General features: G+C 44.7%; 1 protein-coding gene across 1 annotated transcript; it reads right to left on the minus strand.

The window, feature by feature from the left end:
• Nucleotides 1-3,146: 3,146 nt before the first annotated feature.
• LOC146829883 (extracellular calcium-sensing receptor-like) lies at nucleotides 3,147-35,672 on the minus strand. Its single transcript, XM_085606559.1, has 3 exons — nucleotides 35,361-35,672; nucleotides 21,887-22,723; nucleotides 3,147-3,428 (listed from the first exon to the last, which is right to left on the minus strand). Exons 1-3 carry the CDS (start codon nucleotides 35,670-35,672, stop codon nucleotides 3,147-3,149), a joined length of 1,431 nt encoding a protein of 476 aa, XP_085462685.1.
• Between the last annotated feature and the right edge of the window lie 36,417 nt (nucleotides 35,673-72,089).

Below are 72,089 nucleotides of genomic sequence, written 5' to 3' on the forward strand. Positions count from 1 at the left end.
TATAATAACATCATCAGACCAATGTGCATGTTGAAAGATTTAACAAGACCATGAAAGGTATGGGTATGGGCCTGCCTGAGCCCATGAGGCAGAAGTGGGACACCCTATTACCATGCCTGCTCTTGCCTACAAGGAGGTGCCACAGAAAGGGGTTGGGTTTAACCCATTTTAGTTCCTCCTTGTTAGGGGAGATACCCAAGAAGCACCCACCAGAATGTGGTTAGTTCCATGCGATCCCTTAAATACCAAAAGGCCAAGTTCTGGAAGAAGGCATCTGTGAACTAGGAATCTAGCCAAGAAGTCATAAAACAGTGGTATGACCAGAAGACCACCCTGGTTGAGTTTCATCCTGTCCAGAATGTGCGTGTGATGGAGCCAGTTGAGCACAGGGCCCTCCAAGGCTCTTGGACAGGGCCCTATGAGGTGCTTGAGAGGTAGGGGAAGGCAGCTACTTGGTGTATCTCAAGACCTCCAGAATCCCCTTAATGGACCTCCTCATCAGTTGTCTCAAACTTAAATATAAGACATCTGAGGTCATAATTATGACAAAAGATGGAGTGGAGGAGTAGAGTAAACCTCTCCCTGACCCCCATCATCTAAATAAAATGATGGATCAGTGTAAGGTGTCAACATCTCTTCTACCCTGATCTTGACCCCAGAACAACACATGGACCATTACCATTTCATGGGGCAGTTTACCTCTCTTTTGTCCATAATTCCTGGACTTGCACATTTGTGTATTAATGATATCGATACTGGGACAGCGAAGCCTGTCAAGAATAAAGTATAGAGTCTGTCTGACAAAGTAGGGGATGGCATTAAAGAGGAAGTCCCTACTATGTTGGATTTAAGAGTGATCAAGCACTTCAGCAGTCCCTGATCCATCCAAGTGGTACCAAGGCCACCCTCTCAGGGACAACAATAGAACTCAGATGCTATGTGGGATACAGGGGGCTGAATTCAGTCACCAAGACTGATGCACACCCCATCCCCAGCTATGATGAGCTCCTAGAGGGGTGAGGGCCTGTCAGATTCTTGAGTAACTTTGAACTCAATTCAGAATATTGGTGATAGCCCTAACTGAGGGGGTAAAAGAGAGGTCAACATTCTGTACCCCACAGGGCTACTTTCGGTGTAGGCCGATTCACCTCTGGATTCACAAATGCTCCTGTCCACCTTCCAGAGGTTGGTGATCAAGGCCTTAGCTAGGATAGAGTCCTTCATAGCTCCTTTTCTAGATGATATAGCTGTCCACAACAGCAGCTGGGAGAATCACTTGTTTCACTTCCAGGAAGTACTTCAGGCACTGCAACAGGAAGGCCTGACTATCAATGGCGGTAATTTCCAGATAGGTTTAGGTTTTGTTGTGTACTTGGGACAACGTGTCTGCAGGGGTAAGGTGCAGCCTCTCCAGGTTAAAATGGAGACTATCCTGGCCTCGGAGCTCCCTCAAAACACAAACAGAAGTGAGGGCCTACTTAGGCCTGACTGAATATTACAGGAGGTTTGTTAAAATGACTTTCAAGAAGCAGTCCAAGAAGGTGATGATGGAAGACTGTCAGAAAGTCTTTGACACCCTCAAGCAGACCGGGTGTACCGCCCCTTTACTCAAGGCCCCTGCCTTTTCCCAAGAATAATTGTGCAAACTGATGCCTCAGATCTTGGCAAAGGGCAGGATTACCACAGCAAAATGAAGAGGGCCTATACCAGCCTGCTGCTTTCATCAGTAGTGATCTCGAGAGAGAGGTTTTTGCTGTGTTCTGTGAAATGACTTGTGCCTGTTTGGGACTCACTTCTGAGATCAGACAGGCGCATGCTCCACAGATTGTTAATGCAGATGAGGGGGGAGAGTCCCAATTTGTTGAAGTGTTTTATCACACAACAGGGAATGGACTTTATGGTGGATGAGTAATCTGGGTGAGACCACGCCAATGCTGAATGTCTATCCAGGGCCATCCACATTTGTGATGAGAACTACGTAACTATCTCCATTTTCACCTGGGGAATATATTTGACCTATAAGCCTTAGAGTGCTCTTCCCCAAACCTTTTGCCTTCAACATCCTATTTTCTGACTTTGTTGCTGAAGTGCTAATTCTCACTTACTAAAGCATTGTGGAATGGTCTTATACCTGCTTGACATACTTAATTGACTTATAACTCCCTAGTAAAGTGATGCACCATATACCCAGGGTAGGTAAATTAAATTATGCCAGTGACACTGCAGCACTGATTGTGGCAACCTCTTAGGTATCCTCTTAAAACATGTCTCAGGCCTGCCATTGCAGCCTGCTGGCACCTTTAGACTTCCCTTTTGAGTTGGCAAAACAACCCCTTTGTGAAGCCTTAAACTTCCTTTTTATTACATATAAGTCCCCCCTAGGATAGGTCCTAGGTAGGTGATAGAACAGGGTACACTGTCCCTAAAAGGCTGGGCGTGCACTTTTAATTTTTACATTTCCTGGTACTGAAAAACTGCAAAATATCTTTTTCACGACTGCGAGGCCTACCTTTCCCATAGAATATGATTGGGTTGCCTTATTAGATTTAATAAGTGCTTACTTTTGATTGTAGACATGTAGGAAAGTAAGTAATTTTTGGTAGGTTATCGCTGGTAATGCAGCTATAAAACTACAAGGATAGGGATATCCTTGTTAATTGCCCATGGTAGATTTAGCAATGTAACTCCGGATTTAGCCATGTAATCCACATCCCATTGGATCACATGGCTACGTCTGAAAATGAGCAGACGTTAAAAAGCAGCGTCAACCATGGTTAGCGCTGCTTTAAGAGACATTTCTCCTATTATTTTGCTCTGGAACGCCCACTTTGCACTTTGGAAGCGTAGTGAAAAAGGGTGCTAACGTGATTGTGCACGTTAGCACCCTGTTGTTGATAGGGCGATATTTTTATCTCCGCTTGTTTGGCTTTTAAAGCCAAAAAAGCGGCGATAAAGCTCTTGTTAACATGCCCCTTTGTCACTGGAGTGACAGATGGATTGTCTGCTGCTAATTTCAGATCTTAAGACATTTTCTATTTTTAAGGTACATCTCCTTGAGGAGTATATTTGAGAGAGTAAAGCAATAAATGCAGCTTATCGCTCTCCATGGATTTATTGCCATAATTTGCTTCTGTCTCTTCCCTGCATCAGGCATTGCTACCTGCCCCTTTTATGATGAAGGAATCACCAAAGATTCTCACCTGGTTGTCTGCTGTGTTCCACATCATGGCCTCATCCTTTAGCCTGATCTGCCTCCCTTCAGGGGAGTTGAAGTCATAGGTCGCCACCTTCACCAGCCTCACGGTGCCCTCAGAGGAGATCTGGATGTTGACCAAATCAAAAACCGCTGGCGCATCACCATTCCCATCAAAGAAGATTTCCTCTCCAGAGGTGGTGCTAAAGCGCACACGCCTCACATACTGCAGCATCTGGAATTAGAAACAGGACCCTTGTGGAACAAAATAAACGGACTCTTTGGTCGAGATGATTCTTGTATGTAGATTGGCTATTGGCTAATGGAAGTAAAAAAGATATATTAGCCCATGAAATCCAGAAATATGCAGAACACATGTTCATGCACCTGGTGGTGAGGAAACCTCTGGTCCATGCACCAGAGATGTTACCCTAATATGCACCTAACACAGAAAGGAATGAAATTCATCCGGCTCCCCTGCCTAGTTATTAATATTTGTTCACAATGATGAGCCAATGCACAGAGCGTCTCATCATCCAACTTCAGCCGAGCTCCATCCACCCCATCCTGACAGATCAGGGGTTTAATCCCAGTCTGCCATCGTAGGGGCAGAAAAGCCTGCTCGACACCAACACGCATCTATGTGCAGTACAACCATTTCAATACCACCCCCCTCAGTGTTCTAATAATGATTTCTCAAAAACTATTGACCAGATGTACATAACAGTAATCAAAGGATGTTTTTGAGATTATTGAATATATTCAAATATGTGATTAGACCCAAAAGCATCTCAGTATTAAAAAACAAGATATTAAAACAATTTCTGGTAATCTCCTTATCGGCCTGTAACAACTTGAGCACATCGCACATGTGGGGGGATATACTTGACTCCCTCCTTGTCAATAAAACAGCCTCACCCTCAATATCATCGATGACTGAGCTCTTAAGTGCCTGTCGTTCTTTTTTGCCTTGTATCTTCTCAACCATTCTATTCTAACACGTGCGCATTGTTACAAAAATGTAGAAGTCTAAATCATCTCTTTAAAGCTCTTCACCGCATTCTGTACATATGGAGTCTTACATCCTCAAATTCAAGAAACTACTAAAAACCAATTTCTCCAAGCAGCCTTCTAGCCCTCTTGTGCCTGCCTCAATCCTCTTCCTTCTCTTGACTTCATCAGTCAGATGTCTACAACCAGATGAGGCCCCTTTACACAGCAGACTCTTACCATGGGTATGCCACCTTCATATCACCATGCTAGATTCCTCCAATTGATAGCACCACTCTGAGAGATCTTCAGCTACAATTCACAAGGTAATATGGGGCATATTATCAAGCATGGAGTTAAAATTATCGACGCTTTAGCTAAAGCGGCGATAATGGGCTTGATAATATGCCGCAGAGAATTCCCATAGAAGCCCATATTGTCACCAAAAGATGGGCTTCTACGGGAATTCTCAAGGGCATATTACCAAGCCCATTATCGCCGCTTTAACGTCAGATTTCTGCCGCTAAAGCGGCAATACTTTTATCTCTGTTTCTTGATAATATGCCCCATAGTTTTCAACAATATTTGTATCTGATGCAAAAAAACAGAAGCCATCACAAGGTTTTCTGCTTTTCTAAAATTACAAACTCTTTTGAAGGACATCAAGATCAGTCTAACATCATCATCAGCCAATGGTAAGAGGGGTGGAACAGGCAGGTACTCTCGGGTGACGGCATCAGCCAAGGGAAACTGAACAGGATGCATTAATCTTTTCATCAGAGAAGGCAAGAGGTTCTCACACAGCTCATTTGAGGGTTAAGGGACCAGGAAGCTTGTCGTTAGACTATGAGTTACCATCCCCATATTCAAATTATCTGTCTCATTTATCCGTGCATGAAAGTCATATTTTTCAGCTGTTGTGCCCCATTGAGTGTATGATGAGATGACAGCTTTGAATTATTTCAATGTCCTTCCAATGCTCTGTCTTGATGTTTCAATTTGTGATGGGATTAGGAGTCCCCTTTATTTGACTTAATTGGCTTAAACTTGCAAGTATGTAATGCACAAGAATTTTATTTTCAATCTCTACATATGGAGTCTTACATCTGTTCTCAGATTTGCCAGGTACTTAAAAGATTATTATGAACATATATTTACCTCTGAACCCATAAATTGCAAGAAATATTTGATCATCAGTCCTTTTTATTTGGCTGAGAGAACCAATATCATTTTGCTTATTTTCACAATTTTCTATATACAGGGTAAACTCTACAACAATAGGCTCCTATATTTTTTCGCTATTCACACAAGTATCCTGTACATAATATTTACATTTATTTACACAGACATATACAAAAAACAAATAATAAGACGTTATGTAGCTAAGTTGTACACCGTTAGTTTTTCATAAGAGAAAAGTCCAATATTCTATAACCTTGGGACCTTAAGCTGATTATTCCGCGTTTCGACCTTTAAATGGACCTACAAAGTCGTGGAAAGGTCTTCTTCAGGGCTTGCTTTGTTGTGATAAGGACGTCACGCACCAGTCAAGTTACGAGGACGAACCAACCCAGGAAGCGCTGACGGCTCCACAGCAGCGAGAACGCGAGGACTACGAAGAACGAGACCGCGAGGATCACGAAGAGAGAAAAAGGAACTTTAAGCCTTCTCCCTCGAAGAAATCAAAACTTCAAACGGCTTTTTGGAATCCTTATAACAACATAAGAAATAACAACAAAGAAACGCACAGGCATCCTCCATCGATTTGGAAAACAGCCTGGCCAAGAAAACAACACCGGTTTGAGCCACATGAGCTAAATAAGATTATAGGAGACCGGCAAGATCACATGTCCATATCACAACAAAGCAAGCCCTGAAGAAGACCTTTCCACGACTTTGTAGGTCCATTTAAAGGTCGAAACGCGTAGGCTATATATAAAAACCAGCCTAGCAGAGATCCTGAAAAACAGGAACAGTGGAAACAACTCCCTTTTTGTTTTCCCTCCCCTAAATAATAGGAACCTAATTAAGATAAGGTTACCCCTTGCCTGAACATCGCAAACTTTGTTACTGACTCTGCTCAGGACCAACAAAATCAAAATATCTTGAGGAATAATCAGCTTAAGGTCCCAAGGTTATAGAATATTGGACTTTTCTCTTATGAAAAACTAACGGTGTACAACTTAGCTACATAACGTCTTATTATTTGTTTTTTGTATATGTCTGTGTAAATAAATGTAAATATTATGTACAGGATACTTGTGTGAATAGCGAAAAAATATAGGAGCCTATTGTTGTAGAGTTTACCCTGTATATAGAAAATTGTGAAAATAAGCAAAATGATATTGGTTCTCTCAGCCAAATAAAAAGGACTGATGATCAAATATTTCTTGCAATTTATGGGTTCAGAGGTAAATATATGTTCATAATAGTCTATCGATTCTGGCCTCTGATACCCTTATAGAATCAATCCCCTATTTTTCATACTCTAGGTACTTAAAAGAGGCACATTCTGGGCCCGAACCAGAAAGGTAAAGTGAAACAAAAGTCGAACTTTACAACTTTTGGTACTTACAAAGAGCATTTACTACTCGTAAATGCCCTTTGTGAATACTGAGAGTCGCAAAGTTCAACTTTTGGTATTCACAAAGGGTATTTACTACTCGTAAATGCCCTTTGTGAATACTGAGAGTCGCAAAGTTCAACTTTTGGTATTCACAAAGGGTATTTACTACTCGTAAATGCCCTTTGTGAATACTGAGAGTCGCAAAGTTCAACTTTTGGTATTCACAAAGGGCATTTACGAGTAGTAAATATCCTTTGTGAATACCAAAAATTGTAAAGTTAGACTTTTGCCTAAAACTCTTCAGAGGTGGAAAAATGGGGCTGGATTGCTATTTTCTCATTGAAAAACGCATCAACAGAACATTGTTTTAAGTGCTGTTTTTAATATAGCTTTAAAAATACAGGGGCATATTATCAAGAACCGGCATTAAAATTATCGCCGCTTTAGTGGCAGAATACTGCCGCTAAAGCAGCGATAATGGGCTTGATAATATGCCCTTGTGAATTCCCATAGAAGCCCATGTTCTGGTGTCAACATGGGCTTCTATTGGAATTCTCTGCGGCATATTATAATTTTAATGCCGTGCTTGATAATATGCCCCATAGTTTTTTTAAATATTGTATGTAATATTGTATTTGTGTATTAATTAGGAACTGTTTGTGTACTATTTCATTATTGTTGTATGGTCATTTTTTAATATTCAGTGCTAATGTTTTTTGTGACTCAAAACATTTAAATATAATTTATATTCTTTCAAATAATATATATGTTTATATTTTAAAGCGGCAGGATGTTGGCTTTATAAGGGAAAAGGGTGAGGAGATTATTAAAATGAGCGATTAATAATTAATGATTTGTTTGTACATATATGTTTTCTGTATTATTTTACACCTTATTTAAATACTGTTTTTTAAAAAAAAGAAAGGTTCAAAGTAAAATATGTTTAATTTATTTTTGAAAAATATTGTTTGTGTTAAATTTATTAGAATATAATATTTAATCATTGATGTTATGATTTTTGTATAGGGTTTTAATATATAAGAAATGTCTTTAATGTTGCACCTGATACTTTTATGTCTTTATGCTTCTAAAAGGAAGTTTAAAATGTAATGTATTTATTTGGTAATCCAATTTTGTAAAAGATTTGTGTAGAATAATAATTAGTATAATAAATGTATGCATTAGTTATAGCAAAAAATAATAATTTAAAATATAAGCATCACAGTAAAAGCCCTGGCGTTATGACTTGCCCTAAATGGGTAAAAATAGTATCCAGGAAGAAAGAACAGCCTATGAATAGTCTTAACGAGGTGGAAAAGCTGTTTAAAGATTTAGGCACCTCAGTATTTGGGAGACTTAACGAACTGGAGGCGAAGATGGATTATGGATGATTCCTATTTTAACAACTAAAATAATTAATAATTTGAAAGCATGCAGTGCTTTACTTACAGGGCAAACCCCTCTGATTTCTTAGAGTGTCAATCGTGACCCATTCCCAATAGATCTTTTTTATCGTTGATTTAGGAGGCGGGAGCTGACTCTCCCAAGCCTCTTCCAGGCCTATCTTCTGCAACTGTTTTTTCAGATTCGATACCCAGGAGATCTTGTGCTCTGCTCCAAGTTTTAATAACTCATCCAGAGCAGAAGCGTAATGATGACGTTCGGGGGACCTTCTGAGCCTTGTCCAATATAATATAGGGCGCAGCCTAGCCACATTGCTGATGTTATGTCTACCGAGATCACTGCGAAGTGGAACTAGCGGGGTAGACAGAGGAAGCGAGACTAAGTCTCTAAAGAACTTATTCTCCGATTTAAGCAGCTCTGTTAGATTTTCAAATCCACACAGTTCCGCCCCGTAGAGGGCCGCTGACATGGCCTTCCCCTCGTAGACCTTGACTGCCGCAGCTATTGGCCTACTATATGAGAGCTTCTGATATTTCGCTATTGCCCCTGAGACTCTTTTGTGGACAAGGAGCATTTTCGACAGATGGGGGGCCCATTTGAGCTTATTGTTGACCCTCACTCCAAGATAATCAAAAGCCTCCACTAGCTCCAGTGTGGTGTCATTTAGCTTGATGTTATTCCTAAAGTTTTTTGAGGGAGATAGCGTCATCAGCTTGGTTTTTGTTGTATTTATTTTCAAGCCCAAGTGTCGCAAAACTGGGAGAAACGGGACAACAATCTTTGTAAGCCCATAGGGCTTTTTGATATCAACAGAGTGTCGTCAGCAAAAAGCAGGGTAGGTGTTTTTTCCCCGCACAGGGTTGGGGCGTCGGCCATGTCATCTCTCAAATGGTCTGCCACCCCATTTATAAAAAGAGAGAACAGGGTCGGGGCTAGAACACAACCCTGGCACACCCCTTTCTCGACAGCTATCCTCTCTGTCAGCTGACCCTGTTGTCCCCACCTGACTTTGGCAAAATTGCCTTCATGAAGGCGTTTAAGGATGTCCAGGATTAGGGGAGGTATGCCCAGATCGCACAGCACCTGCCACAGCTGTAATCGTGGGACCAGGTCGAAGGCTGTTTTTAAATCAATGAATGCCAAGTATAGGCTTCCTTTTTCAATAATAACAGATTTCCAGTGTTTAGTACAGAATCTGAAAATCTGATCAATAGTACCAACTCCTTCCCTAAATCCTGCTTGAAAGTGACTCAAAATGCCCTCCTCATCTATCCAGGCCTTGATCCTAGTCAGAAGGACTCTGCCAACCACTTTTTGTATTACATCGATTAAACTAATCGGTCTGTAGTTGGCAGGGTCCTCCCTGTCCCCTTTCTTGTAAATAGCCACCACCTCCGCCCCCTTCCATGAATCCAGGACTGGATATCCTAAAGCTAGGTTATTTAAAGTCCGAAGAATGAATTCTGCCCAAAGATCTTTTTCATGGAGCAAAAGGTCGCCAGGGAGACCGTCGGGTCCAGCTGCCTTTCCCGGAGCGATCATATTGATTGCAGAGAGGACCTCTGTTAGCCCAAACTGGGACTCTATCTCCAAGGGTACCGAATACTCTATTACCGGGGTCTGCTCCTCTGGAGCCACTCTTTCCCTGAGTGATTAAAGATCAGAGAAGTGTAGATGCCATTGACTCCCCGTAATGTGATTCGGGATTGGATCGGCCCCTCCCCTAGCGCTGATGTTGATAAGACTCCAGAAGGAGGTTGAGTCTTTCAATAGGGCTGCGGCCTTTAAGTCCTGCCAGTGATTTTCATCCCACAGTCGCTTCGCATTCCTTATGGCTTTGTAATAAGTTTTCCGGGCATTGACAATGGATGGCTGTTCCTTAGATTTTATGGCTCGAGATAGAATCTGTCTCTTTTCCCTGCAGTCCTGTGAAAACCAAGGGTTTTCTGATTTGGGGTGGGGGGGGCGCTTTTGATCTCCCTTTTCCTGCAACTCAAAAAAGTACCCCACCCTTGCCACAGTCTGTTGATAAACTTCTTAGAAGTCTTTGGGAGAGAGAGCCTGTGAGAGACAGCCCGTGGACGTGTCCAAAGCTACAATGCCTTCTTCTACTAGCCTTTTAATTTTAAGCAGGTCCATCTCTCGCTTTACTACCCTTGGCCACTTGAGGCACCTATTACAGTTTGTTGGGGCAACCTCTCTTGCCCCAGGCCTCTGTTTATTTGAGGGCTCAATGGAAGTGGTGACCGACTCATGCCTGAGTTGCATGGACAGCGTGCTGTGGTCGCTCTCGCACCGATAGACAACTTCCATGTCGATAAGATCCGGCCAGAGCTCGGTGCCCAACAAGATGTAATCAATGCGCGAGGGGGCACCAGTTCATATGAAAGTAGGGGCTCCCAGGCCATCTGAGTGGGTTTGTCCGTTTCTAGCCCTCAGGTTAAACTCCAGAGTTAAAGCGTTGAGTTGGACAGCTCTCTTGGACCATTTCTTTATTGGCGGGAGAGTGAGTTGGGGTATACCCTGCTTAGAATCGACATCTCCAATGCCCAGGATGTCATCGCTGAACAGGGGCTCAAAATGACAATTGAGATCCCCGGCAACGATGTCATCCACCTTAGTGGTAATTGCTGTACGTTGAGACTCGAGAGCTGATACAGTGGGGCTTACTTGTGCACCGGGGGTCCCTCTAGCATAGATGTTAAATATTTCGAGGGGGGGTTGATGGTCAGCCCCATTGATAGATCTGTGCAAGAGGTCATAAGATGTAGTTACATGACTCTTGACTGCCCAGTTCAAGCTGATATTGACCCAAATTAAAAGGCCCCCCGAGGGTCGTCCTCGTGTGGACCTGATTGCGGGGACAGAGAGGGTAATGAACCCTGATCTATGCAGGGGGACCAGGCTCCAGGTTTCCTGAAAGAGGATGACATCGAACTTATCGATTAAATCACTCCAGACAGGATCTATAAGATTCCTCCTTAGCCCCGAACGTTCCACGATAAAAACTTGATGACTCCCGAGGGAATGGGCATTCAGAAAATCCCCACATCCACCACCATGCTATCTTGACACCCCTCGTCAGCTGCCATAATATCAACAGTTTCACCCAAACCATTTAAAGACAAGTTGGGAGCAGGAGTGGTGTTCAGAACTAACCCCTCGTCAGAGTGAATTGTAGGTGAATGTGAGGGGAGTCTTGTGTGAAAATTGGATAGTCAGTCCACTTGTCTTAAACCAGAGTCCTCTCCCTCCCTCAGGTGAGTCCAAGCGGGAAACCTGCAAATCTAAATTGAAGAATGAGCGGGAGGTGATGACCTATACTCGAGCAATAGTACGTTTTCTGCTAAGGCAGGATCCCCAAATACAATCTCTACACAGTCAGTGATAGCATCCACCCGTGATAACCTTCTTACCCTTGTAATGTCCTCTCTAATAATCGATCTACACCGTCTGACATGTCTCAGCCAGTGTATAGCTTAGGTTTTGTAATGATACACTGTTTTCAGAAGCGCACCGTGGTGGCAATTTCGGTACGTAGGTCATGAAAACAGAGGACTTAGCCTGCACAGGATGGGAGATGGGCGAGTAAACTGGAGTGATAGATTATTATTACCCCGTCTAAGAGGTAGGAGAGAACTAGAGGGGCGCCTAGTGGGAGAATTTACATTTGGTGCACTTGCTGGCTCAGAGCATCTTGTCATATCTACATATGACTTAGTAAGGCCATTTGTTCTGATATTATTATCCTCGTTGTACATATACAAGATCAACATTGGTTTTCGGGGGGATTAGCTTGGGTGGAGCGGGCTTCTTCCAAGAAGGGGCGACCCCAGAAGATGATAGAAGAACGGGGGGAGTCGGAGAAGAAGCTTGGCTTACAGCAAGTCTCTCCACCCTCTTGTTGAGATCCGCCACCAACTCCTCTAGGGGCATATCAGGAAGGGCTTTATCTCTGCTTTTTTGGCTTTAAAAGCCAAAAAAGGAGAGATAAAACTAGCGCCCTATCAACAACAGGGTGCTAACATGCAAATTTGCATGTTAGCACCCTTTTACTCTACGCTTCCCCTTGCATCTCTAATGAGATGCAAAGGGGGCGTTCCAGAGTAAAATAATAGGAGAAATGTCGCTAAGCGACATTTCTCCTATTATCAAGAATGTCGCTAACCCTGTTAGAGACAAAAAAAGCAGCGCTAACCGCGGTTAACGCTGCTTTTTTACGTCTGGTATTTTTCTGATTTAGCCATGATATCCTATGGAAGGAGGATATCATAGCTAAGTTTGCCTGTCCCTATCAACAAGGTACCGTGAGATTATCGCTGGGTTTCCAGCGATAATCTCACGTTAGCCTGTTAGCGTGAGGATTTTTATCGCTATTGAGATAAGCGTTGCTAATAGCACGCTATCTCAGCGATAAAAATTCACGCTAGCCGGTGATAATTATCCTAGCGCTAAGTGCGCTTAGAGATAATTATCGCCGGTTGTTGTTGATATGCCCCCTAATCTCTTAATTCTATCATGAAGCGCCGCCAAGGTATCCGCATCGGACCTGATAGGGGTCACAAGATCCACAATAGGCTAATCAGCAGAACTAGTGGGGTGAGATAGATCAGGATCGAGGAGGGTGAACCTATTACAACATAAGATAGGTTGAGAGGCACAGTCGGGGGTGGCTGAGTCCGCTTCTGTGACATCCATAGTGCCCGTAGACTGTAGAGGGATGACTTGAGGATCAGGGATTGTAATGATAGGGGCGGGGATAATACTTTGTTGTTTAGTCAGACGCTGGGTATGAAACATAGATGGAATTGTATTGTTAAGATTTGGGGCGGTTTTAACTGTCTGACCCCCCGCCCGCCCGCCAGCCAACGAATCCTCACAGTCATTGACAATCTCCTCTATTCTGGTCAAAACGCAATTCATGGCAGCATGAGTACTTTTCTTAGGTTTTTTACCCTTTTTGCTACTGCCCATCGGTCCTCCCTCTGCAGCTTTCCGTTTACCCATAATGAGAGCCCAACACAGAGAGGGATGGACACAAACTGAGTGGCAACACACAAAAAGTTTCCCGGAAACCTGCTCGTGGATAGATGGCAATGTCATGGGCCCCCAGGTAGGTGCATAAAAAAAAATCCGTTTGACGGGGCACAGTACCTTAGCTCTTAGTCGGTTGATAATCGTCAGTAGCTTCGTGTTAGGGGGGTGGCTCGGCCCGGCCTGCTCCGGCCCCTGACGGCCTCAGACGGCACGCCCTTTGCCCGGGCTTAGCCCGGCGCTGCCCGCGCGCGTCCCACGACGCGGAGGGTGTCTCTCTCTTTTCTCCGCCTCCGGGCACGAGAATGGTGCGTGTCAGTCGCTGAGCAGCCTGGGAGCTGTAGTCTCCCCCTGCAGACCGCGCGGTGGAATGGAGCGGCCACAGAGGAGACACACAGCGTCGGGGCCCCAGGAGCAGCGGAAGAAGCAGGTGAGTGGAAGATAAAGTGGCTGGTCAATGCAGGCAGCTCTGTGCAGTCCCTCCAGAATGCACTTCCTACATTTTAGTCTTGACAGATGTGCTGCTGGTGTTCACAGAAGGAAGATCATCATACCCTTAAAAATAAAACAGTGTTCTTTCTTAGAAAGAACTCAGACAGGGACCATGATTTATTGGCCGAATATCCTTGTACAAGAGCTGTCTGAGTGAGAAATTGGGAAAGGATTTTCAAGGTGAACGTATAATCAGAAACTACAGAAGACAATTTGTTGTAGATACCGTCCTTCATCGCTTGCAAACCAGGTCTTTTTGTCACCGGGATCTATCGAAGCTTTGCCTCTTGGGTATTTTTGGATACCATATCACATGGCCTCTGCTCTACCTTTGGTGTCAAAGGACGGTCGGGGGGGCTGAACAGCACGTGGAGGGCTATGAGACTAATAATACATATGAAGTACTCTTGTCACTTGAGTAACTTGATTGGCTGCCTGCTAAGGCTCCACCTTTTAGTCAAACTCAATTCCCGGAGGTTAGTTTTTATGTATCTGTTTTGACCTCTAGTCTGGATCTCCCCAGCTCCAGAAAGAGGCTTACTTTGTTCTCTTGTAATGTTACAGGCATCCAGTCAAAGCTGAGCAATCCAGATTGGACTTCTTCATTCATGAACACAGTATTGTGTGTCTTCAAGAAACATGGGCTACTCATTCTCTTTACGTAAATGGTTCTTATTCCTAGTGTTTCCAAGCTATACTTTTGAAGGCGGGTAGGACAATGGGAGAGTTGACAATAATGACATCTGTAAACTTAACTAGATTCATCACTATGGTTCCACTCCTCATTGTCCAATGCTAATCTGAATCATCCTTGCATCATTTGATTTGCTGCCGGTCAACTTTTATCATAATATATTTGATGCTAGTATAACCTATGTGATCGAAAATTTAGAGGAAGAAATTGTCTTGTCTCAAGACAAGCATAAAAAAGAGCTTTCATAATTATGGTTTGGGGATTTTCAATATTTGTCTATGTAGCCCCGATGTGTATACAACATGTGGTCTTTAGATGTTTGAGGGAAACATTTTAAACAATAATCTAATGGGCAGGGATCTGGTTGTTGGTAGTGATTACAGATCTTATGATTTGCCTTTTCTCTCCACTTGTAAGGGTAATTCTGGTTGTAGTAATGCAGATCATGCTCTCTTGTTTTTTGTTTAGCTCATTTTGTACTGGAATTTGTTGTTTAAGCAGGTTGTAGCAGCCAACACAATCCACTCATAGCTACTTTTAACATTAATTTGAGGGGTGGGAAGATTCAGGTTGATGGTCATGAGAATGAAAATTTACAGAATAACGGAGTTATGGTTAATTGAGAGAAGGTAAATAAAGAACAAACTCTCCATGAGTTGATTAGGGAGAACCAGACTCTCTTCACTGTCATGATAAAACATGAATTTTTGATAGGGTCCTAGCTGTCCTTTAATCATCCTGTAAGTATACATGTCTCAAAGAGGGTAAATTGGATTATTTAGAGGATGTTAATAAGATTAGACCCCTGCTAGGATGATTATTTATGATGGTCTGTCCATAGATAAAGCAGCTTCTATACCTTGGCTGGCATATGTCAAGAAAGCTTGTAATAGTTTGAGGCTGTTGAGCTTTTTGTTAAACCCAAAAGTATATCAAGCAAGTCCAAGTTGCTAGTTAAACCTGCTTTTTCTTATTTAAAAAGAGGCTCCATTATGGCATCACATATACTGAAGGTAGGATGTCATTATTGGTAAACTAAAGAGCTTCCTGGTTTACAATGTTTTTACCTGCTTCCCCAACCCCTCACATGGCTTTTACATGACTCGCTTCTGTTTCAATACACATTCTTTTTAGTGGCTTTTCAAATACAAATACAAGGAGCATGTTTTGCTGATTTTTCTAAATCTCCTTGTTACAATGTTTCCGAACAGATCACAAGTCATTTGACTCTTTTTTATACTTTATACACATCTTTTCGGAAACGTTTACTTGTGCCAATTTTACAAGAGGCTAGTTATCATAAAACAGCTATGGTTTACTTGGAACAATTAGAGTTAGCCAGAACTTTAGTAGCCATAACAAGTTATTTTAGATACTGTTTGTCTCTGAGGTAGAGCTATGCACCCTATTTTATTGCACAATTTGCATAGGATCTTTTACACATTTTCAGCTGCACATAATTGATTCATTAATTCTTTTGAAAGATTCCTTTAACTTTATGCTTTATTTTGTGTAGTCAGTCTTCTTTTTCTGTGTGCTTTTTTGGTTTTGATTTGAAACCAAATAAAGGTGATCTGACTGACTGACTTGCTGTTATATTAACCAGTTATTAAAAGTATTTTAATAATTGGAACTGTATATATATATGTACACATTGATATTCTTCATTTTATACATGCATATTTATATAATTACTGTAAAGATTGTGTATGTAAATATGCTGCATTAAATTACATTTAAAAAAATAATATAAACCAATATATTATTGGTCTAAGATTAAATGAATTCATTCAAATATAATATTTTTTTTCCAAAATGTTTTGTGTGTATAATAATCTTTTAGGTATTTTTCATTACATAAAATTATTCATGTTTATAATCCGATAGTATTGTATAGTATGTATGTATTATAGTCATTAATGTTTATATTAACTATATAATTTACTAATAATATCTGTTGTTTAGTCATACAATGTGTTTATGGCAATGTGGTATGTTATGTAGTACATGCACTATTTATTATTAAATTATTATACAAATGAATAGTATGTTCATATTTTTAAACATTGTAATCATTTTAATAATTTTTAAGTTGCATTAAAGTATTTATTAAGTAAGAGTAGTTTAAGTTAATTTCATACTATTACTCTTAAACACCTTCTCTGAAATGGGTTAGAATGGAGTGGGGATAGTAAATGTCAATTCTTTAGTAACCAGCACCTTAACACAATGGCTTACTCCTTAAGTGTCAAACACCTTCTCCTAAGTGTTCATATTGGAGTAGAAATAGTACATCATTATCCGTTTGTGTCCAGAACCTTCCCCTACATGGTTTAGAGTGGAGTGGGAATAGTACGCGTTACCCCTTTAGTGTCTCACAGCTTCCCCTAAGTGGTGCAGATTGAAGTGGGGAAAGTATGCGTGTCCCACCCCTTCACCTAAGCAGTTGAGATTGGAGTGGGATTAGTAAATGTAACTCCTTTAGGGTGCACCCCATTCCTCATTTGTTTTTAATGGTTCCTCATAACGTTGGATTTTTTTGTTGGATTTAAATTGGACCTTTTTTTTTTGCATTTTTCTGGGGGGATTACTTGGTATTATTTTTCCTGTTTTTGGTAGATTCTCTTTTGACATTCCGTGTGTGGACAAAGATCTACAACTACATAATAGCAAGTTTTATTTGTGCTTTTTTAAATAGGAAATGTTGAAGTTTATTATGTGCATGAATTTGATATGTACATGTATTTGAAGTCATATGTAGGTTTTATTTTATGTTTTATGGGTTGTATTTACTTGGTTCCATTTGATTTGTTTCTTAATTTTGAGATTTGTGGTTGGTGATTTCTTTGTTTCTATCTAGTTGTGTTATTTTACTTGTATTTTGGTTTGACTGATTGAAAGAAATTGGGTTACTGGTTGATGGGTGTAAAACCCTGCTCAAATTGATTTGCATTTGGCTGGGTCCAAACTGGGGTGACATAGTGAGCAAAAGAACCATGGATTTAACCCAGATCTTTTGACTGGGGGTAAATGTTAGATTCATTCAGCATTCCGTTCATCATTTGTTGCTGCAGCAACTTTATAAATGTGGCATTTTAACAACTGTGATAAAACATCTGCCTTTACCATTAAAGATAACAGTTCCGAAGACACTAAAAATGAACTGTTCACCTGTTTCCACTCAATACATAGTACTTATTAAATGTAAACCCAATGTTATCCTACAGGATCAGCATGCTTCACAGTAGTTAAAAATGCATTTAGGAGTTTTTTACCACCTAGGCATGTAAAACTCAAAAGTATATGGCCAACATTTGTGTTACATTGCACCTTGTCCTATAGGCTACCTCGGGCATACTTCATGGGTGACTTCTGTGTAACAAAATGGGAGTTTAAGACTTGTCAAAGAGGGTTCATTTGTCAAATTGAAATGAAAGTTTAAGACTGCATACAAGCTGAAATGTCAGGCCTGCGACAATTTTTAAGGGCTGCCTAAGTGAGTGGGCCAATAAGTAGTGAAGGCTGACCATTAGCCTTTAAGTTACTCGCCCTGGGCACACATAGTAAAACTTTACTAGGGACTTATAAGTAATTTAAATATACCAATTGCCACTAAGATATGAGCCAATTCTATCATGTTGAGTGGAGGGAGCACAAGCACTTTAGCACTGGTTAGCAGAGTCCTCCAAAGGCCAAGAAAAATGAACAACAGAATGAATATGACATTAAATCTGGCACATTCCTGCCCTTTCTCTATCACACTGCGCATCAAGGTGACTTGCGGAGCGATTTGTTCATTAATGTGAAGACTGTATTAACCATAAGGCCCTTCATTCATTGCTTAGAATGTATCCATCTGTGGAGAGCAGCAACAACCTTACGGAAATATAGGGGCTAATTATTCATTATGTGGAAATTGAACATCCTCCAATTCATGGAGGAAAATCGAAATATGGAGTCAAAACCAAATACTGAATTTCAGCCTTCATGGGGATATAATCATTTCAAAAGATGCTAAACCGATCAGTTTCTGGCACTGCTTGTAGGTTTTAAACTCCATTGCCATTGGCCTTCAAGTCATTATCCCTTTATGATACTTTTCAATAGCAATAAGTATAACTTTTGCCTCAACATTTTATATGTATTTGTTTATAGTCTGTAAATAAGGTACTAGTTTACACTTTTCATTATGGCCTACCACCCTGTTCATCACTTTACTTGGTTTCTATATTTGACACCCATCATATGTGGCACAAACATGTAGATTACATACAACATTCTTCCTTTTTTTCTATTTGTGTTTTTGTATTATGAAATGATCACTCCCTTGCAACCTGTAATTGGGAACTTAGCAATCTGTAACTTGCTGAGTCACAAACAGGGCCCAGTGTAAATAAATAAATAAACAAAAGAATAAATACATTGGCAGATGTTCGGTTGAGGTTGGGGCTCATCTGCTGCCTCCCTCCTCCATTAACCCAGTTTGCATCAGTTCATGCTGTTCTGTGTGCAGAGCAGTCCGACAAGAAGGGACTGGTAAATAGAATGCTAGCGATAAGAGCACCAACAAAACAGTAAAGAAACAGTATGCTTACTGGTCTCAACAGGGGGGTGCCTCTAACAAACATGAGCAGGCCTGGAAACCAGCTGAGACCTCCAGGATGCTGCTCTCAACATGCTGGTCCACCTGTGAGGACTACATTTGGAGAAACAAGTACAACAGAACAGACACAAAATAGTCCATGGACTGGGCAAACGAAGAAAATGGACCAGGAGGAAAACAACAAAGTTGAGGGAAAGAATGAAGGTTGTGCACTAAACATAAGCTAGCAGCTGGTGAAACAAATGATTAATTACCAGGAATAGGACTAATATGAGTCTCTGCTAATGATCCTGAACTGACCTCAGACCCCAAAAGTGAACAGAGCAGGGATCTGCAGTTATAATCTTCTATGTTTCCACTGACCCTTCTCCTCCAGTGCCCCAGAGCAGCTTGAATGGTGTCTGTGCCCCAAGCCATAATTCTAACAGGTGACTTCTTCCTCTGGAAGGACAGCAGGGTCCTAATGCCTGGTGGGTCTCCTGTGTGCATCTGATAAGACGCTGCGAGGCCTCAATTTGATGTTTCACTTTCATGCACTTCACTTGTCTACTTTTTTATTGTGATAAAGCTAAACAGGGACAAGGAGGAAATACTGATTTATGGGAAGAACACCTCACTGTAGGACAACACCTAGTTGCCCCTTAAAGTCGGTCCCTCATCTGCCCCTACTGTCCACACCCACACCTGAACAGCAAACTCACCATGAATTGTCCAGTCAATGCAAATTCTTCCACCTTCTTCCACACCCTCTGAATGCTTTAAAAGAGCTTTTAATGGATCCCCATCAACACCTGGAAATGTTATATTCCATATAGGTACCCTAATATAGGCTCAGGTAACATCATAACCCTCCACCTATATTCTCCCCTACATTACATACATAACGTTTCCTAGGGACTGACCTTTTACCTAGATATGACACTGCACACAGAACGCAGGATTTTCCCTGGTAAAGAACTCTTACATAGTGCATGAGGCATCTTGGAAGCATAGCAGGACTACCAGGTCCTGCATAATATCTATGTACAAAGTTCATTCCCGGCACAATCCTAAATCCACCAAAGTAATACAGTGAGATAGAACCCCCGAGGTGACCTAGGGGTATATATACATCACATCTTGCTAATACAGGCAGAGGAGACCAGGACTTGCCGGCTGACACACTGACCAAAGACGCTGAAGTTCCTGCATGCAGATACTCCAGCTCGCGGTGGTCTAACATCCTTTGCAGGGTGTCCAACCTGAAACCAGCACAGGGTCCCACAGTCTCTCAATCCGGGTAATGGGGTTGACTTTATCCTAGAGGGATTCTTGGCTTAACACCTACACACATCCTAGGTACACTTGGGTACATTTAGTTAGGGAGGCATCATAGGAGTAGGCACTTGTATTATCATGTGTTTTATATACTCGTGTGTATTTATGATTATTGCAAGATAATAGAACTCTATCACCTTTTACTTTCATAGTGCTTCTAATCATTTATATCTGTTACTGTCTAGTGGTTGTTGCATCTCATCTATTTTTATGCTAGAATAACGATTGTTAAATAAATGCTTTTTGAAAAACGTCCAGAGCGTTTATCCCGTGTATCTCTCTGAGACTAGATGAGCACCAGTGACTGAGCGAAATGTAGCACACTGTTTCCACGGTCCTGAGGGATCAGGGTTTTCATGTTCGAAGGTTGCCAAGAACTATTCTCTCCTTGGTAAGAGGAGATTCTACTGGCAGTGTGAGAAGGCCAACATACCCGGTGGGGGTATTTAGAATCAGTCTGACACCAATCCTACAGTGTATGTCGTTCGAACTTGCAGATCCTGTATAAGTTTTATAGGAAGTACATCACAGAAAGTGGTCAAACAAGCCCTCGTTACCAGTCGGCTGGACTACTGAAACTCACTCTATGCCAGTACCACGATCCAACTCATCAAGAGACTTCAGACCTTACAGAATGCAGCTTCCAGACTCATCCTCATCCTCTCCAAATTGACCCATATCCCTCCCCAACTCAGGAACCTCCACTGCTCCCAATCCGGAAGAGATTCCAGTTCAAGATTCTGAACCTCACCTACATAGGCCTCTACAACCAGGGTCCAGCCTATATCAACCACCACCTGAAATTCCACCAGCCCACTAGACATCTGCTCTCTGACTCCCTCACCCTTCTTCAAATTCCCCACAGCCTCCAAAGCCACAGCGGAGGTCTTTCCTTCCCCTACCTCACCAACAAGTCCTGAAACAGCCTCTCCCCCAATAATGAACATCACCCTAACTGGCAAATTTCAGAAAGGGACTCAAGGCTTTGCTTTTCGGCTAGAGTCCTCAGAGACTTCTGGGCCTGGATACACAGAGGAGTGATTATCTGCGCTCTATAAATACTGTTTGATTGATTGAAGAATTCAGGTGAAAAAACTTTCTTCCCTTGTGAAAATCAAGAAATGATCCAAGGGATCAAGTCACAGCACAGTTTGCAATGTTACAGCCAATGTAGGCAGCCCAAGTCCAAGGATCATTCAGGGTTTGCCTCTGGGATAAAAGCAGAGGGAGTTTGTTTACTAGTCATTCCTGGGACTTAAGCTCTAGCACGTCAAGGCTTGGGATGTTCCTCTTGGTGTCCCCTGCAATACCCTTGAATTGAAAGCAGATATTCTTAGGACGATCAGGAAGGCTTTTCAGTGTCGTGGGTGAAGAAGGTAGGCGTCATGTCTGTTTGACCATGACATTCACACTTGTAGAATTTGGCATTTCTACACAGTTTAACACTTTTGTGACACACTGATAATAAACCTCTTCACACAAAGGACACCTTGAATGGTGATTTTTTATAGATCGGTATTTAGGCACTCAAATGCAGCTGATACTAGTTTGGAATATATCAAAAACAACAATAAATAGATATTTATACCCTACCTGCCACGGCTTTGGATGTCCCGCCTCAGCACAGCTGCTGTTCTGGAAGGGCCCCATCCCAGGTGTGCATGAGATCAGGTCCTGCAGAGCCTGTGCCAGGGCATACACTGCCAGATACATGTGATAAGTATAACTCATATCAGACAATACAAACATCGACTCCACATCTTCAAGCACCTCTGTGCCAGTGCACTGCAGCTCCCCATCCTTAGCGTCCACTGGCACTGATCCGGAAGAGCTGGCATTGTTTGACCACCTACACCCAAAGGCTGCCTCCCAGAAGGAATGGATGAAAATATCTTCAGGAAACCTGTGAGGGTGAAGGCTCTCTAGGAAAGGCTTGAGTTTGGGCATGTCTTCGGCATGGAGCACCATTATCAGGGAACCATTCAAAAGTCTCAAAGACGCACTGGGAAAATATTGTGGAATTATTGCTAAACCTGGGAAAATCCACATTCTATCAGTGATGCTAAAGTCATTCAGCTCCTGCAGAAGAGGTTTCAGTTCCATCTCAGAACAATCACAGATGATAACCCTGGCAGAAGAGCTGCTGATCCTCTCAGCGATGCGCCTCATCTTTTCCTTCGGGTACATGTCATGGATTTTCTCCCAGAAAGACACACAGACTCCCATACTCTTTAAATCCTCCCTCAGATCCTTGCCCCACATGTAGGCGATGTCATTATCCTGTAATAAAACTCCTATCCAAGTCCAACCAAAGTGCTTCACTAACAGTGCAAATGCCGTTGAATGAGGTCTCATGGGTGGTACTGTGCGAAGAAACGATGGGAACTGGGATTTGTCACTCAGCACATTGTGCACTGCTGCATAACTGACCTAAAAAAGAAGCACAATCAACAGACCAAATCTGTGCACTATTACAATTACTCTGCGCATTCAAGGCGGATAGCGACATTTTAAATTTCAGTATTTGATGAGGTATCACAAGCTAAAACATGCAAAGAGTTGTAAAGTATAACTTTTGTAAGTGATACCTATGTATCAGATAGGATATTTATAAGCAAATCCATCAAATTTCCTCAACTTTGAATTTGGTGCTGAAAATAAATCAATGTAATTGTTTAGGAAAGGGAAAGGTGAGAAAACAATCTAATGAATAAGTGAATGATCCCAGAATATAGCTACAATTCCTGACAACCAACAAAGTCACATCCACATAAAATCCCCTACAAACATGTTCACTGAACACACATACACACACACACATGCAGACACGCACATCAGCTCACATGCATGCAAACACACACACATTACACATACATACATACATACACATACACATAATCATGCACCCAGCTCCCACACACATACGTGCAAACACACACTAAGGGGGTCATTACAATGGCACTTGGGCAAATGTTTGACTGCCCTTGTTGCAGGAGTGAGACCGGCCAACAAGTATTCAGTGGTTCCACCCACCAGATTAGGATGCGACCGCTGTGAGGGGGTCCTCAACATCCCATTTTCAATTGTGGCTTTTGCTGCCACCCAGAAAAGAGCCACAGCACAAGCCTCAATTGAAAAAGGGATGTTTTTAAACATCCGTGTACTGTGTGACAGGCTCCATGGAGTGCCTGGCACATATTGCATGGATGTTTGGGGGGCACCGCATGTGCCTCCCTGACTACATAACAGAGCCAGAACAGAGACCTTAAGGGCTAGGAGCCCTTAAGGTCCCTTTTTGGCTGCCTGTTCATGGCAGTGGGACTGCAATGACAGGCACTTGGAAAGGGAGATCCTAAACCCTACGGCGGTGCCTGCACATGCAACGCTCCCATTGCAGTGATTAGGAATCCGACTGCCATCCCAATGGGATCTTTGATCCTGTCTGAGGTGGCGGTCCTGCCCCCCACCTCTGCAGTATGACCATTTGCATTGTAATGCACCGGTTGGACCAATACCCGAGAGGGCGGGCAGACCATCGCCGATGACCTGTCGGTGGCGGTCCACCTGCATCATATTTAGGGCAGTAGACTCAGTTTTAATTGGATGTTGGTGCACTGAGTAAATCAGCTGATTCCTCTGCTGCACTTTTATACATAGATGCTGGCAACAGACTGTGTTAAAGGACAAATAATTATTTGTATCCAGGTCACATGCCGTGATGGTTATAATTGAATATAAAATCCCTAAACCACAGTTCTATTTATAGTCTGGATGGTTCCCGCTACAAAAGCGAAGGTTCATAAGAGCACGATTTGGAATTCTTCCAGGCCTCACGGTTGCAATGCCATGGTTGAGACAAAGAACAGCTACCTCCTGTACACTGTTTAAACTTGGCAAAGAGAACATCCGTCATTTAATTTGTATATGCCCAGCGTTATTGGATCTAAGGCACAGGTTGCTAAGGATACCGTTTACCCAGCTGAACATTTATTCATGAAGACAAGCCGTGATAGCATGTCTTAATCCGTCTGATACAGCACTGAATTGTATATTTGTAAAATATATGAGAGCATTGGAAATGAAAATGGCATATATTATGTGACCATATCTTTAGCCCCAGCAATGAATGTTTTCTTATTTAATATAGAACCATATAAGGAAATTGTTTAGACATAGGTGGGTAGTGAAGTCATCCAGGACCTGAAGAAACATATTGACATCAACCCCCATCCTGTCAGAACTTCATTGGCTCCTTTTGTTGATCCGCACCATCTTCAAAACCAGATACATCATTTACAAGATTATCCCAACACACAACCTTGCTTGTCTTGCAGAGCAGCTCCTCATCTCTGGTAAATCTCTGGAGTACCTTATAAGTCCCTAGTATATGGTAAACTATGTACCTAGGGCATAGGTACCCCAGAGGCTTACCAGGGGCTGCAGCATGTATTATGCCACCCCTGGGAAGCACTCTAAAATGTCACCACAGGTCTGCTACTGCAGCCTGGGTAAGGGTGTGCTTGCACCCCTTACAGTGGTATAAGCTACCTATATCCACACCTATATACAGACACATATAAACTTATAAGCCACTCCTATGGCAGGCCTTGACAATCCTGAAGGCAGAGTGCTTGGTTGTGTGCGAGAGGGTGCCCAAGCATGAGCTGAGCCCCTCTGCAGCTTTTGGAAATACTTACTTATGGCTGTTCTGTGATCCAGCCATACCATATACTCTTAAGTGCATTATAACCTCGCGGTAAATGCTAACTTTGGAATGGCTGCATCAAAACATGTTGTCTTTGGTGTCAAACGCTTGGGAATACTACCCCCGCCAATTCTGGAGGGGGGGGGTAGCATTCCACCCTTCTAGAGGGAGAGAAATGTTCACACTGGCTAAACCCGGTAGGACTTTTCTGAGCCCTGGCATCACAAAATGGATGCCTCTGCAGCAGACACGGGTTTGGCCTCCTGCTGCTGACCGAAACTCCGGCAGGGGAGACCTGGACAATAGGTTTCCTGTCGAAGGGAGGTGTGACCACCTCCCCAGACAGTCAGATGTGTATTGGGGCTGGGCGGGAGCATTCTCTGGTGCTTTGAAGTCCTGCACTGGGGGCACGTTTGCTGTCCCTGTGCATATCCCAGTTCAAACCGGTTGCAGGGGCTACCTGCCCCTGCTCTGGCATGAAACTGGACAAAGGAAATGGGTGTAACCACCCCTCTTTCCAAGCCCACCCATAGGTGGGGCCTTAGAGTTAGTCCATCTCCTACACTTACTATAAGTGTAGGAATCCAGTCCCTGGGACTTTAGATTACCCTGGACGAAACTTTGCAACATATATCCTGGACCTTCGACATTCTACTTTAACTAGAAGACTGAATAAATCTCCCTTGGGGTCAAGGAGTGACTCCCCTGCTTGGCAGGCACCAAAGAAGAAATTGACCTGTCTGCATCGCCGAAGCTCCCACCGGACGCTGAAGTCTTTACATCACCATAGGTGGATTTCCAGACTTCCCCAAGGCTACCCTGAGTCCACAGCAAAGCTGAGGCCCGTGGCTATCATGGGTGATGTGGAACCGTGACCCTGGACACCATGAACTTTTGCAGCAACACTATCTTCCTGGTCCTCCTTGAAGTTGTGCTTTGGGCTCCGAGTAGCCCCAGCCTTGAGCACCTCCTGCACCGAAAATTGTTGGCCTCCACTCCACGAGTGACCCATGGGCCAGCTTCAAGTGCGACCACTTGAGGCTCCTTCTCGATCACTAGCCCGTTGGCTAGCAGGTCCCCTCGAAGGCAACTCCTTTTCTAATTGGGCTTTCCTGGTTGCTCCAGATGTGCCCTGACTTACACTTCATGGGTGAGTCCCTCAGACCTTGCTGGTCTGCACCGCAGTCCTTTCTCTGAATTCCAGTGACTTGCTGTTGTCAAGGCTTGTTGGGTCCATTATTGTCGCCGACACTGCGGCACTCAACAGACTTTGTGGGACAGCTCAAATCCGGCTCATGGATTTCATCGACACATCCTGGACCTCGTGGCTGAAGAGTCAAGACACCCATCAACTCACCTGAAGCACCCAACATCAGTGGGCATTGGTCCATCCTGCCCTTGGTCACTGGCTAGTGACCCAGACTCTGTCCCCTCTGCTTTCAGGCTCCTTCCATCCTAGATCCAGGCTTGGATCTCTTCTGACACTTCTCCTCTTCACTGCAGCAGCAGTTCTTTGCAGGCTCCCATTGAAATCGACGACGCGACTTGACACCAGAAGACACCTATGCACCCGGCTTCCCTGGGTGAAGTAACTCGAGTACTCCGGTAATCCCGTGGGTGCTAGCCCTAGAACTTCTTAAGTCCAAAAGGGTTTGGTCCTGACTCGATTAGAAGTGTCCCTAATCTTTAAATTTCCATAGAAGATAACGGGAACCCGCGGTTGTGTTTTCACACTGCATACAGTCCCCGAGGGTCCCCTGTGTCACTACCTTGGGTGGTTCCTTGGGGTCCCAGCAATTCTACAGGCTATAGACCTAGTGTCTATTCCAAGCGTGTATTTGTGCTATTACTGATAATTGCTGACTTGTAAACAAAGTACTTCATACTCCAGTCTCATAAAGAGACTAGAGGGGTGTGTTTGATCTTAAATACATATATTTTGAATATATACTTGGTGTGGTTGTCCTTTCATTTGGTCATTCAAGAGATTATAAGGTAAAACAAGCTGCTTTACATTCCTTTAAGACTTAGCCTGAAGGCTGCTCTCCACAGCTACCACTAGGATAGCTTTCACATAAGGTTGTCTTTAACCTATCAGCATAAGGGGTTGTTTGGACTGATACAAGGTGCCCACCAAAAATGCTTTTTCATTGCAGGACAAACTTAAATATTCCAAATGAAGAATTAAAAAATGAAATGACATGTTTCTATAATAGAACTTCAAAGAAAACCAACCAGGGAAAGAATAGGGCAATACCAAAGAAAAACAACTACATTTTAAGACCATCTGTGTGAAAATGAAAAGTTAAACAAAGAGTTAACAAGATTTAAACTGTAACCTACTATTTGTAAAGCCTGCAAACAAACCATGATTTCTCTTGCTGATTTCCTTTTTAATAACATCGACACAGTGCCACAAAGATGAAGTCAAAGAGGGCAAATCTAGTATTAAAACAATGTGGTATCTTTATTGTATGGTAAGGCAGACTGAACCAAGGGTTCATTATAAGTGTGTCAAGTATTTCCCTACTCTCTGCAGAGGCAGAGGGGTTACTCTGGGGGCTTTGTTGAAAGGACCTCAGAACAGGACCACTCAGCCTCTGTAACTGGAATAATGGTGCAGGGTTACTCAAGCTTTTACTAGTAGACAGATGTGTTCATATCTCTACCCTCCAACCCAACTCCTTGGATGAAATACATCATTCTTGATGAACTAATAGTAGCATTTAACCATGCACTCTTTCTACTGTACGACAATACCGCATGTTTCTTCTCAGTACCCTAGAAAATAGGGAATCTTGAAGTGTGGCTGGCACTATTAAAACTGGCACAGTTTACCATTATTTACTCTATGCATGCTACATTTAATAGAACTAACATATCCCTGGCTTACATATAGTAACAATCTGATGAAAAATAAAAAAAGCAAAAGAACTTAGAAATTAAAATAATAATTGACTTTGAAATAATAATGATTATAATGACAAACATGATTACCATGACACCCAAATGTAGGTATGTTTTTTCTAGTTTACATAGGCAATCAGGAGAAAAATACAGAAAATATCCACATGAAGAGGAGACTATTGGCCGCAACAGAGATCCCATACGCATTACTAGAAGAGCATTGTATATTAATGCACTTGTTATAAGGTGGACAGTGTAACACATCAACCAAACTCAAATTCAGGCCCAATGTGTACGACAGTAAACTGCAATTACATATTTTTATAATAAAGCTATCTGCTTTAGCATGTGTATCCCTGTGAACATGTATCAAAACAGCAATCATTTTACATGAATAATTTCTAAAAATGAGGAACAATTTTTAAATTATTTTGAAGGACATGGATTGACCATCTAAACACGTTGGGTCACAGAAGAGTTCCAAGGTTCCTGGCTGATTGGTGGAACTGCTACTTAAGTTGTTTAGAGGCTGGCTCACAAACAAATAATCCTTTAGAAGGATGACATACCTCCCATTCTTCTCTAGAAAAAACTCACAAAGGTTTCTGTCATTTACTGGAAATTGTGAAACAGGTTCAAAGTGTCCAGAAAATACAACGAGCAACAGGTGCTTTGCAAGCCAGAAAAAAGCAAAACATTAAAGAAATGAATAAACACCTCCCTGTAATGGGTCATCAAATATGGCATGTTTGGAGGTGCAGGCCCCTGGAAAATATTATTTTCTTACTGCATTATTAATGACACAGTTGTATTTTCATTACTCATCTGCATTGCCCTTCAAACAAACAAATTATCAAAAGAATAACCCTCTCTCGTCCCCAGAATCTTATCAATTTGGTTTTCTAAAGCATTTAAAAATCCTTCCTGGAGATATCTTATTGCTTTAAATAAAAGTGATTTTTTTAAAATAAACTTCTATCACCTCTGTTCTAGAGTAACCCAACCATCAAATGAACATTCTAAAAGCAATCTCTCCAAAACACTAAAAGCAATATAAAATCATAAATTGAATAAAGGAATGCTCCAGAAAAACAATTAAAATTGTAATCAAGCTTATAGCCGTTCTTTTTTTTTTAATTCTCCAATCCTTTGACATCAAAAAAAGTCCTAAACAAAAGAGAAAGCCTTTCCCGGTAGGCATTTTCTCCAAGAACGTGCATAGGGAAAGAATATAAAACATGCTAGGATACAAAAACTTTTATTACTTAAAAAGACCTCTTTAACATATTCCTTATACAAATTTTGTTGCGACTCTAATAGCACAAATGTTTTACATGGCCCAAACCCTAGAAGCATGATTGTAGCTTTCCACTCACTGAAGAAACAGATGCAGTAAACAGGTACTCTAAAAAATATGGTGTCAGTAAAAGAAAAACCTATCCCCCTATATGCAGTGAGCAATTCCAGCCACAAATAAAAACGGAATGCATTACTGCGAATGTGCAGCATTGTCTGTGTCTTTGCTGACACCTGCTTTGGGATTTACTGATGGCTTCTCCTATGGCCTGATTGCGATGTGATACCATCCAACCGACTCGTCCTCAGAAACATTCCGACCGACTCGACCGCTGTATTACGATGCATAGCAGGTTAAACTCCGACCGAGTCGGTCAGAAACAATTCTGCCTGACCGAGTTGTTCATAAACAAGTCCAATCCGACCAAGTCGGTCAGAAATCAAGTCATAGGCATTCCATATACGAACAAGACTCAGTTGACCTGACAAATAGATTACAATGCATCTGAAGCGGGAACTGTATCAGTTTGTGTTACACATGACAGTTTAAAATGACAAAATTAGTCACAATAATAAGCATATTCAGCAGCAAATTAAGAAACTACAAATACATCCTCTATTTTATATTCACACTCACACTCACCCTCACCATGCCCTAGAGGAAGCAGCCACGTTTCACAGAGAAGGAGTTGATAGTGCTTATGGATAAAATAGTTAAAGCAGAGCCACATTTATTTGGGACATAGTCCAACACACACCCATCACCAAGAAAAATAGGATGTGGGACAAGCTAGTCAACAAGGTGAATGCAGTAGCTTACACACTACGTACAATGGAGGATATCAGGAGAAGGTGGTATGAAGTCAAAAGAAGGGTCCGAAAACTGCTACCATTCAACCATACAAATGCCAAAAGGACTGGTGGTGGCCCTCCTGCACTTCCTGTGCACTTCACTTCCTGGGAGAAGGTGCATGCCATCCTTCCACCAGAGAGTGTCTATAGATTCACAGAAGGACCAGAGTCTGGTAAGTAGCTACTCCGCATTCCACTAAAGTTTGTAATTACACCTCTATAGACATCACTGTAAAGGACACAGTTAACTAAATTACCATTTTTAGATTTAAAAAACTATAGACAATGAGCATGTGAGGTGTATGTCATATAGATAAACCACATACTTGCAATTAAATGACAATGGATAAAACTATTACCATGTGCACACGTCTTACAAACTCACAACAAGGCTTTTTGATCTTAACACCAGTCCCTAGTGCCAGCCATCTTGCCAGCACATTTTCACTCACAGTCAATAAAGGAGAGTCCCAGGTGGCCTGTTTGGGCTGGGCGGGAAGATCTGTGTAGGACAGGGCCAGATGGGAGATGGAGTCAGTGCAAACACTCCTCCTCCCACCCAACCCAACCAGCTCATCTACACCTCTGGGTACCTGACAGTGAGGGAAAGTATACTAGCAAGATGGCTGTCACTGGGGACTGGTGTTTGAAACACATGGCCCTGATGGAGTTGGATTCAAGTAAGACACCATGCAACAGTGTCAGGCATCTTGCTAGTCCATGTCCTCTCAATGTCAGGTAGGCATAGGCCCAGAGGACTTAGCTGGGCTGGGTGGGATGAGGACCATTTGTCATTCCTACAGATCCCATCAGGCCCTGTCCCACACACACATTCACACCCAGCAAAAACAGCCCACCAGGAACTATACTTTGCTCAAATTGTTTCAAAATGTACTAGCAGGATGTCTGACACTGGGCACTGGTGTTTGATTTAGCCACAACTCCCATCATGGCCTTGTGTTCCTAAAACAGGACAGAACAGGAGGAGGAATTGCCATCGTCCACAGAAACACCCTCAGAATCTCGACCAGCTCCGACGAACACCTGCACTTCCAGATCCACACCGATGCCAACACCACCCTCAGAGGAACCCTCATCTACAGACCACCCGGCTCCCAGCCGCGGTGAAGCGACTCCATCACCGACTTCATCAGCACGCATGCCCTTGTGTCAATGGACTACATCGTCCTCGGAGACCTGAACTTCCACCTCGAGAACACAAACGACAGCAACTCCACCACCCTGCTCGACAACTTTGCCAACCTCAGACTCAAACAGCTCGTCACGACTCCCACCCACTCCGCCGGACACACGCTTGACCCCATCTTCTCAGCCAGCAACAACGTCACCTTCAGCCACACCACTGAACTGCACTGGACCGACCACTGCTGCGTCCACTTCACCTTCAAGAAGCCCACCATGCACCACTGAACACAACGGGTCCCCCTCCGCAACTGGAGCAAAGTCACCAAAGACCAGCTAGTCACCTCCCTCACCCGAAACCCACCAACGGACACTACCGACTCTGCCACCCTCAACCTCAGGCAATGGATTGACGACTGCACCAACACTCTCGCCCCGATCAAGAAACCCTCGAACAGACGCACTGACAGAAAAGCCATCTGGTTCACCGCCGACCTGCAGGCATCCAATCACGCCTGCCGTAGGCTCGAGAAGAAGTGACAACACAAACAGACACCAGACAGCAACACAGCCTACAAGAGCGCCATCAGCAGACACCACCAACTCATCCGTACCTCCAAAGGGACCTCCTTCGAGAAGCGCATTGACAACAACACACACAACAGCAAAGAGCTCTTCAACATGGTGAAGGAACTCTCCAACCCCAGCTCCAACTCCAACAACATCCCGCCATCACAAGGCCTCTGCGACTCCCTAGCCACCATCTTCCACCTCAAGATCGCAGACATCCATGACAGCTTCAGCTTCAGCACCCCGCCTCCCTGACAGACACAGATACCTCAGACTCACCACCTCCCAGTCAATGACGAAGACACCATTAAATCATGAACACCATCCGACCCCTGCCCGCACCACATCTTCAAGAAATAAAGCTCCACAATCGCACCCCATCTCCGCAAAATCAACAAGAGCTCCTTCGAGACCGCCACCTTCCCGGAGAGCTGGAAGCACACCGAGATCAACGCCCTACTCAAGAAACCAAATCTGACCCCAAGGACCTCAAGAACTTCCAGCCCATCTCCCTCCTCCCGTTCCAAGAGAAACTCATCCAGAAGATGGTCAACAGGCAACTGACCTCCTTCCTCGAAAAGAACAACATCCTGGACCCGTCCCAATCCGGATTCCGCAGCAACCATAGCACCAAAACAGCCCTCATCACCGCAACCGACGACAACAGGGCCATGATGGACAACGGAGAAACCGTGGCCCTCATCCTCCTGGACCTCTTGGCTACCTTCGACACCATCTACTACCACACCCTCCGCACACACCTTTACAATGCAGAGATCCACGACAAAGCACTGGACTGGACCACCTCCTTCCTTACCAGCAGAACCCAGAGTGTCCGCCTCCCCCCATTCCGCTCTGGAGACACCAAGATCATCTGGGGCGTACTCCAAGGATCGTTCCTCAGCCCGACAATCTTCTACATCTACATGGCACCACTCGCCAACATCCCAGATCGCACAACCTCAACATCGTCTCATACGCCGATGACACCCAGCTGATCCTCTCCCTCACCAAGGCCCTCACCACCGCCAAATCCAACCTCCACGAAGGAATGAAGGCCATGGCCGAATGGATGACGATCAGTTGCCTAAAACTGAACTCGGACAAGATGGAGGTCCTCATCATCGGATCCACACCCTCCATCTGGGACGACTCATGGTGGCCAGCCACACTGGAAGCTGCACCGACGTCCACTAACCATGCACGCAACTTGGGAGTCATCCTGGACTCTGCACTGTCAATGACCCAGCAAGCGAATGCCGTCTCCTCCTCCTGCTTCAACACCCTCCGCATGCTCCGCAAGATCTACAGATGGATCCCCACCGGTACCAGAAGGACAGTTACCCAGGCCCTCATCACCAGCAGACTGGACTAATGCAACGCTCTCTATGCAGGAACATCAGCCAAACTCCAGAAACGACTACAAAGCATAGAGAATGCCTCTGCACGCCTCATCCTCGACATCGGGTGGGTAGTGGTGGTGGGAGTGTTCTGCTCCATCCAGGCTTACCAGGTTATAGGAATCCTATGAAACAGCGAGCAGCTGCAGGCAGGCCAGAACCAATGGCTGGACACTTTTAATCAGAAAATAGATGATATGACTGAGGTGCTGTGGGGCATTGGTACCAGCTCTGCCAGATTGCAAATCACATTACCACACTTCCCTAGGTGCCCACAACATCTGATGCATCAACATCTGCCTAAGCCACAGGGAGGGACTTGGAGTATTCCAGGAGCCTGAAGCTAAGGGTCCCCCACCCAAACATGGGAAGGGGCGTCCGTGAGAGTCAGATAGCAAGGCACCACCCCCAGGAAGTGACAATGTTCCCCGTTATTCTCCAGTGTGTGCCAAGCATTCCCTTTGGTGACGGTCATCAAGATCTATCCCACATTGGATGGAGGGTCAAAGTTGGACTTTGGACTTAACCCATTCTGTACGTGCGTTGGCCAATGGCAGTCGCAAGCACTACCTTGATAGTGCTGCGCACGTCCGTTGGCCGACACGGCCCCGCCCACTCAATAAAACTCCCACACCGCAGCAGAATCTGTGTCGTGGTAAGGAGTTAAATAACTGTAGCTTTACCTTGGAGAAGTTTATCTACAAACACTAACAACTCCTATTTGTATGCTCAGTGTTTTTCTTTCAGAGCACACCACCATTGTGTGGCTTTATTTTACCACTTTATGCAAAAACATTAAACACTTTACACCAAAATATTTGATCATGTTGTGACTTTGAACTCCAAATGTACATATTGTAATGACCCGCAAAATCACAAAGAAAGTGTCAACAACATTGGTGAAAAAGAACTACCAAAAAGTAAACTAAGGGCTTGTGAGTAAATGTACCTTGGCACAGCAAGATAGATATACACAACCAGGTCATCACACAACCCGTAGTACATGGTACATATTCAATGGAAGTCTATTTTCTTCAAAAGTATCACAATTTTCCAGCACAATCAAAAATCATTGTTACCAAACCAGCTCATCAAGGTCAAATTTTGATTCAAAATCTCTTTGGGTGTGTCATAACAGACAAGGCGCACCTCAATGTTGAACACAGGTTTATTCTCAAGATACAACATGGTGCCCGAACACAACGCCAAATCACACAGTACTGAAAGAAATTAAAAACAAAATCAACCGACTATCAGGTCTGAAGGAAGTGCGTGCCAGGGAGTTCAGCACCAGTTCCAAGTTGGAGTCTGTCACAGCATCATGTGTCAGGTGAGATCACAACTTCCAAGTCCACTCTGTGGATGACTTGGCTAAGGACACTGGCAAGAAAAAGCATAGAACAGAGTCAGGAAATAAGGAATATGATAGCACAATTCTGAAAATAATGTCATCAGAAGAACAACAATGTCAGTGTGAACACTAGCTGCACATGTTAACCTGCCCATTGCAAAGACCCATCTTAGAAAAAACCTGAGTACAATTATCAGACACTCACAAGCATACATTCACATTTGTCACCAGCAACACAACAACAATCAATTGAGGTTAGTCATACTTACAGTCATGTGAAAACATTGTAGGTAACCTATCTCAAATCCATGCCATCATCATCATCCCCACTGTTATCATGGACCAGTCCTGGATCCTCCCTCAGTGGCACCTGCTGGTCTCCATCTTCCACTATCAGGGGTATGCCCTTACGCATTGCCACATTGTGCAGCATTCAGCAAGCTGCGATGATCTGGCACACCTTCAATGGGCACATTGGAGGTTTCCCCGTCCTGTCCAGACAGCAGAACCTTGTCTTCAGGAGGCCAAATATCCGTTCCACTATCTGCCTGGCCCAGCCATTGGCCTCATTTAAGCGCCCTTCTGCTGGGGGGACTGGGTTGTGTAGTATTGTCAGCAACCATTACTTGTTGGGGTAGCCAGAGTCTCCTAAACTATATGACATACAATCAACGCACACTTCAACATACACAGACAACATTACCTACCAACAAGTCAGGCCTGGTCAGGTTGCAGTAAACTTATCAAATGTGGAATGAAGCTGTTTTGCATGATGTATGTGTCATGTGCCAAGCCAAAGAAACGGGCACAGATGTGTGAGATGCACATGTCTGCTAAACACACCACCTGCACATTGATGGAATGGAAGTGCTTCATGTTGCAATAGATCTGTTCATTGGCCTGTGATGGGACCAAAGCAACATGGGTGCCATCAATTGCTACAAAGGCATGGGGTATCCGTCCGAAGGCAAAGAAGTCACCCTTGATGTCAGACAACTCTCCAGGCTTCTGAAACTGTATGTAGTGGTTCAGGTAACAGAGCAATGCCTGCAACACATCAAAAAGGACATTGATGAACATGGGATGGGACATTCCACCCGATGTGGCCACTGTGTACTGGAATGTTCCAGTGGCAAAGAAATGCAATGCTGCCATCATCCACACCTTGGGGTCAGTGCTGTTGGATTAGTGTGACGTGGCTGAATAAGATGAGGGGACAACTGTTGGCACAACACCTCAATTGTTGCCCTTAATGAAACAATACTTCTTGATGATGTCCCATTCTTCCATTGCTTGTAGGTCTGGGAAGGGCCTGTACACTGGAGGCTATCAGCGATACCTATGTGTAGACCGTAAACACAGTTGGTGTTAGTTCACAATGTCCCAAGCAACATGCACAAACATCAAATCAAATATGACCACACAAAAAACTGGATGTCAATAGACATATACATTTCAATGAATGAGGTTGTCCTCACAAACACATCACAGCATACTGACCCTTGCAGGACATGTTTCAAAGCTATGGTGACACAGCAGTTACAGTGCAGTAGTGTAAACCTCATTAGTGTCTTTCACTGTTCATGTAATGCTACCATGGCATACTCCTCAAATCACAACCAAATAAGCCTAGATATAATTTTGTGAGAACAATCACATGTTTCAAGTCTACCCACAATAGGATCATGTAATGCCTGATATCTGGGACACCACATGCACACAGCGTCTCACAATGATACTCTTGCACACTACTGTCACAGGATGGACACTGTCATGTTGCCATGTCTGCAAAACACATACAATCACATACACAAATCATCAACTTTGTAGAAGTCCCATATAATGAGGTTGTCCAGTTAAGTGTGGCCACAAAGATACACTCAAAAATCAAATATCACACCTAAGCTTATGTGGCTGTTTAAGATCACGGTGTAGCCATTCCTTGGTAAAAGCATTATCCATGATTTGAAAAACACACCACCTTGCCAGTCTTATTTCACACATAATGCATACAGGGTCACACTGTCCCGCAATGCAGTGACTAGGCAAAGACTGCAATTGTATTGCCCAAAAAACGCCTTGTGACTGTGACCAAGTCAAAGAGGATAAATGCAGTTGTTTGTTTCCCAGTTGTCATTAGCTTCCCAATCAGTGTGACATGTGCAGTTCATGGTTAAGTCATCATGAGAGTGCGTGAGTTTCCTTTAGATGTCCTTATGAGCAGTAAAAAGCTGAATCCAGCCATGGATCTTCACAAAATTACAACATTTACAAAAGTATCTGCCCTACCAACTGATTACTCAAAGGACATGGTAGGCGCATCATCACCGATTCAGAAACAGCCATAGGCTGTCAGTTGTTGTGGTAACAGACGTGGGTTTCGGATTGTGTCTGCATTACGTGGAAACTGACTTGGTAACGTATCAAAGCCACTCGCGGTTCGATTATATTTTTTCAAGCCGCACGGTCGGCGTGTGGTCTGCAAGCAATGTAATGCATTAGACCAATTCGGAAAATGCAAATGACTCGAAACTATCGCTTTGGCCGCATGGACTGAACACCACCTATGTGGCATAGATACAAATCTGTCTGTTCCCTAGAAAATTCACTTCTCTGCACTACCTGCATTATTCCTGGATCTCCCCATCTCTCTGCTGCTGTGTCCACATCCTATGGGAGCTACTATGGCACATACAGTGGACAGGGCCCCAGCCTTCAGTGAGGTGGAGAGCCAGGCCCTGTTGGACACCCTCCTGCCACTGTACAGCCAACTCTATGGCAAACTAGAGGAGCAGGTGAGTGATGATCACACTGCATTGTCATTTGACAGGGGCAATGACCAGGCACTACTGGCATTAGGAATCTCACAGTTATTTGAAAGTTTAAAATTGTGTAGATAAATGTTCTGGGCAGGTTCACTGCTGTAGGAGCGTGTGTAGTGGGGTAAACATCTTATCACTTGTCTCATGGGACAGAGTCATAATTGAACACAGGAGAACTGCACATAATGCCACTTGCCTTCCCCTTAGACATTGTTGCCAATCCGATCATGACCTATGTGTACCAGTGTTGTGACTCAGAAACATGTTGCATCTGAACTAAGGGTCTGTCACCATGTCATCCTTACAGGTCAACTCCCATCCGAAGGCTGAGCTGGGGGAATCATCCCCCGGAAGGTGCGCTCCATGGGGGTCACCAATTGGCAAACCCACCATTGTCAAAAATGGTGGCAGGACCTTTGTGGTAGGACAAAGAAGATCGTGAAAATCAAGCTAGGCCTGTCACCTCCAGGCAAGAGGGGCACATGCTGAATACTGACCCCCCACATGCTCTGCATCCTAGTAGATGTCTTCCCTTGAAGAAATAAAAACCTTCTCAGGGGTTTCACTGATACACCTGGTCCTTTTAAACCAACAAAGAAGAGATTGGCACAGAAGCTGTAATATAAAAACAATGCATTTATTAAACCTCACATGAGGAAGATTGTGTCACACAGTACCCTCAAGTCACTGTAGGAGGCATTCTAAGGAATACAGAGGACAGGGCCCTTATATACCCACACAGGGGCTCAAAAGAAGGCGGTACAAGTACACATGAGAAGAGTTACACACATAGATGGTCATACAGAAAATGCACAGTCAACAAGTAGGAGGAGTAATGCATTGCTGACATCAGCCTGACAATTCTATACTAGGAGCAGGTGCATTCTACTAGCTAGGCCCTTCTGCGCATGTGCAAGACTCTGGAAGAGAGAGAAAGCAAATGGCTAGCACATAGCTAACTAAAATGGCTGCCAAGTACAAAATGGCTTTCAGCTCATGCTAACAGATTCCTGCAATCTTTAACAGATGGTCCTCTTAGCATGAGCTAAAGACATTCCTATAATCTGGTAGGAACATAGAAAATATTTTACACATTTATTTTCATAAATTCATCAATATCCTAATCCATTGCTAGGTGGGCATTTCTCATTCTAAATATTGTTAAGCGGGCATATATAAGGTATAAGCAGGAGTACAAAGGGAACAGAGCATTGGGTCATACAGATAGCAGGAGAGAATAATGACTATTATCACAAACAGAACTACCAATATTTTTCAACCCTAAGCAGAAACCAAATCCTAGAACCATCAGTCCAATGCTATGTAAAAAAACATTTTCAAAAGACTTTTCCAGTGTTCTTTTTATGAGGGCTAGAGTATCAATCATTATAGTAAAGGAAAGGGTAAAGTAACATTTGTCAACTGGTCAGATGAACTTTTCTCTTGCAGAATAAACATTATTCCTAATGGAAATATTAAAGCAGTCAGATATATTATTACAAAAATAATCCTGGTTCCAGGGGACCAGCAGGACCACACAGGGCCATGAGAATTAGGACGAGGAGCCGCAAAGGGCTGCTTCTCCTCAAAAATGGGACGACCAAAGGGGTACATTTTTAACAAAAAAAGAAGAAGTCCTTGGGAAATTGAAGCCGCTGTATAACCAGCCAGAGGGGAGTCTTCTCCCTGTGTCCGTTTGAGTCTCACAGGCAGGCTCTTGTTGTTCCCACAGTGGAACTGCACAACTCGCAACTCAGGAATCACGGCCCAGTTTCAAGGGGAAAGTTTCTTCTTTCAGGATAGGGCAATCACCCACCAGGGCAAATGCCCTCAGCGATCCTGTCCAGTGTCTCAGGCAGTGACCAGTTTTCTTCACTTCAATCTAACAGGCACCAAAGACACTCAACCTGTACCCTGAACTCAAGTCCTTCCCTAACTCCTGTATTGCTCTGCTGGCACACTGCTCTTTCGTTGGGGCCACAGATTGTATCCAGTGTGCCCAGGTATCTCTTAATCAACAAACAAAGGTGCAGACTTTACAGCCAGCATTCAGGAGCGTGATGCTGAAGTGCTTGAAGCAACCCTTGTTTCAAAGGGGTTCCCCTCACGCGAAAGCCTCCTTGCCGTTCTGTTTGGTCTGTGACTCTCTCAGCTGGGCAGCAAAAACTTGATCCACGATTTCACCTTTCTGATTTGTGACCCCGTCTTTCGCCTAAGACAGTGGCAGGGGTACACACTTCACATCCCAGTGCTTCCGGCCTTCTACCTTCACTGAGGTCCTAGTTGCCAGCAGTGCCTGTGCTGGTTACCTTCACCTTGACTTCAAGCTGGACTGGTGCTGACTCCTCAAGCTAGATCTGATGTCCGCGCCCCTCTGGCAATGGTTGTAAGGCAGCAAATATCTATAGGTGGACAGAACAAAAGGTCTTTAGACAAGGCATACAAATAATATATCAACAGAGAGAATATTCTCAGAATACTTCCCAGTCCTGGTGTGCCCCATATATTAGCAAAGCGGTACAAAAGGAAATGGTGATGGACGGAGCATTGGAACCAATCAAATACTCACACCCAGTCAACAGATCTGGGTTTGATCCATCACTGTTCTTTAGCCCACTCTGCCACCCCAGTTCAGACATGGCCAAATGCAAATCAGTCTGACCCTGTGCATCATGGGAACAGTCCAGCCCGAACTGCCAAGCCATGCCTTCCCTGGACCGGAAACAAGCTTCCTAGGACCGGTTTCTGGCATTTCAGCCGTCTTCAGCCAGGCTTGCTTGAATCCAGTGGCAAAGTGAGCAAGGGACTCCCGTCTGAGCATGCCCTGCCAACTTATGGCGAACAAAGCGGTTCAAAAGGAGGTGGTGATGGACGGAGCATCAGAACCAATCAAATACTAGCACCCAGTCAACAGATCTGGGTTTGATCCATCACCGTTCTTTAGCCCACTCTGCCACCCCAGTTCAGACATGGCCATATGCAAATCAGTCTGACCCTGTGCTTCATGAGAACAGTTCAGCCCGAACTGCCAAGCCATGCCTTCCCTGGACCGGAAACAAGCTTCCTAGGACCGGTTTCTGGCACTTCAGCCGTCTTCAGCCAGGCTTGCTTGAATCCAGTGGCAAAGTGAGCAAGGGACTCACGTCTGAGCATACCCTGCCAACTTATGGCGAACAAAGTGGCACAAAAGGAGGTGGTGATGGACGGAGCATCAGAACCAATCAAATACTCACACCCAGTCAACAGATCTGGGTTTAATCCATCACCGTTCTTTAGCCCACTCTGCCACCCCAGTTCAGACATGGCCATATGCAAATCAGACTGACCCTGTGCCTCATGGGAACAGTCCAGCCCGAACTGCCAAGCCATGCCTTCCCTGGACCGGAAACAAGCTTCCGAGGACCGGTTTCTGGCATTTCAGCTGTCTTCAGCCAGGCTTGCTTGAATCCAGTGGCAAAGTGAGCAAGGGACTCACGTCTGAGCATACCCTGCCAACTTATGGCGAACAAAGCGGTACAAAAGGAGGTGGTGATGGACGGAGCATCAGAACCAATCAAATACTCACACACAGTCAACAGATCTGGGTTTGATCCATCACCGTTCTTTAGCCCACTCTGCCACCCCAGTTCAGACATGGCCATATGCAAATCAGTCTGACCCTGTGCCTCATGGGAACAGTCCAGCCCGAACTGCCAAGCCATGCCTTCCCTGGACCGGAAACAAACTTCCTAGTACCGGTTTCTGGCATTTCAGCCGTCTTCAGCCAGGCTTGCTTGAATCCAGTGGCAAAGTGAGCAAGGGACTCACGTCTGAGGAATCAAGCTATCCTGGCTGAAGAGGGGTGAAACCCCGAAACCGGTCCTAGGATGCTTATTTCCAGTCCAGGGAGGACCTGGCTTGGCAGTTGTTTTTGCATTTGTCACCCCGAGTGGGACGGGTATGCTCAGACGTGAGTCCCGTGCTCTCCATGCCACTGGAATCAAGCTATCCTGGCTGAAGAGGGGTGAAACCCCGAAACCCCGAAACCGGTCCTAGGATGCTTGTTTCCAGTCCAGGGAGGACCTGGCTTGGCAGTTCGGGCTGGACTGTTCCCATGAGGCACAGGGTCAAGACTCAATTGCATATGGCTGGGTTCAAACTGGAATGGCATGGTGAGCAAAAAAACGATGGATTTAGGCCCAGATCTCTGTACTGGGGTGAATGTATGACATTGTTCTGCATTCTGTCCATTAATTGTTGTTTTTGCATTTGTCACCCCGAGTGGGACGGGTATGCTCAGACGTGAGTCCCGTGCTCTCCATGCCACTGGAATCAATCTATCCTGGCTGAAGAGGGGTGAAACCCCGAAACCGGTCCTAGGATGCTTGTTTCCAGTCCAGGGAGGACCTGGCTTGGCAGTTCGGGCTGGACAGTTCCCATGAGGCACAGGGTCAAGACTGATTTGCATGTGGCTGGGTTCAAACTGGAATGGCATGGTGAGCAAAAAAGCGATGGATTTAGGCCCAGATCTCTGTACTGGGGTGAATGTATGACATTGTTCTGCATTCTGTCCATCAATTGTTGCTTTTGCATTTGTCACCCCGAGTGCGACGGGTATGCTCAGACGTGAGTCCCGTGCTCTCCATGCCACTGGAATCAAGCTATCCTGGCTGAAGAGGGGTGAAACCCCGAAACCGGTCCTAGTATGCCTGTTTCCAGTCCAGGGAGGACCTGGCTTGGCAGTTCGGGCTGGACTGTTCCCATGAGGCACAGGGTCAAGACTGATTTGCATATGGCTGGGTTCAAAGTGGAATGGCATGGTGAGCAAAAAAACGATGGATTTAGGCCCAGATCTCTGTACTTGGGTGAATGTATGACATTGTTCTGCATTCTGTCCATCAATTGTTGTTTTAGCAAGGCACCCAAGAACTATTTCATCTATCTGAGAGTAAAAACCCTGGACATATTCCTCTATTTGAAGCAGCTAAGGAAGAAAAGAGAAAAACAATACAGAAATACTCCAAATCCTTACATCTGTGTATTCCTATATTATTCATCTGAAGACCCTCAAGAAAAAGGAAATGTTCTACACTTTTACTCATAGACTTTGCATTACTTGTACAGGACTGCAGACACTTCTAAAATGATTTCTCTTATTGAAAGCACCTACATTGTACGCTTAGGACCATGCTCTCATGTTATAGGTGCAGCAGGAAAATCTAAACCTGCTAATTTTAACAGGGATTCTTATTACATAAAGAACTAAAAGCTTCAACATAGTGGGTACATAAATCTCTCCAGCAGAACATGTTGTGACAAACAAACTCCTATAAAACAATATTTTCCTCAAAAATGTTTGCTAAGGATCACATGGGCGTCTTTCCTGCATACTACTTTTCATGATCCAAACTATACAACATCAGCTCTACTAAGGACTGTCAGTTTATTTACACAGACTAGCTAATAAAAGACTAGCAATGCCCTTGCAAAACTGTATGTAGCATGAGAATAACATAAACAATAATGGTGTTATCACCTGAGAAGTTTAGAACAAAAATTACCCACATCTAGTTCCCCTTAAAGATCAAATAATGGATCAGCAATCTAGACTCCTCATCCTTTCATAATTTCATCAGACAGGATGGGCATTAACATAGCATATTTATTTATTCATTTTATTAATGCTAACAATTTTTAAAACAGTTTTACTGAATAGCCAATTAAATGGCTCATAGCTGTTTCCTAGACAATTTAGACAGGCTCAAAAACAAGTGACACTATCCACTTCTATCTGTGGCAGCTGAGCACAAATACACTTGTAGGAGGCAAATAGCACATGTAGCTAACTAGAAAACATTAATAACCAACCATCAATTCCTTTAGCAAGTATACTAGTTGTTACATGAGGGCACATGAATTCAAACTAAATCCCATTGCCTCCTTAACTCAGCCCTAAAAGCATTAGTGCTATTTACATGGCAGAGCCATTCTCTTAATCAGAGCTCACATATACCATTATATTTCCCTCTGTTCATATGAGTGCACAAAAACTTGCTTTTGCCAAAAAAAGTTAGCAAAGCTTCTCTTTCTCTCCCTGCCCTGCCATCTCGTCTTTCAAAAGGTTTCAAAGGTCGAAATGTCAAAGCAAACGTTGCTCTGAGCCCAGCTAGGCTTCTAAATGTAGAACTCGACCTTTAACCCTTTACCAGCTGTCCTATTTTGTGTGCAAGGCGTTCCATGCGGTTTTTCAATTCAATGTGTCTATGAAGAATCACAGCTGAACGGCAGTCCTGTTATTCCTGTTTTCCAGTAATTCAGAGGTAAGAGAATAACTTCTGCTGGGTTTTTATATTTAGTTATATTTGTAAGCAGTGTGCGGTATGCTTGTCTAGCAGTATAGAGGTCAGCTACTTGTGTTATACCTAAAAGTGTGCATTTACTGAAGCCTAAGAGCAGTTTGAAAGCTGCTCTGAGTTGCAGAACTGCTTTTAAATAGTGAATGTTGCCCAATTTCGACTTTGTTGTTTGGGGCACTTTAAAATAAATATCCTACAATGTTTTGGCATATTAGTTATCCCCAGAAGGTCCTCTACATATCCCAGAGATGGGGGATCAGAAATGTATAAGGTACACCCTTATAAAAATGAGTTTTGTACGCCTGGGTGAAGTGACATTTTCCATATTAGTTGCCCCATTGCTTTAAAACGCTGCTTCAATTCAATGTTAATGCTAGGAGTTCACAGTATGATTATTAGGCACTATAAAGATTAAAAAACGAATTCAATGCACTTATCTTTAATAGCATTTTTTTATATAATCAAAATTCCCCTTTATTTTTTTATTTTTTTTAATAACTCCAACCTTTTTTATGGTTGCACATATGAAAAGGAAGCGTCATTCCTTTCCTATCATATTTAAACACATTCATTTATAACGCTAAGCACAGAAGCCTTACTTGAAACATGTAAAAATCTGCGTACCTTTTTAAAGGACAATTATTATCTAACATCAAAACCATGATGTGCTTATGTAAAAAGGCATTAAGAAAGGAAATCCCTTCTTATCTTTTCTCTGTTATCCAAAATAATGAAACTGTAATTCTAACTTTTAAAACAGCAGTCTCTAATGCAGGCCTTAATACCAGGTTTACACTGACTTAAAATCTAGGTGACTCAGCATTTTACCCTCTGTAGCCTGAGTCATAAATAGCTATTGACACAGCTGTTGCTTATGATCAGCAGGCGTCGAATTCTCACGCCTTGCAAGCCAGCACAAATCTGTCGTTCTGTAATGTGTATTTAGTTCAGCAACAACCGACTCACTCAGATAATGTGAATGCCTTTTAATACCTAATACACAAGGATAAATGCTGTGACATTTTGTATCTTAGTCCAAATCATTGTAAAGCCCACAATTTTGTTTTTCTTCCTTTCTATGAGGCCTATTGTATTCCTATTCAATGTGAATTCTAATTTTATCTTTAGCATCGTGGCAATTTGCACACATGTATAGTGTCTTACATATATTACATAATTCATTGCTGGATTATTTTAAAATATATTTTATTTTAATGATATTTTGCATAACAGAATGATTACAAAAAAAAACACATTGAACTCATTCCAGACATTTTCAGAAGGGGGTCATACACTCAGAACACACAATAGATCATGCTTAATGCTAGCCATTCTTACACAAAGAGCGCAATCACTACTTACTCACACAAGTACCACCAATGACAAACCACATAGACATTTAAACACACATTAAACCCACAAATTAACATTTAGGACAGAAACAAAAGACAGCCCACAGACTGTACTGAAACCAAACCATTTGTAAATATTAATTGTAAGTCATATTTACAAGAAAAGCTCTCAAAAGTAGTTCAAAAACAGCCCAAAAGACTGTTCCATTTTCAAAAAGCCAAAGTACACCAAATTTGCTAGTTTTGGCTGGCAGAACACCAGAAATCGCTCTGCATATGACCACTTATGAATGTTACTAAGTGCATAGACCAGGATCCTTTCTATGTACATATTTAGTTCCTTGGGGTACTAGTCACCGAGGAAGAAATACGTTTTTATACCTAAAACTATTTAGGTATCCCCTCTAGGGGAACCAGCTGATTCTATACAAGTTCCATAATGGTACCTCCAAGAAAGCAACACATTCTATGATGTGTGCTAAGAACAGGCATGCCAAGAATATTGCAGCATATACAATATTATACACAAAGTAGCACTTAACTCAAAGTTTCTCATTACCTGCCCACATAAATTGCAATTGACATATTTCCAAATTCCAAATATTTGCCAATTTCCATACAATTCCAAAAAGCGTCGCAACAAACGACCTTACCAAGCACAAAAATCTCCAACCTCTCAGTGCCAAGTTCTTTGTGACCTAACGGTTGTTTTTAGAATACTCACGCCAAAAAGTTTCTCAGTCAGGAGCGGTAAACATTTGGAGGAGTCAAATCAGGAAGACCAGAAATATACTGGGCTCCAGAGACAGAGAATCTCTGTGCAGGATACCTCCTTCATAGAGTCCTGTCCTGTCCTCCTCAGTAGATTCCTGTCTCCCATCAAGACCACTCCCTTGGATAGCCACTTCTCTGATGAGGTCCACGTTGAGCGCCAATTGAAGAAATAAAAAACTTCTCAGGGGTTTCACTGATACACCTGGTCCTTTTAAACCAACAAAGAAGAGATTGGCAAAGAAGCTGTAATATAAAATACATCTTTATTAACCTCAGATGAGGATGATTGCGTCACACAGTACCCCCAAGTCACTGTAGGAGGCATTCTAAGGAGTACAGAGAACAGGGGCCTTGTATACCCACACAGGGGCTCAAAAGAATGTGGTACAAGTACACATGAGAAGAGTTACACACATAGATGGTCATACAGAAAATGCACAGTCAACAAGTAGGAGGAGTAATGAGTTGCTGACATCAGTTAGAACAGCCTGACAGTTCTATAGTAGGAGCAGGTGCATTCTACTAGCTAGGCCCTTCTGAGCTTGTGCGAGGTTCTGGAAAGGGGAGAAAGCAAATGGCTAGCACATAGCTAACTCAAATGGTTGCCAAGTACAAAATGGCTTTCAGCTCATGCTAACAGATTCCTGCAATCTTTAACATCCTGACCTGGATGGGAAGTTGAACGCCACACAATAGCAATGAGGGGGTGACTCTGTGCTCCCTTGCCATATAATGGAGGCCATGGGGGGACGGGGACCAGCTAGGAGCCCCCGAAGTCCCTTTCCTACTGCCTGTTCATGGTGGGCAGACAGTCATGAACAGGCATTCGGAAAGGGATATTCTAATTGTTACGGCACTTAGGAATCTGACTGCCATCACAATGGGATCTTTGATTCTGTAGGAGGCAGCAGTCCTTCTCCCCAACTCTGCACTCTGACCCACTGCATTGCAACGCAACAGTCGGACAAAATCCATGGATGGCGGGCGAACAGCCACTGATGGCCTGACAGTGGCAGTCTACCCGCCATCGGAATGAGAGTCAAAGTGCTGCATATCCACTTTAGTAAGGCTGGCACCAAGGCAGGAAACCTGAGAACTTCAGAGGTAATTCTAAAGAAGCTTCACCCATTTCAAAGAAGGCACCAGGCATAAATACTGTACCTCAGACGCCAAGTGCACTTCTAGATCTGTGGCCAATCTGCCAAGAAAAAGAACTGGTGTGTAATGAAAAGACAGTTACTTAGCTAGAATGCAGCCCTGCTGGACTGCTGCCCTGCAGCCCACCTACCTGATCCAGATGGACTGGACCTGCATCTGAACCCAGGACTACCTGAGTGACTCCAAGGGCTAGTCTGGTGACCTTCTATTCAGAGCCACAGGGACATAACAGGCTCTCAAAATATTGAATCAACATTTAGACCCAGCTGGAGTTCCTGACCCTGAAATGGTCCTCCTCATGTCCTGCACCCTTGGTGTGACCTCAATTGAGCTCCCCTAAAGTTATTGGACTCTTCAAGAGTGTGACCAAGCCCTTGCTACCCATACTACCAGCCAATGTGAAGTTCTGACGGAACAACTCTTCACACTACAGCATCGACTGCCAACTTGAAGCTCAGACCACGACTGTCCAAGGAACCAATTGGATCTTTGCACTGCTGTTCACGCTACTATGACAGGCATCTGTGATTTCTCCCTGCTCTTCGCAGCCCTTTCTACTGTGAATGGAACTCTTTGTTCTGGACTGGTAACTCTTTCAGTGTGACTAACTTGGTCCCTGTACTAGGCCCATGCTCCATCGCAGTCAGCTTGCACTTTTGACTTTCACCCAACCAGATGACCCTGATTAGGGCTTTGTGTTTTTTAGCATTATTGTCTTGTAAATCTTTAAAAATTCATAGCTCCAGGTTTGCTATTGGAATTTTGTCATTTTGATACCAAATAATTTTTTTAAATTGTTAAAAAGTAGTTTGGGAGAATTGTGAGGTTGCTTCTTGAGAAGGGTTTCACCCCCTCTTCCAATAACCCAATTCCTTACACTGTGACTTCAGTATCCTTCAGAGTGGACACAGAGCCAAAACCAGCCATGGCAGAAAGTACAAAACCAGCTCCAGATTTCACTTCTTGAGTAAGTATTGTGAGGAGGTCTCACTTACTCCAGTGACAGAGTTACACTTCTGAACACAGAGCCAAACATACTGTGCTCCAAAAATATTGCAAGCAGAAAAGCCAAAATATCAGTTTACACGGGCAACATTAGATAGACTATTCATAATTCCACTTCTGCATACCTTGAACATTTCTGTAAAGTCTATTTTCTCTTCCTATGGGGAGTTATCTATGAATACCTATATATACTCACTCTCTCGATATTGTGATAGGTGCACCATAGCTATTATATTGTAGTACCAATATAAGAGAGACAAGATTAGCCCTGAGGGTGTTTAGTGACTCACGTCAATCTTTTTGGATAAAATAAAACAAAGAACTTGCAAGGAGTTTAAATCCAAACTATTGAAATATTGCAGTACTTGACGCTTCACCACTGTACCTAGAAAAAATATTAAGTCACTTAGTTCAACCATGTGCAAGACAGAAAGATGTGCAAGATAGAAAAAAACAAAGTAAACATGTGTGCACAGGAGAGGCAATGCATGCCTTCAGGTGAGCCTGTGTTTCTCTTACTGCCTATTGTAGAGAGATACACTGTGTGAGTGTTCATTCCTGTAGCCTTACCCCTGATTCTTTGAGACAAGAAATGTTATGGTGAGGGGTCTGTTTGTAGTTTTTATACAACTGTATAAAGAACCTGTTAGATGTTCATATAGTTGTGCAAAATATGTTGCTATTATTTATGTACATCCTCAATCATGTTACTATTGAAATTTCCATATATATAGAGAAGTATATTATGATTGTATATAGAACCCTCTTGATGTGCTTATAGTTGTGTATAACGTTTGCTGTTATAGATGTCAGGGACAACCATATATGGTGTGCGAGTATGTGTGCGTGTCAATGTGTGTGTTTAGTAATTGCATATGTATAGTTTGTGCATGTCTAAAGTCCATTGCACTCCTTGTGTGTATAACATTTAGGTGCCTTCCTGGTTTTGTATAATGACTTCCTGGGTTCATGTTGTACCTGGGACTTCTGCCCAAAGAATCCTGTGTGCAGATGTGGTGACTACTGAAGTCTTTGAAGTTGTTACTGAGCCTCTATCACTCTTTCTGTAATTTTCTAAATGCGTTGTAGTGTCATGCGTTGTAATGTCATGCGTTGTAATGGATTATGCGTTGTAAAAAATGCGTTGTAAGTGCATGCGTTGTAATAGTGTGCGTTGTAACGTCATACATCCCATTACAACGCATGACACTACAACGCATTTTTAAAAAATACCTTTACAACGCACTACCATTACAACGCATACTACCTTTACAACGCATACCATTACAACGCATAATATTAAATTACATTTAAGGTAAGTATTAGATAGTATAGGGGTAAAAATTACTATTCTAACTCCAGGGGGTGCAACAGTAGGGTAAGTGTTGGATAGTGTACGGGTAAAAATTACTATTCTAACTCCAGGGGGTGCAACAGTAGGGTAAGTGTTGGATAGTGTAGGGGTAAAAATTACTATTCTAACTCCAGGGGGTGCAACAGTAGGGTAAGTGTTGGATAGTGTAGGGGTAAAAATTACTATTCTAACTCCAGGGGGTGCATCAGTAGGGTAAGTGTTGGATAGTATAGGGGTAAAAATTACTATTCTAACTCCAGGGGGTGCATCAGTAGGGTAAGTGTTGGATAGTATAGGGGTAAAAATTACTATTCTAACTCCAGGGGGTGCATCAGTAGGGTAAGTGTTGGATAGTATAGGGGTAAAAATTACTATTCTAACTCCAGGGGGTGCATCAGTAGGGTAAGTGTTGGATAGTATAGGGGTAAAAATTACTATTCTAACTCCAGGGGGTGCATCAGTAGGGTAAGTGTTGGATAGTATAGGGGTAAAAATTACTATTCTAACTCCAGGGGGTGCATCAGTAGGGTAAGTGTTGGATAGTATAGGGGTAAAAATTACTATTCTAACTCCAGGGGGTGCATCAGTAGGGTAAGTGTTGGATAGTATAGGGGTAAAAATTACTCTTCTAACTCCAGGGGGTGCATCAGTAGTGTAAGTGTTGGATAGTATAGGGGTAAAAATTACTATTCTAACTCCAGGGGGTGCATCATTAGGGTAAGTGTTGGATAGTATAGTGTAATATTATGCGTTGTAATGGTATGCGTTGTAATGGTAGTATGCGTTGTAATGGAATGCGTTGTAAAGGTAGTTTTTAAAAATGCGTTGTAGTGTCATGCGTTGTAATATCATGCGTTGTAATGGATTATGCGTTGTAAAAAATGCGTTGTAATGGTAGTGCGTTGTAAAAGTTGCGTTGTAAAGGTTGTTCCCCATTGACCAGGTTTGAATACAGAAACATGGTTCAATTATTCTAGCACCAGTATAGCTGAGAAGAAATGTGTTCTAAAGGTAGAGTCTTTTCGACTGCTACCTCCCTTGCAGGCTAAGATTAAGCATGGATCAAGATCTCAATAGAAGTGGTGCTAGAACCAACCTTCAAAGACATTTTAGAGAAGTTTGCCCCAGTAGAAGGATCACACTGCATTGCATCTTTCAGGGGGTAAAGTTGGCCTGCCAGCCACGTCTAAAGTGCCATAGACTGTGAGGAGCTCAGGAGTAAAGTGGAATATATTCTCCCACAAGTAGCACAACAGGAGGCATGTTTGCAGAGTGGTGGAGTAAGGGGGTGTAGCCTCAAAGTAGAAGTCATCACTGGAATATGATACACACAGTCATGAAGTCGCCCCAAAGCCAATTGTTCAAAAAGTTATCTTCCATTGTTGACAGTTGCTGCACCTCACAATCTGGGTCCAGGGGAAAAGCTGTCATTACAACCTTGCTTCATGCATTACCCTTCACCCCCATGCTGCAATAAGTCTATATCCACTGAGGTATAATGACTCTTTGAAAGAACTATCAAAGATGGGTAGATTATTACGCAATATCAAAGCAACCACAGAAACACAATTCCTTTGGCCTTAAATGGTGCCATGTAGCTACGTTATCTATGCAGACGTTTATGGCACTATGATTATTTTCTTGTTTCTTCTACCATACTTCTTATAAAGATCATTGCACAGAAAACACAAAGATGCAACAAAAGATGACAAAATAGAATTAAACGAGGACCAAGAAAATTAGACTCTTACAATATCTCTAAAATCCATACCTCAGGAACACTGTAGCGGTCTAGTATCGAAGCCATTGCGATGGAAGTGGAAGATGTGCCACCTCCGACAAAGCCAATTATATTGGACAGAGGCTGGCATAAGAAGTTTGGGACCGGCTTCTCCATTCCAGTGAGGATGGCAAGAACCCCTTCCACAGCTCTCTTCTCAGACAGACAGGAGTCATAGACCCTCAAAGCCAGGGTGATGTTTGGAAGCAGAAAGGGGTTCTCATTTACCTCAGTGACAGCAAAGAGTAATCCCAGCACGTTCCTGTAGTATTGTATCTGAAAACTAGCAAAGGCATAAAGCTATCAGTCAGGCAGAGAGGTGAAGATTGGTGAATGAGAGGATAAGCATGTAACACCATACTCAGATATAAATGATGGAATCAAAGTATAATTTAGTCCAAAATGAATACTTACTTTGAGAGAGTAAACCAAAGGTACAAACATACATAAATTTGGATTGAGGCAGGGGGATAACATATACTGTTGATTCCGTCACCAAGGAGCAAATATCAGTAATAACAAGGCATGTCATTATAACATGGTATCTTGCAATGCGTTTTACCAAAAATGTACATGCAATGCTTTCTAATGTATCACTATATATTTTAGTATCACAGCACAACTTTTGCAATGCTTTTTGCTACAGATTGTTGCAAAAAATACATTCTTTAATTACACGCCTTATTATGATACTCTAGTAATATACATAATTGAAATAAATAAATGAATGTTTATTAACATGATTCATTTCTTTTTAGAAATCTGAACAGACATGGGCGTTCCGTTCCCAAACATAACAAGATTGAAATATTTGTTAATCATTATATAGGTTTCTTTCACTGTAAATCTCTTGCATTGAAACAAAATCCAGAAAATAATTTACAAACAATAACAGATTTATCCCAAAAATATTATTAAAACATATGACGTTATTTTGTCATCAGTCATCTGTGGACATCAGATGGGATAGACTGACGATCTTGTGTGTTAAAATAATTGAAGACAAGCACACACTGCCAGCTACATAACTAAACACATACCAATATAATCAAAAACTAATATCTACATAACTGAAAACATTTATATCGCAATCTCTGTCCTCTCTCCCCCGCCTTCTCTCTCTTGCTTTCTCTCTCTCTCTCTCTCACTATATATATATATATTTAGACTTTTTTGTTTCTTTACCTACTGGCAGTTGCCAGTAGGCAGCTATAGTTAAGACCTTGTTTCTATTCAAAAAGCGTTTTTTCTTTTGCAAATATCTTTGGTGCCGTTTGACAAATCTTCGGGAAATTTTCAAAACTAATTGGACCTCCAGTCAGCTCCTGTCTTGAAAGTTTGGGGGTGATTCATGAAGCGGCAGGTGAGGAAAAAGAGGGGTCCCAATACGTGTTTTCCCCATGTTAATTCCCATGGGAACTTTATACACAGCTACAGCCTGAACTGCTGAACGAAATGACACCAAATTTGGTAAAAAGTTAGCGCTTGCTTCAGAAAGCACTCTTTTTTTGAAATCATGTAAATCCGTTCAGTAGTTGTTGAGAGATTCCAAAAATAAAAATGTATATATCTGAGCACCGAGGGTGAGTTGCGACTCCTCCCGGGTACGAGCTTCACTCCCATTGACTGCCAACACTCCAAACCAAGAAGTGTTGGCAGCCATCTTGTGACTCAGTAACCGAGTCAAACAGTGGAAAAAAGGTTAAAAAACATGAAAAGGGACAGGGTAGAAACACACTGAGTATCTAGGACTGCACTGGGTACACAAATCCGTCCCAGAAAAACAAAAAACGAAGCACGGGCTCCTGCGCTTCGTTGCCAGGTCTCGTTGGCAATGTTTAATTCATTAGCGCCTGTTGGCACACTGCTGGTGGGGCGATTAGGTCCTCTTGTATCCTGAGGACCTCAGGACACAAGTGGACTTCATCCCCCCCGAGCAGCAGTGTGCCAAGAGGCGCATTTGCAGAGTGGTGTAAAAAGGGGTGTGGCCTCAGACCACCTCTCTGCAATCCAGCTGTGTGGTGCTTACTGGAGGTACCTGGAGGCCTAGTTAGCCCCCAAGTACCCCTCTTATCACCTCCAGTAAGTCCCACACAGTAGGAATGCTAAGACGTCTTCAGAGGCCATGACCCCTTTCTCCACCACTCTGCAAATGTGCGTCCGGGCAGACTATGATAAGGGGATGAAGTTCACTTTACTCCTGAAAGAATTTGGGGGCCACAAAGCCCTTCTGGTATCTCCTGTAAATCCTACGCAGTGGCATTCCTGAGTGCTGGTTGGAGGCCCAGCACCCTTTCTCCACTAGTCTGCAAGAACGACTACTAGTTAAAGAAGTGTTTGCAAGGTAATAGGTTTCGCATTTCGAGAATTTGAGCTATTGGCATTGGAAATGTAAAACATTTTTACCAATGTTTTGTGGAGTGGATTGGATGTACGTTGTGTGTAGTGGAATTATGTGGTATGTTGAGCAGTGAAATATGGGTGCCGATTACGATCCTGTAAAAAAATTCCCCGTACGACTCGTATCCGGTCCTTTTACCGTACGAATCGTACAAGTGCCGTACAAACTGCCAAGTACGATTCGCATGGGAAAAAGACCATACGAATCGCATTGGGAATTATTCCCCACACGTCCTCGGGTCGGAAAATGTGTCCGACACATCCTCGGACGATTTACCGTACAAATGTGAAAAGTGAAGTCCGACCGCGCTAGTACGATCCATCCCGTGCGTCCGATGTTACAACCGGATGGAAAAAACACCGTCCGCACCGAACTCCCATAGCAACCATGGAGACATGTGCCCGCATACGCGCTCAACACTCCCCCCAGCCCTCCTATGTACAAGTCGAATCCCCACCCGTGTATGTACACCTGTGTATGTACGAGACGTACCCCCACCCGTGAATGTACACCCGTGTATGTACACCCGTGTATGTACACCCGTGTAAGTACGAGACGTACCCCCACCCGTGTATGTACACCCCCGTACGTACGGCCCGTACCTCCACCCGCGTATGTATGGAGCGTACCCCCACCCAAACCGTGTATGTACGACCCGTACCCTCACCCGCGTACATATGGAGCGTACCCCCACCCCAACAGTGTATGTACGGCCCGTACCCTCACCCGCGTATGTATGGAGTGTACCCCCACCCCAACCGTGTATGTATGACCCGTACCCTCACCCGCGTACGTATGGAGCGTACCCCCACCCCAACAGTGTATGTACGGCCCGTACCCTCACCCGCGTATGTATGGAGCGTACCCCCACCCCAACCGTATATGTACGGACCGTACCCCCACCCGTGTATGCATGGAGCATACCCACACCCGCGTACGCATGGAGCGTACCCCCACCCCAACCGTGTATGTACGACCCATACCCTCACCTGCGTATGCATGGAGCGTACCCCCACCCCAACCGTGTATGTACGACCCATACCCCCACCCCAACTGTGTATGTACGACCCGTACCCTCACCCACGTATGTATGGAGCGTACCCCCACCCCAACCATGTATGTACGGCCCGTACCCTCACCCGCGTATGCATGGAGCGTACCCCCACCCCAACCATGTATGTACGACCCGTACCCCCACCCCAACCGTGTATGTACGACACGTACCCTCACCCGCGTATGTATGGAGCGTACCCCCACCCCAACCGTGTATGTACGACCCGTACCCCCACCCCAACCGTGTATGTACGACCCGTACCCTCACCCTCATATGTATGGAGCGTACCCCCACCCCAACCATGTATGTACGACCCGTACCCTCACCCGCGTATGCATGGAGCGTACCCCCACCCCAACCATGTATGTACGACCCGTACCCCCACCCCAACCGTGTATGTACGACCCGTACCCTCACCCGCGAATGTATGGAGCGTACCCCCACCCCAACCGTGTATGTACGACCCGTACCCCCACTCCAACCATGTATGTACGACCCGTACCCCCACCCCAACCGTGTATGTACGACCCGTACCCTCACCCGCCTATGTATGGAGCGTACCCCCACCCCAACCGTGTATGTACGGACCGTACCCCTACCCCAACCGTGTATGTACGACCCGTACCCTCACCCGCGTACGTATGGAGCGTACCCCCACCCCAACATTCTAAGTACGGAGCGTACCCCAGGCCCCAACACCAGCACCTTCACCCAACATCGCGCATGTACGAGTCGTACCAAGCCAGACACAAGGACAGCACTGTACAACAAAATTGCCGAAGTACACACCGTACACACGCTAAAAACGCACGTACACAACCAGGACAAAGCACAACAACACAAGAATACACTATTCGAATGGCACAAAGCCACAAAACATGTCCAACAAGCACAAATACAACACATTCACTGACCTGCAACTGCCAAAATCCCAAACAGAGGCCCAAAACACAACCACTCCTTATAACACACCCACCCAAAGTTCAAACACAGCCACACCCACCAATGGACCAATAAAAAGGGCCCACAGACACAAACCATGAGCCTTTGCAACAGACTCACTGCTGCCAGACCCCACAGAGAACCTACAGCACCATACTTGAACCTTTACTACACCTTATACTTGCACACCTTCACACACACACCTTCACAAACACCCCCTCATCACATTCACACACACCTGCACAACCACACCCACACACCCACAACCATCCACACCCACACCCCCCACAACCATTCACACCCACACCCCTCACCATGCCCACTAACAAGAATCCAAAGTTCACTAGCCAAGAGTTGGAGGTCCTTGTCGACGAAATCCTCAGAGTCGAGCCACACCTCTTTGGAACATTGGTCAGACAGACCAGCATTTCCAAAAAAACAGCCATGTGGCAGAGGATTGTCGATGCTGTGAATGCTGTTGCGTCCACCAGAAGGACCAGGCATGAATGCCAAGCCAGGTGGTACGATCTGCGGAGGAGGGTCCGAGCCAAAATGACCGACGACCACAACCAGGCCAACATCACTGGAGGAGGGCCGCCCCGCAGACCCGTACAATACCATCCCTGGGAGGAGAGGGTGATGGCCATACTGCCGGTGGAGGCAGTGGACGGATTAGAAGGACTCCGAGACCCGGGTGAGTACACAAACAACTCACCTCACATGGAGGGAACGTCATCCACAACCAAACTCACAATCAGTCACGCAACCACCCCAAGCTATCGCATGACTCAACCACACTCCATGAACACGCACATGCCACTAGCGCCACCATGCCCCATGCACCCAGCTGGACAATGCCAAGTCACAGGCCACAGAAAACACCAACACAAGACACGGTAAGCCGGATGGGAGTGTGGGCCCCAAAAATCACATAGTGCAACTCAGAAGCAGACATATGGCCTAGGTCACAGCCAGACAAACAGTGTGTCCCCACACAGGAAAGACTTGCCAGCAAATGGCGGACGCCTTGCATTAAGACATGGGGTGAAGGCACGTTTTTGCACATGACAGCAGCTAATGAACAGCCAACACTGTGAAAGAGTGGCAGCACACACCACCACAGCAGCAGCACAGACACAGACACTACACCCAATGGGTGCCTGGAGATCAGAAACAAACTCACATCAACAAGCCAAGGGCCATTCAAAGATCTGCTAAAAGTGTGTGCCTAGGAAGCTGGGCTGAGGTGACAGAGGGTGACACACAGAGGGAGGGAGAGGGGGAGAGAGAGGGAGGGAGACACAGGGAGATGGACAGAGGGAGGAGGCTGACACAGGGAGGGAGGGAGAGGGGGACAGAGAGGGAGTGAGAAAGGGACACACAGGGAGACCAATTCAGCCTTGTGGGGTGGGGGAATGTCTGCTCATCAGCAGGTGGACTGCGTGCATGTAGACAAGGGTGGCCAGTGCCTCAATCCCCCTCTCTTCTCCATGGCAAAACACAGGGCCATGTCTCAACCTGTGCACGAGCACAACGCCAGCTACCTGCATTATATAAGTGTGTGGAACAACTCCATGTGCCCACGTACAGTGCAACACGGAAGGCGCCAATGCATGGCTCGCCACACCTGCTCACTCCACTGCTGACTGCAGTCACAATTGACAAAGCAAGTAAGACTGTGCCACACATAGGTAAAGTCTCAAAAGCTGTGGCCAAGGGACATACCCATGCACAAGTGCACTGTGAGTGGAATGCAAGACATATCCAAATTCCCAGAGGAAATGTGCCAACTTTAAAACTTTGAAACGAATGAAACATGGATGTTGCATGGAACATAAATAACATTGTCTCTCTCACACACAGGTCAACGTCGTGGATCACCCCCCAACACTGGGGGGGAAGACTCACAGGACCCGGCTCTGCGGGATGCCGATCCCACCGGCAGCGACGACTCTCACCACTCTGTGGACGACCCCGACCAACCTGGCCCCTCTGCTGTCCAACCACCTGCAGCACCTGCGTCAGGTACAACTGGGCCAACCACCACCCCCACTCCTGCCACATCCCAGGAGACACCCAGGATCCCTGCCCCACCACCACAATGCAGCCAGGCTCACCAGGAGGGACACGGTGTACCGGGCACCCAGGAGGAGGAGGCGACAACGCTAATGCCACCCCTCAGGGGTCCCGGAGACCCGATGTACCCACAATGGCAGGCCCGGTGCAAGTGGGCAGGGGTGGTGGGAGTGGAGGACGGCGGAGGCGCAAGCCTGACCAGTTGGCTGCGGAACCGGTATATTCCCATGTCAGAAACATCCTGGACACATACCGGCAGGACACCACGGGCATGGCCCAGGTTGTGTCCCTCCTCGAGGAGATCAAGACCCAGCAGGCCCAGCAACATGCGGAGCAACATGCCTGTCTACTGCGACACCAAGGGCGGATGGAGGACAGACAGGCTGAGCTTGTGACGGTGTTCACGGGAATTCACAGTACACTCCGTCGGATAGCCGACAACATGGGCAACCCTCCCTGTGCCGCCAGGCGTAGAACATCACCACCCACAGGGAGGGATCAGGAGGAGACATCCGACGGAGCATCCCAAACATCGTCACGACCTGCTTCTGAGGGTTCCCGCAGGAGGGCGGGTCGTCCACGGAAAAAACCGTGAGGGTCGGCGCAACAGCGCCATCTCCCAGGACACCTGGCCTGGCACCTGGCCCACTGGACCAACAGCAGCACATCAGCAAAAGACATTCTCTGCCACATGGACTTGCTGGTCACTGTCTGACCAATGTTGACAAAGACTGTGGCATGGACTCTGAGGATTTCCAATGGCAAGGACACCAACTCCCCTATTGAACTTTGGATTCCACACACCCGGAAAGCCCCTCATGTCATACCCCCCCCCCCATGTACCCCAACAAAAATAAAAAGTTACACGATAAAGAGATGATGCCTACATTTTGCATTATTACCTTACATGTGTCTTGTTAAGTCTAACCATGCCTGAGTTCTCATATGACTCCAACCATCCACACCCTGGGGCCTGAGTCTGGCACAGGACACACATGGGTCACAATGTATTAGGCAAGACACACATGGAGAACCATACACACCCGTGATGGGCCCAACCAGCTGAGGGGGTGGCCGCACAACCGTGCCGACAGACATATTGAGTACAGCGACAGCCATGCGCAGAGGTCAGGGATCATGTGGAGTGTCCTGGGGGGCACCCAGGTATGTGTGGACAGGTGGCAGAACCATGTCCTGCAACCTTGAGTCAGGTGGATGCAGAGAATGGTGGCCTGGCCAACGTTGGATGCATGGGGATGGCACATGTCATAATACTCACACAGTCATGGACATCATGCACAATACAGAGTCTAATCCCACACAAACAGCTTGCATCTTGCTACTCGACACATAGACACATAGCCACTATCACGGAAAACCATGCCAGACATGCTGTATGCACCGTGGCAACACACCAGCATTGACTGAGAATAGGCACCTTGGAGGCATAGGGACACCTTTATTATTCATGTATTCGGGAATGCAGAGGCAACTCGGAGTACACATAAACAGGTCATGTGGAGTAACATGTGGGTCCAACACTGGAACCCCCCTTCTGCTGCACAAATGCGTGATAGCCATGGAACTGGCACACAAGTTTCGGCTAACAGCTAAACACCCCCTGCTGCTCACGGAGAGGCTTCCATACACCATTGATCCTCTGATGTGGAAGTCCCACACCATGTCAAGCCAATGCAAACCGTGTGTGTCCGAGGGCAGTGTTACACACATTGATGCCAACATCACAATCCACTATCCCATCACAGATGACTGTCAACAAGTCTGACCATCTATTCAGGTGTACCCAGCTACATGTCATGTGTACCATGGTGATGCGACATGTCTGCAGAGGAACCAAACATCGACAGGGGCAGTGTGCACACATCGGAAACAACAGCCACACCCAATACACCCCTGATGCATCCCTTACCCTAAGGAGACTTCCAAAATTGTCCGTGCGTGTAACGCTGAGTCAGCACACGATGACGTGTCTATGAGGAATAGCAGTGCCACAACAATGCAACCAGCAGACGGCAAGCGCAAGTACCTGGGGATGAGAGACACACAAGAAGTCAGCCACAAAAAGCACAGCCACTTGCATGTGCATGTACTCGACACATGTAAGGATGACAACATGCTAGGTCACTATTATGACTGGGGAAATACACTCATCACTGGCACCATCACTCCAGTGACACATCCACACACACCTCTGACTCACGTGGCATACATGCAGATGGACACACACATCGCAACACATGCCACACGGGGACCAATGCGTGCACACACAGACACTGGTACTCACCACTAAGCAAAGAAGTCGCGTATGAGCCGACTCCGGATGTCCTCTTGCAGAACCACATCCTCCACATCACTAGCCCCATTGCCAAGCCTTTCGTCCTCCACGGGTGGATGGTCCTGATCATCTTGATCCAGGATGAGTGGCACAGCTTTCTCAACTGCCATGTTGTGCAGCATGCAGCAGACCATGAAGATTTTGCAGACCTTCGCCGGGGCATATGGGAGGGCGCCACCGGTCTTGTGGAGGCATCTCAATCGGCTCTTCAGGAGGCCAAATGTCCTCTCTATCACTCGCCTTGTCCGGCCATGGGTGGTGTTGTAGCGGAGCTGGGCCGGCATGATGGGGTTGCGGAGAGGTGTGATCAGCCATGGCATGTTGGGATAGCCAGCGTCCCCTACATGGAAACCACATGGACATAAGTAGGACAGGAGAAGCGGTCGTGCTGGAAGTCTACGCAAAATACAGGACAGAGTGTACCCACCAACAACACATGCTCGTTCATTGCGCAGCTGCGTCATCATTTCAGGCACCCTGCTACGCCTCATGATGTAGGCATCGTGTGCTGATCCTGGAAAACGAGCACAGACATGTGAAATCACCATGTTGGACAGACACACCACAAGGGCATTGATGGAGTGGTAGTGTTTGCGATTCCTGTACGCTACCTCCTGTGCCTGTGTGTGGCATCGTAGAATGTTTCTCACGTTGCCTGGACAAAAGGAATGTTTATGATAGAGGGGTTTGGAATGATGTGAAGGAGAGAAGCAGTTGAAGCCAGCTTTCGATGCTTACAGCAGCTTCTGGTGGATGGGATCATTTACTTGCAATAAACTTGAAGAACCTGCAATTATCACTGACTCTAAGTGCCTCTTTACACTTGGCGACGCTGGATGGTTCCACTTTCAAAATTCGTATGGATTTATGCAAGATCCCAACACTACTTCGTTGTTTAAGGATCAATTACAAAGGAGATGGATTTTTGTGTTGATCGTACTGCTCTACAGCTTTGCAGCGCTATATCAAGGTAACTTTAGGAAAAGAAGTTAGTGTGGATTATCTGACTGACTGTTTTGGACTCGTTTGATCGGAACTCAACGTTTCACCATTTGTGCTGGCGAATCGCTGCTCTGTGAGTAAGTGCGCTCCTATGTATTTACAACAGCTGTTTAGATGCGTTTCTTAGTCCGTGTGGAACAACGTGGTGAATTAATACTCTACAAGCAAGTGCGCTTTATTCTGGCTGAAATAGCATTTTGAAAGTGTTGGGCGCGAATAATAAGTGAGAGAGAAGTGGAGTAGCACACGAACCTAAGTCAGTCAGAACGCTTTGGCATTTGTGAGATATCGGCAGTAACCTGGCACATCAAGAAAGGGGAGGACGATAAGGAAACCACATGGCATTTTTTAAATGTGCGCCTCTCACCGTTTCGAACGCTGCCAGGGATCTGCCATTATACTGTTCAGTGTTCCGGTGCAGGCGAGAGTAGACGCACAAACGCCTCGCGTCATCAGCCCACGTTGACATTACGCTGGTCGTCAAGGGAACGCCTGGCGTCACCAGCACTCTACACGCATCGCGCTGTTTATCAAAGCCGCGTCATCAGCTCACGTTGACTTTGCGCTGGTCGTCAAGGGAACGCCTGGCGTCACCAGCACTCTACACGCTTCGCGCTGGTTATCAAAGCAACCGCTGTAAACATAGAAATTGCTGCTGGACACGTCGCGTCTTAAACGTCCTGATGCACATATTTGGAGTTGCTGGGGAACAACGGTAGACTTCGGCAATTTATGGGCAGGAAAATACATGGAGCTGGCATAAGCAAACAATAAGAAGTGTATCCTTTCAGTGACACACACGTTTTACTGCAAAAAAGGAACACAAAATAATACTGGTACACAAGTTGAATAGTAAACAAGCGAAAGGAAGCACATTTTTTTTTTACAGCCTCATAGTAACCAGTGTGGGTTTTGGTTTTTTTTTTAAAAAAAACGAGTGGTAAGTGTTAAGTGGTAATTCTCACGTTCTCATTACCATTATTTATTGTCTTTGAATAAGGTAAAATTTTATTTACGAAAAGTGGTCAAGTTAATAGCATTACAATGCAAAACGTTACTGCACCTCCGTTTTTTCTGTCAGTACCAGGGGATCCTCCCATTAAGTGGCAAAAATGGCGCAAAGTTTTTGAAAGATATGCTAGAGTCTGTGGTGCGTCTCTAAGTGCAGAGAGGAAGACGGCCCTGCTATTACATTGCCTAGGTTCTGAATGACAGGAGGTCTTCGACCATCTTCCTGAACTGGTTGATCGAAACCTCAATGAGTACGAAATCTGTATTGCTATGTTAGATAAACATTTTTTACCCAAGGTTAGTACCATTTTGGAGAGATACCATTTTGGCAGAAGATCCCAATTGGAGGATGAGAGTGTTGAAAACTACATCACAACTCTCAAGAAATTGGCTTCCTCATGTAAATTCGCTGCAACTCTCGAAGAAAGAATAAGGGATCAGTTCATGTTGGGTTGCAGCATTGAACGCGTCAGAGAGGAATTGTGGCAAAAAGACGAACCGAATTTGGAAGAAGTTATTATAATTGCAAAGAGGATAGAACACTCTTTAAAATGCGTAGATGTCATAAAGAAAAATGGAGAAAGTAAAGAAAAAAACTCTGTACATGCTGTCAAGTCTACCCCTAGAGGAACAGTTGATCATAAAGAAACCCAGAAAAACGAAGCTGTAAAAGAAACTCCCAGGAAATTTGATGTATCTAAAGTAAAATGTTTTAGTTGTGGGAAAAATGGTCACTTTGCAAACGACAGGCAATGTCCAGGGTGGAAGGTTACATGTAGCAAATGTAAAAAAAGGGGTCATTTCTCTGCTATGTGTAAAGGAAAAAATTACAAAGGAAAAGTTAGTGAAATATATTATGACGTAGATGGTGATTATCAAGGCCAAGATGAAGTTGATTGTGGGCAAATTCAAGTACAGGTAGTACAAAATGGAGAAGGGAAATATTGTCCCATTGATGAGATCTTAGTTGAAGGGAAGCCTACTAGAGTTCTTTTTGATTCAGGTGCGAAAATAACCATTGTTTCCAGAGAATTTTACGAAAAACATATTATGGGAAAGGTAAAGGTTATTCGACCTGACATAAAGCCTGTTGCCTATGGGGGTGAACCAATTAAACTTGTTGGGTACTTCTGGGGTTTAATTGACTACAAAGGAAGATTAGCCAGTGCAAAAATATATATATCACAAAAGGGAGATAGCATTCTCAGTTGGTTCCACCAGAAGGATTTGGGGGTCATGCTAGACCCAAATTCGTCGCCCCCCATTATTTTGAAAGAAAGTTTTGTGTCTAAGACGGTATCTGTGGTTCAAGACTCTACTAACAAGGAGTTTGCAGATATTTTGAGGAACAGATTTCCAAGTGTATTTTCAAGCAAATTGGGTTGCCTCAAAGGGTACTATCATCATATTCGAATGATTGACAATGCTAAACCCCTTTGCTGTAAAGTTAGAAATGTACCAATTGCAGTTAGAGATTTAGTCAAAGTAGAATTGGAGCGACTCAAGGATGAAGGAGTAATTGAAGACGTAGAGGCCACTCAGTGGGTTGCTCCAGTTGTCGCAGCCAAGAAAAGTGATGGGTCCCTTCGTTTGTGTGTGGACCTTCGCGAATTAAATAAGAGTGTAGTCATTGACCGATACCCTCTACCGAACATAAGCGACATGTTGATGTTCCTAAAGGGGGCAAAAGTATTCAGTACCATTGATTTACGGTCAGCATACCACCAGATTAGATTAGATGATAATTCTAAAGATCTAACGGCGTTTGTCACTCCTTTTGGGACGTTCAGATTCACTAGACTTCCTTTTGGGCTTGTATCAGCTAGGCCTGGGCGGTAAATTCCGTTTTGCTCGCGGAATTTGCGGAATTTGGGTAATTTCGCGTTCCGCGGAGAACGCAAAATTGCCCAAAAATTCTGCTTTCCGCGACTTCGCGAAATTTTTTGCTTGTTCGCGTTCTCAAAATGCGTGTTCGCAAGATATTTCTCCCCGAGCACGCAAACAGCAATTGTGAAAAGGAAAAAAGCATCGCGAACAAGCAATTCCGCGTGTTCGCGTAATTTCTGCGTGTTCGCTGAGATATTTTACCGTTTCTCGGAGATTTGCGTAACGCGATTACGCAAATTCCGCCCACCCCTAGTATCAGCAGCCTCAGTTTTCCAAAGGGCACTGGAAAAGGTTTTAAAGGGTCTAACAGGGGTAAGAATTTACCAAGATGATATACTGATTTTTGGAGGTGACACAAAAGAACACGATGACAGACTATACAGGGTGTTGGACAGATTGCAAGGTTTTAACCTTACTGTTAAGATTGAAAAGTGCAAATTCAGTAAAAGTTCTATTGAATATTTAGGACACACTATCTCTCAAGGAGGGGTTTTACCAAAGGAGAGTCTCATTAATGCGATACAGAATCTAGCTGCACCTACCAATAGAAAGGAACTTATGAGTTTTTTGGGTATGGCTGAGTACTATAACAAGTTTATTAAGGGTTTTGCTTCATGTTGCGTGCACATGAGAGCTTTGTTACGCAAAGGTTGCGAATTTTTGTGGGATGCTGAATGTGAGCAAGAATTTTGTAATCTTAAAGAGAAGTTAAATTCCGCTCCCAAACTGTGTAGTTTTGACCCCAAGAAAAAGTCAATTTTAATTACGGATGCAAGTTTAAAGGGACTAGGAGCAGTCCTAGTTCAAAAGGATCAGTGCCAAGAGCAAGTCATTCTTTTCTTATCCAGGAGTTTGCGAGATGCTGAGGTTCGCTACTCTGTAATAGAGCGAGAAGCTTTAGCGGTATATTGGGCAATAAGCAAGTTAAAAAATTTCTTATGGGGTGCTACTTTTGAAGTCAGGTCTGATCATAAACCTTTGGTGGAAATTTTCAAGAACAAGGGGATCGACGCAGTTTCAGGGAGAATCACAAGATGGGTGGTCGGGCTTCAAGACTACAATTTTGATGTAAAGTATCTGCCTGGGGTGGAAAATAAGATAGCTGATGCTTTGTCCAGATTGATTGGAAAGGAAAATGACAACTGTGACGATGATGAAATGGTTTGTCTAGTGGAAGATTCTGCTATTGATAAGGACAAATGGAAAAAAGAGGCTCTTGAAGACCAAGTATTGGTAAAGGTCTTAGAGGCTATTAATAGTGGGTGGAAAAAAAACATAGAGAAGATGTAGATTTGGAGAAATTTTGGCATGTTAGAGACCAGTTATCGGAATGTGATGGTCTACTTCTCAGGGGTTTGAGGCTCATTCCCCCAAGTAACATTAGAGCAGATCTCATATCACTCGCACACGTTACACATCAGGGTATTTCAAAGACGAAAGAGAGACTTTGTCTCAATTATTGGTGGCCAGGGATGGATATGCAGGTTGAAAGGAAAATAAGAGAATGTGTGGAATGTGCCCTGAGTGAGAGGGTAGCAAAACCCAAGACACAACCCATGGTGATAAGGGAAAGACCCGATGCCCCTTGGAAAGAAGTGGGTTTAGACATTTTGGGCCCCATACAGTCATCGGGTACTGATTGGTATGTTTTTGTGTTAATTGATTTTTACTCAAGGTGGCCTGAAATAGGAATTTCAAGAGGGGTTGAAACCAAACATGTGATAGGTTTCTTAAAGAAAATTTTCTCTAGGGAAGGAATACCTTCTAATATTTTAACGGATAATGGGGTGCCATTTGTATCCAGGGAAATGCAAACATTTTTTGAAAAGCATGGTATCAAGCACAAAAAATCGTCATTGTATCACCCAGAAACCAATGGCATGGTTGAGTGGTTCAACCGTGTACTAAAAGAAACTATTAACATGGCTAGGTCAAGTGGTCTGGAATGGCGTAATCAAATTTGGGATAAGGTTGAAGCTTACAGGGTATCGCCACACTCTGTCACTAATAGAAAGCCTTTTGAACTATTCAGGGCTAGATGTCCCAATACTCTGGTAGCTCCTCCGTGGGTAAATAATATGCAACCTGGGTTAATCACTGAAAATGATAAGTCTAACTGGAGGGTGAAAGAATCTAAAAAAATTATATCTAGGAAAGAGAATTTTGATGAAAGAAAATCTGTTAAGAGGACAGCTGTGAAAGTGGGGGATTGGGTTCTCATAAAGAACCCAATCAAAAAGAGATCTGGTGAACGATTTTTGAAACCCATTCAAGTAATAAAAGTGTTCACAAATGCTATAAAAACTGCTGACCACCGCATTTGGAATTTGAACAGGGTGGTGGTGGTAAAGAAAGGGATGTTGATTAGGGAGAAGTTGTCTGATTGTAATGATGCAAGCAGGGCTCCCCAAGGCATTCGCAAATCATCCAGGGTTTCCAAGCCTCCCATGTTTATAAAAGATTTTGTTAAATAGGTTGTGAATATTCTTATGTTGTATATAGGTTTGCACCACTGGTGTAATTCATACATTTGTCTTCGTAAAGGAAGGGGATGTGTGGCATCGTAGAATGTTTCTCACGTTGCCTGGACAAAAGGAATGTTTATGATTGAGGGGTTTGGAATGATGTGAAGGAGAGAAGCAGTTGAAGCCAGCTTTCGATGCTTACAGCAGCTTCTGGTGGATGGGATCATTTACTTGCAATAAACTTGAAGAACCTGCAATTATCACTGACTCTCAGTGCCTCTTTACACTGTGGTGGTACCAAAGCCACATGTGTCCCATCTATGGACCCAATGACATGGGGCATCCCTCCCAGGGCATAGAATCCATGCTTGACCCCAGTCAACAGTTCAGGAGTTGGGAAATGGATGAACTCATCCAGGTGAAGCAACATGGCCTCTAAGAAATCATGCAGCACAAGGCTGAACATGCTCTGGGACATGCCACCAACATGAACTATGGTATATTGAAAGGTACCCGTGGCAAGAAAATGTAGGGCTGCCATTACCTTCAGCTTGGGTGTCAGTGCCGTAGGATACCTGTGCAGCGGTTGCAGGTGTGGTGCCAGCCTCGCCGTCAACTCCTCAATCAACGGTTGGGGGAAGCGGTAGCACCGTATACAGTCATTCTCCCGTATGTCAGCCAAGTCCGGAATTGGTCGGGGAAGAGGTGGCGCTCTGCAGTAATGTACCGAGCACATGTTAATCTGTCAACACACATATGCTACATACGGAGTCAGGTATGTGCCACATGCCCTGGACACGTATGGCTGCCAGGTGACACTCCTACCAAGACCCAGCTACACACGGAGATTGTGAACCTCCACATGCCATGGCATGGGATTAGCTGTGTCCCAGTGTAAGTGAACAGCCAGACGCAACACAGGAGTGACATACATCAACACATCAGCAGAAGTAGGATGTCGATTTCAGAGACAGGTAGCGGAACACTAGAGCCACAGGTCACATGACATTACACTAGGACAGCCCACACACCTTGCCAATAAGGTGTACATGTAATGACTCACCACACATACATTGAGAGGATGCAGACATGTCCTTGTTATGCTACTCCGTGTCCCATGCATACATACGCACCTCACATCCGATACCACATGTGGCCTGGTGTGCGTAACAGTGTGCCATGTCCATCTACACACAGACACATGTTGGTTGCTGCAACAGCTGATGCTTTTGAGGGAGCACCAACATCAAGCTAATGGGAACACACCACACATACGTGACATAGACACATCGTGCACCGTGGGTAGTGACATGTCTGGTGTGGTAACCCCTGTAGCGGGCATCAGGGGACACTTGCGTGTGTTGTTGACTGTGCCATGCCAGTGACGCTCATCCCAAGTGTGCAGTACGACATGCACACATGTCAAAGGAGTTAAGGGCATGCCTGGCACACATTGCACCATCACACATAACATCTGTACACATCTCATCATACATCTGTTGCCTTCTCGACTCAGGAGTAATATGCCACATCACAGCCTTTCACACCTGTGCCCCACACATGTAGTAATGCCCAGACAATGCCTTGATGTCCATCCATGGACAAGTATGTCAGCTCTATTCCTTCCTGTGTGCTGCCTGTCACCACTGTGATGTGTGAAAGGCACCGTACATTCGCTCAGAGGGCCTGTGTACGTTCCCTATCACTATGTGAGTGCTGCCGTATGCGTACCCATAGTGACAGTGAGCGTACGCACGCGTGTACGGTCCGTATCACTATGGGTGTGCTGGCGTATGTATGCGTACCCATAGTGATATGGACTGTACATGCGCCTGTACGCTCACTATCACTATGGGTACGCATACGCGAGCACACCCATAGTGATATGGACCGTACACACGCGTGTACGGTCCATATCACTATGGGTACGCATACGCGAGCACACCCATAGTGATAGTGAGCGTACAGGCGCGTGTACGGTCCGTATCACTATGGGTACGCATACGCGAGCACACCCATAGTGATAGTGAGCGTACAGGAGCGTGTACGGTCCGTATCACTATGGGTACGCATACGCCAGCACACCCATAGTGATAGTGAGCGTACAGGCGCGTGTACGGTCCGTATCACTATGGGTACGCATACGCCAGCACACCCATAGTGATAGTGAGCATACAGGCGTGTGTATGGTCCGTATCACTATGGGTATGCTCGCGTATGCGTACCCATAGTGATACAGACCGTACACACGCCTGTACGCTCACTATCACTATGGGTACGCATACGCGAGCACACCCATAGTGATACGGACTGTACACACGCCTGTACGCTCACTATCACTATGGGTACGTATACGCGAGCACACCCATAGTGATACGGACCGTACACACGCCTGTACGCTCACTATCACTATGGGTACGCATACGCGAGCACGCCCATAGTGATACGGACCGTACACACGCCTGTACGGGCCGTTGCTATGCATTTGGGGTGCCCTAGGGCCCCGGTACGCACCGTACCTGTGTGTGAAACTCCAAATTACATAGGGGACACATGAGGGACAAGTATAAAGGCCTACATGCATGCTGGTTGTCATGGAGACCAAGTTTAAAGTTTGAATTTTTTTCAGCAGGTGCACAGCAGAAGTCAGTTTGAATGAATCTACTTTGTTGCAATGTGGTTATGGAGTTGACATCATGCTCAAGAAAAAACACAATAAGAACCCACTGACTGTGCTAGGTTTGAAGGGATTGGAGGAAACATAGGATGCAAATGTGAGTGACCAATCACTCTGTACTCCTGTGCATGAAACAGGCCACCAAGGCAGATATAAGGCAGCCAGGTCCCATGAGGGAGCACTTGCCTGCACATCTTTGGATTCTACGACCCAGCTGCTGCTACTGATTCCCTGGAACCATGTCAAGGTCTGTGGAGAGGGCACAGCCTTTCACCCTGGAGGAGAACCTGGCATTGCTGGATGTGATCCTCCCACAGTACCCCCTGCTGTATGGGCGACCAGGGTATCAGGTGAGTGCAGAGTCTACTAGCACAAACTGTGTCCCTTTTTTGTGACTGTGACTTCTGGCATTGTGTCCAGGTGTGACACACATGCTATGTACTGTAGGGGGGGTCCCAGGGGGGGGGAATGCCTGATGTCTCCCAGCCAGAGCATGCTGTGGTGCATGTCTGCCGTCCTCACTTGCATTGTGTTTACTGTGACAATCACTGCATGGTGCATGCCACATTCTGCCTGTCTTGTCCTCCTGGGAATGTAGCCTCTACAGTCCTCATTTGATTATGTGGTCAGCCCAGTGTGACAGGTGACTGTACCCACAGATGTGTGTTAGTTCTGTGTACCTGTGCTGAGAGTGTCCACATGATGTGTTTGTACCCTGGACATCGGTGTATGTGTAAGTCCCCTGTCATGTGGGTGGGTGCATATGTGGAGTGTGGCACCCGGGCTGCATGAGGGATGGATATACCCTGCCCATGTGATGTGAGCAGGGAGCAGTGCTGTGTGTCTGACGTGCAGAGCCAGCCCCACACCTGTGAGCCCCCCCGTCTAGTGGCACATGTGCAGAGTGAGGTTTGTCGCTGCATTTGGCAATGGCAGGTGAATGTCCTGTGCCTGTGTGTGTCTGTGTACTCTGCTGAGGTAGCGTCAGTGGCCTGTGGCATGTGACTGCTTAGAGGTGCTGCACATAATCCTGGTTTAGCTTGTGATGCACAGTGTGAGCCTGGATCATTGATTGTGTCGTTGCCCTCATTCCACCTGTGTACTTTCAAAGGCACGTACTGCTTTTGCCCTTCCCCAGAGGATCATGTCCCTATGACAAAGGTGCAATGCGTTGGATGCATACTATGCCTTGTTGTAAACAGCAAATTTGTTCTAATATGTGTCTCTGTGACATGTGCCAGGTGTATTGATGTAGTGTCAATTGTTCATCCTCACAGGTAGGCGCCTCTGCCAAGAAGCAGATCTGGATGAACGCCGTCAGTGCCGTGAGGAGGACGGACGGTCGCAAGCGGCGCCTGGCCCAGGTGAGGAAACGCTGGCAGGATATCCGGTGCTGGACGCGGAGGATCGCACGGGTCCTGCTGGGAGACTCACCTGTGACCCATAAGAACCGCGGGCGCCGCCGTCTGACCCACATCCACAAGCGTGTGCTGGTGGTGGTATTTCCAGACTTGGACAGGCGCTTACAGGAGAAGCAGCAGCAGGAAGGGGGTAGGTACATGTGTGTTTGTTGTGTGTCACCAGCATTTGTAAGTGCACAGTTGCATGGATACACTGCCAGGGTTTAAAGGTGCTGTGCAGATCCTGTTACCCACAGTATAGCGGTGCTCTCCTGCCTCCCTTCCCCTCCTTGCAATGTGTTCCCTGGTCTGTGTGTAGTCACTCCTTCACAAGGTTATGTAGGCTGGCAATTTATCCACGTGAACTATGCCTGTAGCATCATGTGTGGGGGTGGTGTGTAACAGGTTTTGGGACCTTGCCTGTGCCCTGTCCAGTTCAGTACTTGTGGGTTCCATGTCAGTTGGCACTGATGCTGAGTCCAGACAGCACGCATGTCCTATGTTGTGGCCTGTGACATGATGTGCATGAGTGTGCGATACGCATAGTGCAGGGATGGTGGCGTGTGTTGCAGTCATTCCCATTCAGGACCATGGAGTTGTGTGGCCACTACTGTCCCCTGGGGCATATTTTCCTAGGTGTCATGTGTGTCATCACAAAATGTTGACACTCTCAGTGTCTACAGCATAGGTTGTGCTCTGTGCCATTGTCCCCTGGCACCATGTATATTGACGTAAAATGTAGTACAAGTGTCCACTGTACAGCCTGACCTGATTTTCCTTGTTCATACTCACGGTGGCCAGTGCCTGTGTGTCTTGTTACAATCATCTGATGATGACCATTTGTACATGATTATTTGGACAGGCGCACCTTGGGTATTTTGTGTCCAATCTTGCATTTATCCAGCCCATGTGTATTTCACCCAGACTAAGAGATGTAAGTGCTTCCTGTGTCTCAACAAATTATCTCATGTAGGGGGTGGTTAGTGCGGGCCAAGCCTTCATGTCAAAACCTGATATCTCCTTGCTAGGTCTGGCCAGTGTGTGATGTTTGTCTGCACATACACTCAAGGTGCAGTGAGCCAGTCATGGTGGGCATGTTTTCAGTATTACCTATGCAGCATGTGCCTCAAGTTCATGGGTATGGTCCCTGCTCATCACTATTTTCGGCAACGCTGTGTGGTGCAGATGCAGTGCTGGATTGTCATCAGGGCCTGGCTCCTCTGTCAAATTCCATTTCATGTAATTTGCTATTGTGTCATGCTCTCCATAGTTTTTCAGTGGCATGGTGGTTCAACCAACTGTGTGTTGCATGCCCTACATCTGTACCTTGTTTTGTAGATGTTACTGATCTTTCTTTTCAGGCTATGCACTGTAACCTATGTAGATTGGACTCATGTGACATATGTATACAGGTGTATGATTAATTGCTGTCTCTTCACCTTGCCCACAGCATCGTCGGGGGACACGGCGGGAGACATCAGCACAGACGGAGCGGAGGGGCCGAGCACCAGTGCCAGCGGTGACATCGTGGCTGGCACATCGAGTGGAACTGAGGCAGAGGAGAGTGAGGCCGAGGACCTGTCCACTGGCACGACAGAATATGAAGCTGACGGGTCCGAGGATGATCTCTCCGAGTGGGCGGAGGCTGCACCAGCAGCTGACAGCGGCACAACATCTCTCCCCGCCCCCTCCATTGCCATCAGCCGCCTCCCACTTGCTCG

Source organism: Triturus cristatus, chromosome 5_2 (genome assembly GCF_964204655.1).
Source record: "Triturus cristatus chromosome 5_2, aTriCri1.1, whole genome shotgun sequence".
In the NCBI taxonomy this organism is placed as follows: domain Eukaryota; kingdom Metazoa; phylum Chordata; class Amphibia; order Caudata; family Salamandridae; genus Triturus; species Triturus cristatus.

What these genes read in the sequence shown, in the direction of transcription:
- LOC146829883 (XM_085606559.1), bottom strand. Translation starts at nt 35,672, where the DNA reads ATGGCAGCATTGCATTTCTTTGCCACTGGAACATTCCAGTACACAGTG. An exon ending in ATTCCATCAATGTGCAGGTG is followed by an intron (nt 22,724 to 35,360) that starts GTGTGTTTAGCA and finishes CTTCTTTTTTAG; the next exon opens with GTCAGTTATGCAGCAGTGCA. An exon ending in GACATCCAAAGCCGTGGCAG is followed by an intron (nt 3,429 to 21,886) that starts GTAGGGTATAAA and finishes TTCTAATTCCAG; the next exon opens with ATGCTGCAGTATGTGAGGCG.